Here is a 72,089-nt window from a genome sequence, read left to right on the forward strand (position 1 = left end):
TCTCCCACCCCCTCCCCTTCAAAACCCTCAGATTGTTTTTCAGTTTTTCTATTAAATTCTAAAGTCATTCAATATTCCCTGCTTCCTATAAGGCAAGAAAAAGGTCTTAGAATGTTCAAGAAACCATTGAATCTCCACCTCCTATTATCGTTGTAATTGCTTAAAACTTAATAGTTCTTCTCAATACAAAAAGAATCTGTGTTCTTTGGTGGGTACCAGGTATAGTTTTTTATATCCTCTTTTCGAAGAGCAAGGGACCTCTCTCGGCTCCAACTTCAACCAGTGATCTAGTTTTGATCCTCCCTCACATGTAGGGTGTTTTATTTTCCTTCACATCAGAGTAGCCAAACAAGTCTCTTTTTTTTTTCTGTCCTGTAACTTCAGCCCCACTTATTCATTGTTATGGGGCTTAATTGCGTTTCTCTTCACCTTCTCTTACCAAATTCATATGCTGAAGTCCAGCCCCTGATATCTCAGGATAGGAATATATGTGGGGATAGTGCCTTTAAAAGAGATGATCAAGGTAAAATAAGGTAATACAGGTGGGCCTTAATCCAATATGTCGGACATCTTCATAAGGAGAGGTGATTAGGACAGAGACGGGCACCTAGGGAAGCCCGTGTGAAGAAAAGGAGATGACAGACATTCATAAGCCAAGAAGAGACACTGTCTGAAGAAACTAACCCTTTCAGTCCCCTGATCTTAGGTTTCTAGCCTCCAGAACTGTGAGAAAATAGATTTCTGTTGTTTAAGCCACCCAGTCTGTATACCTTGTTATGGCAGCCCTAGCAAATGAATACACCCACTCAATATTTCTGTTCCAGTTTTATTTTTTAAATCTGGTTATACTTTTTCCCCCCAATTATACCTTTTTATTTAAAATAAAACCTGATTGTTTCTGTGTGTTTAGGAGGGTAGGGGTGGACAGCTTTGAACTTGAACTCCCAGAAGCATTTTTATATAATCTCAGCCTCTCTTCTTTGCATATCTTACAACCTGCATATTTAATGTAATCTCTGAGTAAGGTGGTATTATTAGGACACATTTTAGGAAACATCTAGAAGGCAGGACACATCATGGTCATTTTTGTATCCCCTCATATGCCTAAAACATTGCCTCATATCATTGGTGTTCAGGATGTCTTTGGTAAATTGGCTAATGAGAAGAAGACTAAACTGGGACTCTGGAGATCTAGGTTCTATCATAGCTATGTATCTCACTAACTGGGTAAGTCAGTTAACTTCTCTGGGCCTCATTTTTGTTCCTCTGTACCATTTGGGTTTGGGTTAGATTCTCTTGGGTTAGGATAATAAAAATCTATATATGCCTGAAAAATACATCCAATTTACCCAAGATCATGTAGATGGAGATAAAAGTTCCTGGAGTGCAATTATTCCCTTGGTTCTCCCTACTTAACTTTGAAATTTATAACCAGTCAAAGTGCTCCTTAGAAGCAACTCTGCAGCCCACCATTAGTCCCCAATTGATGAAACAAATCTAGACTTAATAAAACTTATTTTTGCTAATGGCAAGTTAATAGAAGAGTCAAAATCTCCCAGAGACCACAGGCTTCATTTCCCTTCATACTTTACTAACTGGATCAGCACTTATTGTGTACTTGAGCTGTCTAAAGCTAATAACCTTGGAGTTGAGAAAAAAATACCTCACTTACTCTTTTATAGCAGTCACTGTGTGGTAATCATGAAGTGGTTTCTGGCCCATTATGCGTCCTCAAGATAAGACCAAAATGCCAGGCTCAAATAACAGGGCAATGGAGTGCCTTAATAAAGAGATTTCTATAAAATGCTCAGAGGCACTAGTCTTAAAATTGCAACAGATTTCCTTTGATGCCAGCTTCTACCTAAACTGGGTTCTCTTTGACATATATTTATTTTAAAAGTGTAACTGAATTCCCCTGATATTGGTAGCAAATATAATATTTGAATGTTCCCATTAAGGTAAGTACTATTAAACAAATGACTTTTGAAGATGCATGCAGAGACATACATATGAGTTTATATGTATATATATTAAATTATATTATATTTACAAGAGCCTTTTTTTAATCCAACATATCCTTTTTTAATCTAGTCGTGTTTATTTTTGAATTAATAACATTTCATACTTCTTTGAACATAGAAATCCTATTAAAAAATCTTTCTGCATTAAAAAATAAATAAATAAAATAAAGTTTCCATACACATGCAGCTCCAGCACCACAAAGGGATTCAGCTAGAAATCTCAAGGTCTCAGGTACACAACCTAACCCTACACCTAAAGGAGCTGGAGAAAGAACAAGAAAGAAACCCTAAGCCCAGCAGGAGAAGAGAAATCATAAAGATCAGAGCAGAAATCAATGAAATAGAAACCAAAAAAACAATAGAACAAATCAACGAAACTAGGAGCTGGTTCTTTGAAAGAATTAATAAAATTGATAAACCCCTGGCCCGACTTATCAAAAAGAAAAGAGAAAGGACCCAAATAAATAAAATCATGAATGAAAGAGGAGAGATCACAACTAACACCAAAGAAATACAAACTATTATAAGAACATACTATGAGCAACTCTACTCCAATAAATTTGACAATCTGGAAGAAATGGATGCATTCCTAGAAACATATAAACTACCACAACTGAACCAGGAAGAAATAGAAAGCCTGAACAGACCCATAACCAGTAAGGAGATTGAAACAGTCATTAAAAATCTCCAAACAAACAAAAGCCCAGGGCCAGACGGCTTCCCGGGGGAATTCTACCAAACATTTAAAGAAGAACTAATTCCTATTCTCCTGAAACTGTTCCAAAAAATAGAAATGGAAGGAAAACTTCCAAACTCATTTTATGAGGCCAGCATCACCTTGATCCTAAAACCAGACAAGGATCCCACCAAAAAAGAGAGCTATAGACCGATATCCTTGATGAACACAGATGCGAAAATACTCAACAAAATACTAGCCAATAGGATTCAACAGTACATTAAAAGGATTATTCACCACGACCAAGTGGGATTTATTCCAGGGCTGCAAGGTTGGTTCAACATCCGCAAATCAGTCAATGTGATACAACACATCAATAAAAGAAAGAACAAGAACCATATGATACTCTCAATAGATGCTGAAAAAGCATTTGACAAAGTACAGCATCCCTTCCTGATCAAAACTCTTCAAAGTGTAGGGATAGAGGGCACATACCTCAATATCATCAAAGCCATCTATCTAGCCAAAAACCCACCGAAAATATCATTCTCAATGGAGAAAAACTGAAAGCTTTTCCGCTAAGGTCAGGAACACGGCAGGGATGTCCATTATCACCACTGCTATTCAACATAGTACTAGAGGTCCTAGCCTCAGCAATCAGACAACAAAAGGAAATTAAAGGCATCCAAATCGGCAAAGAAGAAGTCAAATTATCACTCTTCGCAGATGATATGATACTATATGTGGAAAACCCAAAAGACTCCACTCCAAAACTGCTAGAACTTATACAGGAATTCAGTAAAGTGTCAGGATATAAAATCAATGCACAGAAATCAGTTGCATTTCTCTACACCAACAGCAAGACAGAAGAAAGAGAAATTAAGGAGTCAATCCCATTTACAATTGCACCCAAAACCATAAGATACCTAGGAATAAACCTAACCAAAGAGACACAGAATCTATACTCAGAAAACTATAAAGTACTCATGAAAGAAATTGAGGAAGACACAAAGAAATGGAAAAATGTTCCATGCTCCTGGATTGGAAGAATAAATATTGTGAAAATGTCTATGCTACCTAAAGCAATCTACACATTTAATGCAATTCCTATCAAAGTACCATCCATCTTTTTCAAAGAAATGGAACAAATAATGCTAAAATTTATATGGAACCAGAAAAGACCTCGAATAGCCAAAGGAATATTGAAAAAGAAAGCCAACGTTGGTGGCATCACAATTCCGGACTTCAAGCTCTATTACAAAGCTGTCATCATCAAGACAGCATGGTACTGGCACAAAAACAGACACATAGATCAATGGAACAGAATAGAGAGCCCAGAAATAGACCCTCAACTCTATGGTCAACTAATCTTTGACAAAGCAGGAAAGAATGTCCAATGGCAAAAAGACAGCCTCTTCAATAAATGGTGCTGGGAAAATTGGACAGCCACATGCGGAAAAATGAAATTGGACCATTTCCTTACACCACACACAAAAATAGACCCCAAATGGATGAAGGACCTCAATGTGCGAAAGGAATCCATCAAAATCCTTGAGGAGAACACAGGCAGCAACCTCTTTGACCTCAACCGCAGCAACATCTTCCTAGGAACAACGCAAAAGGCAAGGGAAGCAAGGGCAAAAATGAACTATTGGGATTTCATCAAGATCAAAAGCTTTTGCACAGCAAAGGAAACAGTTAACAAAATCAAAAGACAACTGACAGAATGGGAGAAGATATTTGCAAATGACATATCAGATAAAGGACTAGTGTCCAGAATCTATAAAGAACTTAGCAAACTCAACACCCAAAGAACAAATAATCCAATCAAGAAATGGGCAGAGGACATGAACAGACATTTCTGCAAAGAAGACATCCAGATGGCCAACAGACACATGAAAAAGTGCTCCATATCACTCGGCATCAGGGAAATACAAATCAAAAGCACAATGAGATATCACCTCACACCAGTCAGAATGGCTAAAATAAACAAGTCAGGAAATGACAGATGCTGGCGAGGATGCGGAGAAAGGGGAACCCTCCTACACTGTTGGTGGGAATGCCAGCTGGTGCAGCCACTCTGGAAAACAGCATGGAGGTTCCTCAAAATGTTGAAAATAGAACTGCCCTATGACCCAGCAATTGCACTATTGGGTATTTACCCTAAGGATACAAACGTAGTGATCCGAAGGGGCACATGCACCCGAATGTTTATAGCAGCAATGTCCACAATAGCCAAACTATGGAAAGAACCTAGATGTCCATCAACAGATGAATGGATCAAGAAGATGTGGTATATATACACAATGGAATACTATGCAGCCATCAAAAGAAATGAAATCTTGCCATTTGCGACAACATGGATGGAACTAGAGCGTATCATGCTTAGCGAAATAAGTCAAGCAGAGAAAGACAACTATCATATGATCTCCTTGATATGAGGAAGTGGTGATGCAACATGGGGGCTTAAGTGGGTAGGAGAAGAATCAATGAAACAAGATGGGATTGGGAGGGAGACAAACCATAAGTGACTTTTAATCTCACAAAACAAACTGAGGGTTGCTGGGGGGAGGGGGTTTGGGAGAAAGGGGTGGGATTATGGACATTGGGGAGGGTATGTGCTTTGGTGAGTGCTGTGAAGTGTGTAAACCTGGTGATTCACAGACCTGTACCCCTGGGGATAGAGTATTATGCCTCCATCAGAAAGGATGAATACCCAACTTTTGTAGCAACATGGACGGGACTGGAAGAGATTATGCTGAGTGAAATAAGTCAAGCAGAGAGAGTCAATTATCATATGGTTTCACTTATTTGTGGAGTATAACAAATAGCATGGAGGACATGGGGACTTAGAGTGGAGAAGGGAGTTGGGGGAAATTGGAAGGGGAGGTGAACCATGAGAGACTATGGACTCTGAAAAACAATCTGAGGGTTTTGAAGGGAGGGGGGGTGGGAGGTTGGGGTACCAGGTGGTGGGTATTATAGAGGGCACGGATTGCATGGAGCACGGGGTGTGGTGCAAAAATAATGAATAGTGTTATGCTGGAAATAAAAAAAAAAAAAAGAAATCTCTTCTTGGAATTAAGGGATCAAAGTTTGGATATTTTTAAGTTCCTTTTCTAAATCAGTACTCAATAATAAACTTAATAATTAAGGTTTAATGAGGATTTTTTCCTCCAGTTAATTTTACAATTCAGAGATTTAGAAATTTTGAAAGAAAGGAGCTTCTGCCTTGGAGTGCATTGTCTCTTAGTCGACTATGAGTTTAAGAAGATGACAGCAAAGTACAGTTACTCAAGACCTCTGATATTCCAATGTAGGAGCTACAGGACTATTGGCTGGGAGAGTCTTTATAAACAAATTTTGCAAAGCTTTTGAGTATCAGTTTGATATTTACTTAGCTCTACATAAGTCAAATCTAGCTTGTAGGAGCCATCAATCTGCCTCATGAGTTTAGTCCCAGGTGAGTGAGTATCTACTGGAATACAACTTAACAAATCTGAAACAAGAGAAGACTCTTTCTCTAAGAGAAAGAGATCTCAGGTACCACTTACTTCTTAACCAGGGGGAACCCTACCTTAACTGTTTTTATGCCAGAAATTCTCACAGTTAAAACTTAGTCGTTTGGCTTCATTATTTTTTCAAATATTTATTGAGTGAAACTGTGTGCTAAGAGCACTATTCTAGATGCTGAGGTTATAGCAGCAAAGAAAGCAAACAAATTTCTAGTAGGAGGATATAGACAATAAACAAGATAAGTAAAATCTAAAAAACATAAACCACATAGAAGGGATTGTACATTTGTTGGGTAGGGTTTAAATAATGCAGGGTGGCAAAGGAAACCTCACTAAGGAAGTGATGTTTGAGTAAAGTTCTGAAGGAAGTGAAGGAATGAACCATGAAGACCTCTGAAGAAGAACGTCCTAGGCAGATGGAAGACAATTGCAGAGGCCTGAAGTAGGAGCAAGCCTGATGTTGTCCAGGATTAGCTAGGAGGCCAGTGTAGCTGGACCAGAATGAATGAACCAGAGAGTAGTATGAGGGGAGTTCAAAAGATATAGGGAAGCTCATGAAGAACCTTAGAGGCCATTATAAGGACTCCAGCTCTTACTGTGAGTGAGATGGGAATCCACTGCAGAATTTGAAACAAAGGGGACAAATATGGAAGCAAGGTCCCAAGTGATGACATGACTGCACTGTTTCAAGTGAAAAATAATGGTGTTTTGGACCAGAAAAGTAGCAATGGAGCTTGTGGTGAAGGTGTCAGATTCTAATGTATTTTGACATTAGAGCCAACTGTATTTGTTGAACCAGATATGGGTTGTGTGGGGTGTTTGGGAGTTGAGGATGACTCTAGTATTTTTTCCCTAAGCAAATGGATTTACTATTCCCTGACATAGGAAAAACTCTCAAAGAACAAGTTTGGTGGTGGTGGTGATGGGGAATGGGAGCTCAGCTTGGGACATGCTTACCTATTAATTGCTGGCAGTGATGGCATGTAGTTCTGAACACAAATTCTGGAGCTAAGCTACCTGAGTTCAAATTCTCACTCCACCACCCAGTAACTGTGTGCCCCTGTGCAGATTACTTACTCTGTTTCCTCCTCTTAGAATAGGGGTGATAATAATATATACTTCATGGGGTTGTTGTGACGATTAAGGTGAGTTAGTATGTGAAAAAGTGCTTAGAATAAGCTCTGGAAAATAATAAATACTATATAAGCACTAGTTTTTACTATTGTCATCATCATCATCATTACTATTATTTATTGTTACTATTAGACATTTCAGTTAAGCTGTCAGGGGAGTGATCTGTGTTTGAGACATAAATTTTGGACTCATCACCATATAGATGGCATTTAAGCCAGGAGACAAAGAGAATACTAAAGATAGGAGTATATACAGACTCTTCAAAGGCAATGGGACACATTTTTACCATTCAAAAGCCTGAGAGATAATGTACATTATGAGAAGGGGACTGAGAAGGAGTGGCCAAAGAGGTGGGAACAAATCTGAGTGTGTGGTATTATATGAAGAAAGTGTATCAAGGAAGAAGGTATGATCGACATAGTCAAATGCTCCTAAGTCTAATAAGATGAGGCCTCAGAAATAGTGAGTTTTAATTGATTTCAATTCAGTGTAATTCAATTCATTCATTTGTGACACTGCTTATTGGAGTGGTAGAAGCATAATATTTATTTGGGTTAAAGAGGAAATAGAAAAAGAGTATAGGCAAATCTTTCTAAGAGTTTAGGCAAATCTTTCTAAGAGTGTTACTGTACAGAGAAGAGAAATGGCCATGAAGCAGAACAAGGAAGTAGGGCCAAGGGAAATTTTTACTTAAGGTGGTAGAAATAATAGTATATTTGTATCTGATGATCTGATGATACTAATTCAGGAGAGTGGAAAGTGTGATGATATCAGGGAGAGAAGGGAGAATTGCTGGAGTGATATGATTAAAGTGTGTTTCTCAACATTATTGGGTAGAAGAACCCAATCTCTCCGTCAAATTTATTTGACAGAAGGAAATAAATAAAATCTTAAAAAAAAAAAAAAGACTTCTCTTGGACTCCTGGGTGGCTCAGTCAGTTAAGCATCTGCCTTCAGCTCAGGTCATGATCCCAGAGTCCTGGGATCGAGTCCCATAGGATGCGGAGAAAGGGGAACCCTCTTACACTGTTGGTGGGAATGCAAGTTGGTGCAGCCTCTTTGGAGAAGAGTGTGGAGATTCCTCAAGAAATTAAAAACAGAATTTCCCTATGACCCTGCAATTGCACTCCTGGGTATTTACCCCAAAGATACAGATGTCGTGAAAAGAAGGGCCATCTGTACCCCAATGTTTATAGCAGCAATGGCCACGGTCGCCAAACTGTGGAAAGAACCAAGATGCCCTTCAACGGACGAATGGATAAGGAAGATGTGGTCCATATACACTATGGAGTATGATGCCTCCATCAGAAAGGACGAATACCCAACTTTTGTAGCAACATGGACCGGACTGTAAGAGATTATGCTGAGTGAAATAAGTCAAGCAGAGAGAGTCAATTATCATATGGTTTCACTTATTTGTGGAGCATAACAAATAGCATGGAGGACATGGGGAGTTAGAGAGGAGAAGGGAGTTGGGGTAAATTGGAAGGGGAGGTGAATCATGAGAGACTATGGACTCTGAAAAACAATCTGAGGGGTTTGAGGTGGTGGTGGGGTGGGAGGTTGGGGTACCAGGTAGTGGGTATTATAGAGGGCACGGTTTGCATGGAGCACTGGGTGTGGTGAAAAAATAATGAATACTGTTATGCTGAAAATAAATAAATTAATTTTAAAAAAAGGGGGAGGGGGAGAGGAGTTGTTCAAAAAAATTTGGGAAATCTGGATTAAATGAATCAATCCAATCAAAAAAATATAGAAGTCATAATGTCAACATTCTGCTCCTTTCAGTGTCTTTTCTGAATGAGAGTTTAGCCCAAATTGGAAAATCACAAACTGTTAACTGTTTGATATATCAATATCATGCTAAATCATTGTTCTAAGAAACCTGCTTGATTCTCATCTGACACACGTTTTTGTTTGAGTGTAGCCTTGTCACAGTTATCTAATCATCTGCAACTGTTAAGGTTGAAACCAGTTTAGAGTTCTGCCAGGCTCAAGATTAACCTGTAGAAATTGATAAATTGTTAGGATTGTGTAGCCTGGTGGGAATGTTAACCCCAAAACTGTTATGATTTTGCTTTCTTATAGAAAGATAGGCAAACCATATATCTAACACTGTATTCTCATTAGGCATTTCTTTTCTGTCTGACTAAATAAATCCTTGTTTGTCAAGTTATCCTTGAAATAGCTCTTCTTTATTGCCTATTGGTTCCCTTCTTAATGAAGTTAATAATGTTCACACATGCTCACTATTTTTATATGAAAACATTATAATACTCCCCATGGTATTTAAAGTAAAATGCAAGGTCCTTATCATGACCATAAGGACATGTGATCAGGTTGTTACACATCACTCTAATGTCATCTGCTATCACACTTCTAAGCCATGCTGGCTTTCTTGCTGTTCCTAAAACACACGAAGTCATCTCTGATCTTAAAACCCTTTCAATATGCTGTTCCCTTTTCCTGGAAAGATTTTTCTCTCAGATTTCTATTCACATTGACCCCTCACATGAGTCAGGTCTCTGCTCAAATGTTAGCTCCTTACAAATGCTTCACTGATCCAATCTTATCCAAGATATCACAGATACATACCACTCTCTAAACCCTTTAACCCGTTTTACTTTTTCCAACTTTTCACCATGATCATTTTCAAACATACAGCGTAATTGAAAGGAATTTGGAGCAATCTCCCATCTATCCACCACGGAGATTCCACCATTAACATTTTAGCTTTGTATAACATTTTATAAGTGCTCTTTTGATTGTGCTCATTGTTTTTATGTCCCCCCCACAATGGCAATTTATAATCCAAAAGTACAGTGAATTTGTCTGTTTTGAGCACTCCTGTATCCTTAGTGCTTGTAACTATCCTCGATATGTAGCAGATGTGGTGGTAGATTAAATTAGTGGCCCTAATTATTCAGTAATTTGTAGTAGTATTATACAACCATGTCCTTGCCATGGCCTTGTGAGAGAGAGGTGAATTATACTTATCCATCCCATTTCTTTGGTCTTGGCTGTTTACTCTCTTTGTTCAGTGAGATGTTTGCAGATACAATGTGAAGATAGGTTTAAAATGTTATTTTCAAAGTTGGGGTTATCTTCTTGTGTACTGCCATTGCCATAAGAAGAACATGCCCCAGGTCCCTGCTGTCCCTTCAATATGCATACTGGTACAAGAAACATTGTGAAGCTGGCTTCAGTTCAGTCTACAGCCTGATTTAATTCTGCCCCAGCTGACATGCAGAACTGTGAGTGAGGAAATGAATGTTTTTGTCTGCCTCTGAGATATTATGGTTGTTTGTTATGCAGCATTATTGCAGCATTAGCTGATTTAGACACTAGGTATTCAATAAGTATCATTAAGTCAGTGAACTAGTAGTAAGTTGTTGACACATACTGTGTAATTACACAGCATTTTATTAAACTACCATATGCTTTGCTTTGGTATTCAAACTATGTTCAGGCTTAGAATGTATTATTAGAGGAAATTTTAGGATATTAGAGTGTTTTAGCTGTTCCTGCTGCCTTCATGAATGTCCTATAATAGTTAAGCTGAATGTGGCCACTTTAAAGCTCTAGCAAGGGGAACAATATTCTCAGACTCAAAGACTATGGCTTGACAAGATCTCTGGCTGGGGTTCCTAGCTGGTAGAACTGATTAAAAGTAAATAGGCTGAGGGTTGCCGGGGGGAGGGGGTTTGGGAGAAGGGGGTGGGATTATGGACATTGGGGAGGATATGTGCTTTGGTGAGTGCTGTGAAGTGTGTAAACCTGGTGATTCACAGACCTGTACCCCTGGGGATAAAAATATATGTTTATAAAAAATAAAAAATTAAAAAAAAAGTAAATAAGCTCAGGGTTTATTGAATTTATAAGTGCATTATACTGCCAAAGAAACAGAAATTGTAGCCAAAAACCTCAATCCCCGAGTTTCTATGCTTACAGCAATACAAAGTAGACTACTAAGGCAGTGTAATCCCCTGCGAGGAAAAATATTTGGTAAATGCTCATCACAGATTTGACTTCGGAGGAAAATTGATGAGAGAGATTTTCTCTGGTAACGATCTGGGGACAGCCAGCGTGGCTGATTAGGGAATTCAATGATCTTCCTTTGAGTACAGGGCATCCTCTTCTATGTCATTCTTGTTTTCCTCATTTTTGTTTTCCAATAATAATTTGTTTTAAGGCAGTTTTCCTATTCCTCCATCTTGATATGCCAGTGTGTTTCAGATAGGTATATGAGACCACTTCATTCTAAGTCACTGATGCGTCACCTAGAGACCACATGCTTAGATCTGAGTGCAGGACACAGATTAGGCTTTAGGCAGACTTTCTTTGGGGATGGTCAAAGTCATTTCATGTAGGTATGAGCACTTATGAATGTGCATATATTAGAAGTAGGTAGAGTATGGATATTGATTGCCTACACAACACCTATTTCCCCCTTCTCTCTTCATGACAGAACCCCAATTTTCTTCAGGCGTTTTCCTTCCTACATGAAACTTATATGATTCAAAAAGGTGTCCTCATCTCCAGCTTCAGAGTGTATGATAAGCCAATCAATCATGGCAATTCTGTCCTGTTGCCAGCATTTGTTTCAGGAAACTAGGCTTAAGCTAATCAACACATGGCCATCTCCTGTGAAGGTTACTTGTCTAGGGATAAACATATGCTATAAATTAGGCCAGTCAGAAACAAGGGATGAGGGGCTAATAGAATTTCTTTCATAGAGAATTAACAAAAAAAAGTGTTTAGACCTGATTGCTTCTGAAGCCATCTTGTAACTATAAAGGATACTAGTATTGATACGAAGCTGATGTTGTGGACGAGTAGGCTAAGAAATTACAAGAATGAATTACATCATTAAGGAACTGAGCCAACCAATCCAGAAACCTTACCCTCACTTGGCATACCTCTTGTGTCAGGTAATAAATGCCTTATTGTTTGAGTTGGTGATTTTGGTTATTTGCAGCTGAAAGCATTCTATCTGATGCAAGTCCTTATTGGTCTGTGATCTTGGATTGGTCATTTAAGTTCTCCAAATATCAGTATTCTTATGTATTCTGGAAATAATATTACATCTGTCAATCTGTCTTCCTGGTATCTAAATACCCCTGTGGAGGGTAATACACAGAAAAATATGAGGCAGGACCCCACTTCCCATTAGGAAACTGAAAATGGAAGACAAATATTCTTATTGGCCAACTTGTTTGCATAGACCTGGGACATAAGTTTAGCAGTCTGGACTGCTTTGCTCCAGAGTTTTGACTCTTGAGGGTGTAATACTAAAGTGTAGAGACATTCAAAGATTATTTCCAGTGTTCATGGCAGAGGCTAGAGTCTGGTGGGGTGGTAGAAATTGTTCAGTAGTGATAAGGACTCGATTAAGGTCTTAAGAAGACTGATTCTTTTGTGTGATTCCCTTCTTCCCTTTGGGTATTACCAGCCATTCTTTGCACCTGTTTCTTTGCTCTTCTCATGGATTCTAAGAGCTATCTGATATATCTTTAATAAAGTGTTATTTCTGCTTACATTAGCAAACTTGGTTTCTTTTGTTTGCAAACTAAATCACCATATGGAATAATGATCTGCCTAACAGGGTTGACTTGAAAATCATACAAGATAATATCTGCAATAGATGCTGAATAAAATTAAATTTCTTTTTTTTTTTTTGTGATTGACAAAGTCATGCTTTGGTAACAAATGGCTCCAAAATTATAAAGGTTCATTTTTCACTCAGTTTGGATTGGCTACCTCTTTTGATGATGTCTTTTTTGTTCTAGGAAATAGGCTGGTGGAGCATCCTCTTTCTGTAATACTGCTAATCATCGTTGTGTAGAGAAAGGAAGCAAAGTGGACCACTCTCTTCAACGTTTTGCCTGGAAAATACACATATCACTTCCATAGTTCACTAGCCAAAATAGGTCACATGGCCTCTCCTGAATTCAGTAGGAAAGGCATTAAATCCATTCAAGTGAAAAAGACTAAAGGAGAAACATCAAGAACATTTGGTGAACAGTTATGCAAACTATCACACTGTCTTTCCCTATTTTCTAATATCTTCCCATAAAGACTTGACTAGTTCCATATTTCTTTGCTGAATCAGACCTTCTTTCCTGGATCCTTCAGGTATTTATACCTCATTTTCTATTGGACTATCTATAGCAAGACCTAGACTTTCTTTTCATTGCTGGCCTCTGAGGATTTTCCTGGTTGGTGATACATTTGAAAGCTTTAAAAAATAGGTCTTACACTATTTTTGATAGTTTCACAATGGAGGGGAGTTTAATCTGCCTTAATGCTAGAAGCAGAACTTGGGATTTACAGCATATTTATGTGTGTGTATACATATGTACATATATATTTGTATATGTATATATGTGTGTGCATGTACACACATGTGAACACACGTGTGTGCACGTGCACACACATGATATATTGCTGCAGTTTGAGATCTCCAAAAACATACTCTGCGATTGAAGTTTTGGGGTACAAGATATTCATTGAGGAGCAGTAGCTATAAGAGGAAAGGAGAAAGAGCAGGATTGAGCAGAGGAAGAAATTGAACTTCATTGAAGGCTCAACAAAATCTCATCCAGTCTTCCTGGGAACTCTGAGGGGAGTATTGCCTTTGTATCTGCTCAGGCGCTAGGTGTGGACTGCTGTGGGCATGACTTCAGGGAGGCAGCTCTCTGAGGCTGAGGGAGACCTTGAAGGGGCTGATGGCTAGAGGCTGTGTGCTGACTCCACTCCTTGTAGTGGGCATCATGTCTTTCCTTGAAGGGGGATCTGGGAAGCACATCTTTTGTCTGTCACATATCTAGCATTTGATAAATGTTAGAACTGCATTGACCAAGATCTTCTGAAATAAGTAGACCTTAGAAAGAGATTTGGATTTTGGCTTAAAGAGATTTTCGCTCTAATGGTGGTTATTGCAATGGCATCTGACTTGCTCGCAGTTGAGTCTGAACTATCTGGCCAATGATGATCACTGTTTCATTGTCACTGGCCAGATCCCGAAGAATTAAACACAAAGAGCAAGACAAGACTGTCACCAAACAGTAAAGTAGCAGAACAAGACATCTAACGTTAGACTAGCATCATTTTCATGAAGTCTGGAAAGCAGTATTGAGGCCTTGACTTCCAAGTCTTACTTTGCAGTGTGTACTGTCTGGCAGTTGCCTTATGGAAAGCTAGAGACCAAGGCAGTACTGGCTCCAGCATTTGCCAGAGACGTTCTGGCACCACTACACCTGCATCGACCCTTCTTTGGTTAACCTGGCCTTATCTGGCCCGTCCTTCTGGATGTTATGGGTTCTCCATGGAGTTGTTTAGGCTCCTCACTACAACAGTTTTTGGGAGAAGTTGAGGAAGAGTCCCAAAAGCTCTGGCACCAGTAGACTGGTGTCCCTAGCCACAGTTATTGTCACTGTTGTGCACCTCTGTTCTAGGCGGGCAGGGGCCCTTCATTATAGGAACTTTGAAATTATTAGAATAAAATAATTTACATGCCTGGTAAAATTAATGTTTAGCAATCAAGAAGTGGTTTATATAACCATTAGAAAAACATTCAAATAGTGCAATAGCTACCATTATAGTAATACTTAATGCTTTCAATTCATTGATTACATTTTATGTTATAATTTAAGAAATAATGAGGTAGTAAGAGTTATGTGATAAAGAAAAAGAAATATATTACCCAAAGTAGATTCTGTGTCAAACAATGGTAGATTAAAGACTTCAATTATTGGAATGAGCTAAAGAGAAAAATCACATGTGAAAGGGATAAAATTGTATGTTTTAACTTCCATTGTTAAAATGCTAAAGAAGTAGTCATTTATTAGTTCCCTTGATAGTCATAGTGGTGATATTCATCATAATGAATTCACTAAATGATAATGTGACTATGAGATGCAGTGTTAGAAATTCTAATTTAATTTTTAAAATAATTGGTAAAATATACTCTGAAGAATTGGCCTCTTGTTCTGGGGAACATTTTAAATGGAAAGATGTTAATTTTATTGGTGTCACAATTATATTATAGGATTAATGATGATAGTGTTCACTTAGATGTAACAAGGAATTTTAATGTGATTTAAATTACTTATCCTGTGTTTTTGAGGATTTTGGTTTTATTTCTGTTGAAATAAAACCAAATATAGTATATTTTGATAACAGTACAGAAAGTTGTAAATGGTGCAGTTTAAATACTTCTGAAAAACAGAGTGTAATCCTTTACTTGCAAATAAAGCCTCTGTATAAATTTTCCTATAAAACTAAAGTGTGAATGGATGATGTGAAGTAGTACAACTAGATGTAGAAGTGGCACCTGAAGGGTGCATGAGAAACCCGTTCGAGTGTCGACAAGATTGCAAATAGCAGGAGATTCTTTATGGAGATTCTTTCAAGGGAATTACAGTCTCTATGGAACAGAAGGTATTCTTATGGATGAGGCTGGTATGCTTTAAAATTGCAGGGGTATTTCAATATGGTCATTGGGTCAGATTGGTAAAGGATATTACTTCATGTGGACAAATGTGTTCTTAGGTTAGTATTTTGAAACTCTGTATAAGACGGGGCGACTTTATATTAATGCAGGTTCCTTCATGGAGCTGGTGTGTCTGTAGGGTGACTGTTGCCCTGTTAAAGGGTCACTGTAGATCATTTATTCCAACTCCCTCATTTTATACCTGAGGAAAACAAGTCTTGCTCAGGAAACAAACTTTGGAGTGGTGATGTGTTTTAGAGGGCTGCTCTGTAGAGATAAATGTATTATCTATATACATTTCTGATATTTCCAGATCTAGGATCTAGAGATAAATCTGATTTACCTAATTCACAATAAGATATTTAGCAGATCCAGATTACCAGTCTATTATGTTTCTTGTTGTAGGAACTATGTTGCATTTTCTAAGAAAATGATATTTTAATGGAATGATGTATTTTCTTTATTTAAATTAAGAGATTTAATCTTAAGGATTTAAATGAAGTGTCCTGAATTAGTTTATTCTGAATTATTTATGTGTTTAAAATGAGAGTTTTAGTTTTATGTATTTAAAGTCCTAAATATAAATTGTATTCTTGGATAAGTTCAATGTATGTTAGTCTTATAATCAGAAATTAAAAATTATCCATGACATCATTATTAAAAATAGAAAATGAATCAGTTCTTCCCCTCCCCCACAGACCTTTATCATTCTTATGAGACCCAGTGAGAATTTTCCAGCACATTGTTGAAAAAAGTGGGCTAATTAAGAACTTCTATAAGAAATGAATTTTATGGCATTCATTGTTTATTATTTAATTATATTTGTGAAATAATTTTTTTCTGATTACCAAAGTAATATATATTAATTACTCTAAATGTAGCCAATGCATAAGTCTACAAAGAAGGAAAATAAGCCCAATTCTGCTTCTGGAGATGAGAACTGTGAATACGCTGGTAAACACTTTTCTCTTATTGTTTCTACATATGTGTCTAAATATGTAAATACAATTTAATTTGATTTCATTCTATGATGGTGTTTAGTGATTGCTTTTTGGATGTAATATGTTATAAAATTTTGCTATAGGAATGTTAGATTCCTCTAACATGGTTCTTTACAGCTCCATCATTGACATGTAATAATGTCTTAGGCCCTGATCAAAGAAGAATGTTAGATCCACAGAGCCCTGAGCAAAAGAGCTCCTGGGCTTTTATTCTGCTGTCAAAAGGATCACATCAGTGTCCCAAAGCATCATATGCAACCTTAACAGACAGTATTTTTGCTAGTCAAGAAGGACCATTACCAAGACTTTAAACTTCCAATTCCTTGAGTGACAGCAAAATGGTAGAGTAAGTCTTTTCTACTATTCTCCCACCATAAAACACCTATTTTGGCATCACACACTAGAGCACCTTTGTGGAAGTCCAGGAGTCCAGCAGAGAAGTTCTAGCATGCTGTTGGGACAAAAATACCTGAGATCAGAAACACTGGAGAGGATAAGAGGATCAGTTTCCTTTTACCCTCATCTCCCATTCCCCATGGCAGCACAGCTCTGTCCCAAGAGAGAGATTCCCAGGCTGCTGTTTCTGCCGCATGGGAAAGTGAACCTGTAATGAGCGCCCAGATGCCCCAGCTGTACAGGACTGGGCCTGAGAGGTTCACTTCCTTCTTATCCCATCCAGAATAAAGAGATGGCTACGTAACTGGAGTGGGTTGGCTGGAAGAACAACAAATGGGCTTCTTCAAGAGCATTAAAGGGATCTAGATCCTACCAAGCACTCTGCAGAATTCTTCAGGAAGCCTGCCCGCAAACCACTGGGGATGACTAACCTGTGGATCGCCCAACAGGCCCACAGGTACCCCCAATGCTCTGTGCAACACACACACACACACACACACACACACACACACACACACACACACACCCATGCTGTAGCTGGCTCCCTGTGTTTTGCCCTTGAGCGGTTGGTGTGCAAGCTTTTGCGGTGGCTGGGGAGCTTGCACTGGAAACTGGCTCAACTCTAAGATTAAGAGAAAGTATACAAATTGGAGCTCTGAACACCACCCTAGGGAAAGCAAATGGGACATGATCCACCCTTGGCCTGGCTTTGCAGGATGAGAGAAAGCACATGATCATAAGAAACCCCACCCCCTAAACAGAAATAAGAAGTATGGAACAGGCATATTCATAGAAAAGGTCTGACAAACCTGGGAATCCCTAGCAGGACTGGTAGAATATATTTTTCTCCCAAAGCTACTCAATAAATGATTGTTTCCTTAATTTCTCTTTTCAATAGTTCCTTATTAGTGTATAGAAACATAACTGATTATTGTATATTGGTTTTGAACCCTGCAACTTCACTGAATTCATTTATTAGTGCTGATAATTTTGTGGCAGATTCTTTTTTTTTTTTTTTAAAGATTCATTTATTTGACAGACAGAGATCATAAGTAGGCAGAAAGGCAGGCAGAGAGAGAGAGGGAAGCAGGTTCCCTGCTGAACAGAGAGCCCGATGCGGGGCTCGATCCCAGGACCCTGGGATCATGACCTGAGCAGAAGGCAGAGGCTTTAACCCACTGAGCCACCCAGGCGCCCCTTGTGGCAGATTCTTTAGGGTTTTCAACATGACATGTCATTTCATCTATAGGCAGAGGCAATTAGACTTCTGCCTTTCTGATTCAGTTGTCTTTTATTTCTTTTTCTTGCCCGATTGTTTTAAGTAGGACTTCTAGTACTGTATCGTATTGAAGTGGTGAGAGTGGGCATCTTTGTTTTGTACTTGATCTTTTTTTCCAAAGCTTTTATTTATTTATTTGAGAGAGAGAGAGAGAGAGAGAGAGAGAGAGAAAGAGCATGAGAAGGGAGAAGTTCAGAGGGAAAAGAAGACTCCCCTTGGAGTTGGGAGCCCAATGCAAGACTCCATCCTGGGATTCCAGGATCATGACCTGAGCCAAAGGCAGTGGCTTAACCAACTGAGCCACCCAGGCGCCCTGTCTTGTACCTGATCTAAAAAGAGTATGATGTGGGTTGGTCATATATGGCCTTTATTATGTTGAGGTGTGGTCCTTCTACAACTAATTTGTTGAGAGTTTTTATCATGAAAAAAATGTTGAATACTGTCAAATGATTTTTCTGCACCTATCAAGATGATCATGTGATTTTTATGCTTCATTCTGTTTATGTGTTGTATCACATTGATTTATTTGGGTCTGTTGAACAATCATTGCATTAAATCCAATTTGATCATGGTTTATGATCTTTGTAATGTGCTGTTGGATTCTGTTTTGTAGTATTTTGTTGAAGATTTTGTATCCATGTTTGTAAAGGATATAGACTTGTAATTTTCTTCTTGTAGTGTCCTTATCTGGCTTTGGTATGATTTCAGTCTTTTTAAATTTTCCAGGACTTCTTTTGTGACATATCTTATGATCTATCATGGTCCAAGTCCAGTGTTTCCCTGTTGATGTTCTGTCTGGGTTTTCTACTCATTGTTGATAGTAGGTTATTAAAGTCCCCTACTATTATTATCTATTTCTCCCTTCAGATCTGTTAGTGTTTATGTTAAAGTTGGCATCTTCCCAAGTTTTTTTTCCACTTCCCTCAACCATTCCACACATGACAGGATTTAATTCTCTTTACATAAGATCCTGGTCATGTTCTTTTGACTACCTTCCAATTTGCAAATGCTCTCAGATAAGTGTACTGAGTACTGCAGAATTTACACAATGGGGAAAAAAAGTAGATAGATTTCCACCCTCCAACAATTCTAAACACTCGGGTTTAAAAAAATAGATCATCTCTATTTGAAAGTAAACTTCTACGAAAATAAAATTTCTGGCATTTCCTTTACAATCTTCTCGTCATTTTAAGCCATATGGCATAGAAACTTTCACTGTTTATCCTGTTAGTAATTAGAGTAGCACATTTTGAAATTGAAGACAAACTAGAGATAAAGTAAGATTTTTTTTCCCTCAAAGACCTGGAAATGAAATAATGTGTTTTATAATTTTTTCAGGAAAAGAAAAGTGATATTTCTTCAAGTGACAATGCATGAAGCAAGATACATGAAACAAATTGAAAAACATCCAAGGTTTGTACCTCATTTCCCCCCATACATTTATGCTTTAGAGTGATAGTTATGGAAACTGTACCTCTAAGAGGATGGTATTTAGTGACTTTTGCAGAAACTACCTTCTCCTGACCAGCTACTATAATGTCAGGCTACATCTTCTTGGGCTCCAAAATTTGTTGTGGCGTTTCATTAATTTATAGTTACTATGAACATAAATTCTGGATTTTCTAGAAAGCTCTCATTTGAAAGATTCTGTAATATTGTCGAGCCATATTTTGCAGCACTGGGCTCAGAAATATGAGTTGTATGTTGCATTTGAATTTTGTGGCAGAATTTCACCAAGGTTATAGAGGGTGAACATCTATTAGCTAGGTGATGAACAGGTAATGGATTTGGAACCTCTAGCCTGCTTAGCAATTCCTTCCATGTAAAATGATCTGCCTTTTATGAAAAACTAGTCTTGACAGTGATATTGGGGGAAAAAAACCTAATTTGGAATGGACAGTTTAGTCCCTAATGTTTTACCAGAAAGTGTCTCCATTCCTGTTATTATCTGTTCTGACTTGCCACTGTGAAAATAATGTTTAATCACAATTATAAAGACTGGGAATAAATGAAGGCAGGAAATCATTAAAAACCTATTGGGTTTAACATAACATTTTATTTAGATGTTCTTTTTGCTTCTTTTCATTTAACCTTTCCAATGACCTGGTATGCTCAGGCAGGGTATAGAATAACTGAGGGAAGTAGGACACTTAATTGAAGTTCACAGGACTTTATCTGAAAAAGCATTTTCTGCTTTTTGTAACTTATTGGATTATTAAATGTAATATGTTAGAGCTGCATTTTAATTACTTTTCGGAAGTGTGTCAAGGACTGGGTTTTCTACTGTACAGTATGGAGCCGTGCTGTTCGGTAGAGTGGTAACTAGCTAGAACTAGCCACATGTGGCTATTGCACATTTGACATGTGGTCAGTTCAAATGGAGATTTGTTGTAAGTGTAAAATACATGCTGGATTTGGAGACTTGATATAAATGAGATAAGGTGGTGTGCTATATCATTAAAATTTTTTAAATTGTATGTTGAAATGATATTTTAGATATGTTAGGTAAAATCAAATATATTATCAAAATTGATTTCAGTGGTTTTTAATTTTTTTATTGTGGCTATTGGAAAATTTTAAATTATATATCTCCTTACATTTTATGCCGATTAGTCAGCACGTGTATAGAGAAGAGAGATCATTGTGCTGTAGTCAGCCCCTCATGTCACATTTTGCTGCTTATGACTTACTGTGTTTGACCCATCTCAGGTGCTCCATAGATGTGTTGAATTGGTAATGGCTTACAATTGTATTTCACTGGCTTATGAAGCAGGAATTTTGAGTTTTGTCTCTAGCTCTGCCTCTAACTAGCTTTGTGACCTTGCACAATCACATGCCCTTTACTTGTCTCAGTTTTTTCCTTTGTAAAATGAGGGAATTAAATATGGTGATTAAATAATTTTCAGTTCAGACATGCTGTGACTCTGTTTTGTGACTCTGTATTGCTAGTCTACATGGCAGTTAGAATTTCCATTTCTAAAGTGGCACAGAAATTTTTACTTTAATCAAGATGACTATCGTTTGCATGTGTCTGCCCCCTGAGACTGATTATTCCTTTTTTCCTGAATTTAACACAGTCAGGTTCTGGAACCTGCCAGGAACCACCCTTTTGTGATCCTTACCTGATAAGTGAAATATTCCCCCTCATCTTTCTCTTCTCCCTTTATAATGCTCCACATTTTAATTATTAGTCATGCTGGCATTTTAACTTTGATTTTGCATTAAAATATGTCTAATGTGTCACAGGAAGAGCTGTTCAGCCCAGATGAGCACACTAAGGCTTTGAGGCATAGTGATAGCTTACCAGATGACATTGAGAACCTGTTGGCACTTGGTGCCTTAGTTTATTACACTGTAGAATCCAGTCGATGATATTCTATATATTCCTGCTGACCTATGTGAAGGAAAGTTCTGCTCTGGCCCCCATACATTCAAATCAGAGATAAGGAAGAACTCAGCTGAGCAGCATTCACCAAGAAGGAACATGTTCCTTTCCATTCAGGCTTCAAACCTTACTATCTGTATTGGCCCATCCAGATTCCCCACAGCTCTGTTTTGTCTTCTAGATCCCCTAACAATGGAGGAGACTAGAAACAGTACTTAGAGCTCTTCAAGGAGTGTAAATTGCTTTTTTCTATATACTGAATAATTCTTTGGCTTTTTCAGGCTTAGATCCTTTTACCAAAGAGTTACTAGTCATGTAGAGGTCATATATAGATACAAGGAACATATACAATGAAGTGCCATTAGAGTTTAGAGAAGACAGACTAGAGTCATAAGGAAGGCTTTCAGGAATATTCATGCTGGCCTTATAGGGACCAGTAGCAATTAAAAAGGGAAAGAAGTGGGAAGGCAAAGAATTAAAGGATGAAGGAATAATGTAAGAAAGGCAGAAGTGGGAGCCATGGTAATGAAAGAGCAAATACTCCCATTTGGAATGATCACAGATTAAAAGATTGATGAAACGGAATTTGTCAGATTATTTTAGAATTGCAAAGGACTTCTAATGGGAAACACTGCAGATGTGAAAGATATCAAATATCATGGCAAGAGTCATGGACATTGTCTTCAGTTAGCATGACCCTCCAACTCAGAGTTGGCTGGTGTAGTGAATACTGTGGCTCTCCACTCAGGTCCCAATCTCAAAACTATGAAATCCGCAACAGGTAATTATAAGCCATTTGAAAAGCAGCTGCTGTGTGTTCCTCTCCTGGGTGATGGAATCAGAGTATCTAATTAGTGGTGTCTGTTGAAGACACTAGATGACACCCTGTATCTCTGGCTCAAGGACTTTTCTCATGTAGCTATCTTCTCTCTTCCTTTCATAATTACTTTTTTCTTTTGATTTCATCATTTTCATATACAAATATACCGTCCTTTCCATCTTAAGATAGGTGAACATTTTCTGACTTTATCGTATCTTTTCTTTGCCTCCTTGGCTTCCATTTGAAACTAAAGCCTGAAAAAAATCTATACTTGCCATCTTGACTTGCTCTCTTCCTGTTACCTCTTGAAACTAAAGTGGTTCAATCAGGATGTTATCTTCACTACTATACTGAAACCATACTTGTCAAGGCTGCCAGTGACCTCCATCTTGCTTAATCCGATGATCAATTTTCAGTTCTCATCTTATTCCACCTCTGAGCAGCATTTGACATAGTTGGTCACTTTTTCAAGAATTTTTTTTTCACTTAGCTACCAGAATGACACAGTCCTTGTTTTCCTCCTACTTTTGTGACTTTTCCTTCCCACCTCATTTGCTGTCCCACCTTCATTCTTCCCAGCCACTAAAGGTGCACCAGGATTCAGTTCTTGACTCTCTCTCTTCTCTCACTCAAGACTCTCATCTGGTCTCATGGCTTCAACAGCCATCGTTATGCTGTCAAATCCCATATTTGTATTTGATTCTCAACTTCTTCCATGAATTACAGGTTTTTATGTCCAGCTTATTCCCTTATATCTCCAATTGGGACATCTAATAGGCATCTCCACCTTAATATGTCCAAAACTGATCTCTTGAGCTACCACCACAATCATCTTATGTACAAACCAGCAAACTCCCCAGTTAGCTCATTTCAATAAATGAAACACCATTCACCTGGTTGCTTAGGTAAAAACTGAAGTTTTGCTTAACTCCTTTATTTCCCTTAGATATACATGCAATCTATAAGCAAAACCTGTTTTTTCCACTTTCAGAATATATCCAGAATTTCAGCATTTCTTACCTTCTGTGCTCTCACTACCCAAGTCCAGGATAGTACGCTCTTTCAACTAGACTTTTATAAAGCACCTTAACTGTTCTTGTTTGTATCCTTGCTCATTTATAGTCTATCCTCAAGAATGTGGCATCTTGGGACACCTGTGTGGCTCAGCGGGTTAAAACTTCTGCCTTCGGCTCGGGTCATGATCTCAGGATCCTGGGATCTAGCCCTGCATCGGGCTCTCTGCTCAGCAGGGAGCCTGTTTCCCCCTCTCTCTCTGCCTGCCTCTCTGCCTACTTGTGATCTCTGTCTGTCAAATAAATAAAATCTTTTTTTAAAAAAAAAATGAGGTATCTTACTGATATTTTTGGCTAATTTGTCTACTGATCACTTAGAGAGGTCTATTAAAATCCTGCTCTCTAATCATGAACTTATCTTTTGCTTCCTATAGTTCTGTCAAATTTTGCTTTCTATATTTGGTAGGTATGTTATTAGGTGAATACAAATTTTAAACTGTCATAGCTTCCTCATAAATTAAACCTTTTCTCATTAAGAAGTTCATTCACTCATTTATTTAATGTCTACTTTTTATTTATTGATCATTTGCTGTGCACCAGGCACTATTCTAGGTACAATGACCAAAGGGAAAGAAAAAAAAAAAAAACCCTGCCCTAATGGAGCCTACATTTAGAGATACTTTATCACTCAAGCAATGCATTTTGCCTTATAATCTATTTTGTTCTATAGAAATAGCTCTAATTCTTTATCTTTTGGCTTAAATTTGGTAAATGTTTTCTCATCGTTTTGCTTTCAGAATTTATATTTTAGATGTCTCCTGCAAGGAACATATAGTTGGAATTTTTGTTGTTTTACTTGGAATTTTTAATCCTCACTGAAAATATTGGCCTTATAACTGGATAATTTAGTTCAATTAAAATTAATGTAATTATTGGTACATTTACATTTATATCTTACCATATATTTTGTTCTTTTGTCTGAACTATTTTATATTTCTCCCTTCCTTTATGATTTCTCTTGAGTCAAGTTTTTTTATATTTCCTTTTATTCTTTCTACTAATTTGTGGGTACGCAATTATTTTCAGTGATAACCCTGTAAATTACAACATTCATACTTCACTTCTTAAAGTCTAAAGATAATCAATAGATTTCTCTCCCTCTTTTTTAAATTTAAATTCAATCGACTAACATACAGTGTATTATTAGTTTCAGAACCACAATGAGATACCACCTCACACCAGTCAGAATGGCTAAAATTAAGTTAGGTTCCACAAAAGTTAAAAATAGAGCTACCTTACAACCCAACAATTGCACTGCTGGGTATATATCCCAAAGATACATTTTTCTTCCTCTTGACAACATAGGGACCATAGAATACTAGCTACACTTAAATTCTTTCAACTTAACATACTATAGTTGTTAAATGATTTTTTTTATGGTGAGCCCTTCATTTTCCTCAGAAAATTACTGTTTGGTATTCTTGGAGACCCAGATGTATATAGTTTTCTCAAAAGAGAATTTTTGGGTTTTGTTTCATTCAGGTGTCTGGGACTACCACCCACTTAGGATTACTTTAAACTAATTTCTTGGCTTAAGTTTTTTGGGAAGATATTCAGGTAATATAAATTTGGGTTTTCAGTCTGTATGAGGGTCAGCTTTTAGTTGAAAAATCTATGTATCTCCCTGCCCCAAGCATCTTTAAGAATTTCTAAGGCAATTATCCTTGCTGTTCATTAGAGATGAATGTGAAACAGAATTAGATTTACTTCTAGTTCACATTTACACTGAAGTTATAAATTTATGGGATCTAAGATTTATGAAAATAGGGGTTCCTATTAGTTTGTCCATTTTGTGAAGGTCCTAGGCATTGCCTTCTGTTCCCCACAGCCTCTGAGATCATTCAAACAAAATCCAATTCCTATAGGTTTGGCCACAGAAGTAGATTCATTACTTTTGGAAATCCTGTCTTCATTTATATTTTGACTTGATGAATTCTTACTATCTTTCCAGTGTTCCAGTGTTTTTTAAGAGGATTGGTTTTAATCCAGCATTGTAACTTAATTTTAGTAGGATATAGGTCTTCTCAGCCAGACATACTAATGGAAAGGGCAGTCTCTCAAAGGATCTGTTCTCCCCACACAAGCTACAGTGTTATTCTTTTTTTTTTTAAGATTTTATTTATTTACTTGACAGATAGAGATCATAAGGACGTAGAAAGCCAGGCAGAGAGAGAGCAGGGAAGCAGGCTCATTGCTGAGCAGAGAGCCCAATGTGGGGCTCGATCCCAGGACCATGGGATCATGACCTGAGCTGAAGGCAGAGGGTTAACCCACCGAGCCACCCAGGTGCCCCTACAGTGTTCTTCTTAAAATGTAAATCTCACTATGTTTTTTCCCTGCTAAAATCCCCCCAGTGTCCTTCTAATGCACATAAAACAAAGTCTAATGTCCTTATCGTGGATTACAAAGTCTTATATGATCTGGCCTCCCCCTGACTCCTTGTCATAATCTTTCAGCATTCTCTGCATTGTTCACCCCTTTGTAGACACACTAGCCTCCTTGAACACTCATAGAACATTCCATTCCTAGAATGTGCCTTTACTTCAGGGCCTTTGCATTTTCTGTTTTCTCGATATTCACATGGCTTTTTCCTTCATTTCATTCTGTTCAAATACTACTTCCACAAATAGGTGTTTTCTGGCCACTCTAAATCAGCATATCTTTTCCACATTTTCATTCTCTGCTTTATTTTTCTCATAGTACTTGTCACAACATGACATTCTATTATGTATCATTTTATTAATTTTTAAATTTTCTCTCTGCATCCAAAAGAGAGTAAGATGATTGATCCACAGCCATTGTTTCCCTACTGTACCCTAAACCTTTAAAACAGGGCTTTTCAATGTCAATGGCATTTGTTAACCAACTATTGACATTTTGAGCCAAATAATTATTTGTTGTGGATGGCTATTCTGTGCATTGTAAGATATTTAGCAGTATCCCTGTCCTTTACCCACCAGATGCCTGTAGCACACCCCCTGTTGAGAAACCCAACATGTCCCAAGACTTTGCCAAACATCCCCTATAGAACAAAACCAGTCCTGGTTGAGAACTGCCAATCTAGAACAGATCCTGAAACAATATTTACTCACTAATAAATGAAGACTCAATGCGTTGAGTCACAGTTTTGCCTCTTAGTGGCTGTGTGACTTTGTAAAACAACAGTCCTAATAATTGACTTATAGTTTTGCTAGGAGGATTAAAGAAAAAGTGCATATAAAGCATTTACCAGAGTGTTTGACATGTAATACTCAGCAAATGTTGTTTTCATTATCTTTAGTATCCTTTAAGATCTAGGTCAAATATCACCTTTTATCTGAAGCTTTCTCTGAGTTCTTCCTCACAAAATTCTCTCTTGTGAATTCTACTAAAACTTTGTCTTTAATAGACCATGGCATATCAATGTTAATTTGTCATTTTATTGTCTGTTTTTTCTAACGGACTGTGAACTACTCTTTAGGAAAAGGGAGAGTGACATATTTGTCTGAGTATCTCTTGAGCTTACATTGCATTTGATACAACTTAAAGAAAATAAAACACATTCCCTTTCCTTTAGACTGAAAGAGATTGAGACCCATTAAGCTGATGGGACATTGGGGAAGATCTCATCACTGACCTTTGTTTAGTAGTAACCTTCTTTCCTGCCCCTGGATAGAGTAAATTCAAGGATCAACCAAGAGCACTAGGGTAATTAGAGGCAGAACTGAAATTAAGGAGAGTTTTCGAGTTCCTAAACCATACCTTGCCTCATCTCACCACGTTAACCTCCAAAAAGAACACTAGAACTAGGGAAATGGACCTCCAAAGTCACGGTCCCAACCCCTAGCCATAGGACCAGGGGACCAGAAGTCATATACCTTATGTAAAAATATTTCTCCTGAGAATATTCTATGGAAGCTAGCCATAGGAAACAATTATTCTCTTTAATGAGACTAAGAACTTGACACAGACTTCATATAGAGGTAATAGGCCACATGGAGGAAAGAACTACAATGAAATATTCACATAGACCTGGGTTTGAAACCTAGCTCTTTCACTCACTGTGTGACCTTAGACAAGCTACTAAACTTCTCTAGACCTCAATAATCTCATTGTGAAACAGGAAATAATAAGACTACCTGATTCATAGAGCTTGTTTGAGGATTAAAAAGCATAGTGCTCATAGCAAAGAAACAACCTAAGCATCTGTCAACAGATAAGTGGATAAAGAAAATGTTACGCTATATGTATTGTAACATATAATACATAATAGAATATTATTCAGCCATGAGAAAGAAGAAAATCCTGTGATTTGTGAATGAACCTTGAAATAAGTCATAAAGAGAAGGACAAATACAATATGATCTTACTTACATGTAGAATCAAGAAAAACCAGACTCACAGAACCAGAGAGTAGACTGGTGCTCAGGTGGGCCTGGGGATGGGGGTGGAGGACACAGGGAGGTGTTGGTTAAAGGATACCAACTTCCAATTCCAAGATGATTAAGTTCTGGGGATCTAACATACAGCATGGTGATTATAGTTAATAATACTGTATTATATACTTGAAAGTCGCTAAGAGAGTTGCTTTAATGTTCTCAATACAAAAAAGAAACAGTAATCCTGTTAATGCAAAGAAGGTGTTAGCTGATGCTATGATAATTGTTTTGGAGTATATGTGTATCAAGTCAAAGTGTTACATGCCTTAAACTTACACAGTGTTACAAGTGAATTATATCTCAAAAGCTGTAGGATAAAGGATATTGCATAAAGCTATGGTCCGTCTGAAACACAGGAAGTGCTTAAAAATGACAGCCTATTCGTATTGGTGACTTAGTATTTCAGGTTCCCTGAGATAAGGATTTATTTCATTGGATTCTTCTCTACTTGCTGCCCCCCTTCAGTTTTCCAAACATATCTTCACTCCCAGTATATGTATTAAATAATCCAGGATCAGGATTTTGTATACTAGAAAGGAAATTAAGTGGCAAATAATTAACTGAAGGGGACATAATCATTTTTCTCAAATATTTTTTAATAATTTTTTTCAAAAAGTCCCTAATTATTCATTTCTACAACAAACATAACTGTGACAGTTAACCTTAGGAAATCTTAAAGAATAGCATTTTATATACAATAAACAGTGAACTATGATTGTGGCTTAGGTTTTAAAGCCACTTTCACATTAAACACCTTTGCTTTTGTTCTTTATTTTCTAGCAAGAAAGAACTGTCTGTTTCCCACTAATCAAAGGTGCTAGTTTTCCTTTTTCTAAACCTGCCCTCTCCCTGACTTAGGAAACACACGGAAGAAATTACCAAGAGGAGAGAAAAGGCTGTAATTTCTGGTTCCTTTTATGCTATTCTCATCCCACAGTGCAAAGCTTTTGACTAGTGTGAAACTCTGTGATTGTTTCTTCAGTCAAAAGTTTCAAGGTGTCTTGCTTTTGTTTTTCCTCAGTTTTTTTTTTTAACCATATACTATCTGCTGCCCAAAGCTTCTTATAGCCATTTCTCCCATTAATACCCAGATAGGGTATAAAAAAATGAAATGTATGGGACAACTAGATTTTAAATTCCCAATTAGACTGTTCTCAAAAAGCATAAACAATGAATCTTGGAACACTGGAAAAATAAAATAAAAATTTAAAAAAGGAAATAAATTACAAATAAGTCATTTGAAATTAGACCCATAAAATCACAACCTATATATAAACTTAGGGCTTCAAAATGTATTTATGAGAGAGATAAAAAAAGATATTTTGGAGAAATTTAAAGTGGATCTACCAGAACACAGATACTGCAGGTCTGACAGATATTACAGAAAGCCAACTCTGAAAAAGTAAGATACGTTTCTCATAAATAGACAATGACATTGAAATTTTTTTTTTACTTTCACAGTTTTAGCAGTAGGAATCATGATCATTGTAATACATATAGCCTGACACATAGTAGTATCTCAATAAATGTTTGTTGGGCATATGGATATTAAAATAAATAGAATAATGCAATTTTATGGGTAGGGGTAAAAAGGTTCTATATACACAGACATACATGCTAGAAAAAATGTTTATTAAAAGTGCATTGAAATATTATTGACTATATTCCCTATGTTGTACTTTTTTTTTTCCCAGGCAAATTAGATTTTATTTATTTATTTATTTATTTATTTATTTATTTTTAGTGGTTCTTTGATTTGTACTTTTTTTTATTATGTTCAGTTAGCCACTGTATAGTACATCATTAGTTTTTTATCAGTTACATATAACACATCAGTGCTCATCATAACATGTGTCCTCCTTAATACCCATCACCCTGTTACCCCTCCCCCATCCCACCCCCCGAAACCTGAAACAAATAAATATTTATTTATTTGTTAGAGAGAGAGAGAGCACAGAGTCTTTCATGATTCATCTTCCTCTCTGATTTTCCCCACTTCACATTACCCTCCCTTCCCATATGGTCCTCTGTGCTATTGCTTGTGTTCTAAATATGAATAAAACCATATGATAATTGTCTTTCTCTGCTTGACTTACTTCACTTAGCGTAATCCCCTCCAGTTCCGTCCATGTTAATGCAAATGGTGGGTATTCATCCTTTCTGATGGCTGAGTAATATTCCATTGCATATATGGACCACATTTTCTTTATCCATTCATCTGTTGAAGGGCATCTCAGCTCCTTCCACAGGTTGGCTATTGTGGACATTGTTGCTATGAACATTGGGGTGCTTGTGCCCCTTCTTTTCATGACATCTGTATCTTTGGGGTAAATACCTAGTAGGGCAGTTGCTGCGTCATAGGGTAGCTCTATTCTTAACATCTTGAGGAACCTCCATACTGTTTTCCAAAGTAGCTGCACCAACTTGCATTCCCACCAACAGTGTAAGGGGGCTCCCCTTTTTCCAGATCCTCAGCAACAGTTGTTGATTCCTGTTTTGTCAATTTTTGCCATTCTAACTTGTGTGAGGTGATTTCTAATTGTGGGTTTGATTTGTATTTCCCTGATGACTAGTGATGTTGAGCATTTTTTTTCATGTGTCTGTTAGCCATTTGTATGTTATATCCATTCCTGATTAAAACTCTTCAGAGCATAAGGATAGAGGAAACATTTCTCAATGTCAGAAAAAGCATCTATGAAAAGCAAATATCATTATCATAAGATTAGTAACATGACAGGGATGCCCACTCTCACCACTATTGTTCACATAATACTAGAAGTCCTGGCCTCAGCAATCAGACAACAAAAAGGAATAAAAGGTATTCAAATTGGCAAAGAAGAAGTCAGACTTTCTTCACAGATGACATTATATTTTATGTGGAAACCCCAAAAGACTCCAACCTCAAATTACTAGAACTCATGTAGCAATTCAGCAATGTGGGAGGATATAGAAATCAGTTGCTTTTCTATATGCTAAAAATGTAAGTGTAGAAAAATAAATTAAGGAATCAAGTCCATTCACAGTAGCAACAAAAACCATAAGATACTTAGGAATAAACCTAACTAACGAGGTAAAGGATCTATGCTCTAGAAACTACAAAACATTTATGAAAGAAACTGAGGAAGACACAGAAAGATGCAAAAACATTCCATGCTCATGGATTGGAAGAATAAACAGTGTTAAAATATCTCTCCACCCAGAGTAATTTATACTTTCAATGCCATCCCTATTAAAATACCAGTAACATTTTTCAAAGAGCTGGAACAAATAATTCTAAAATTTTATATGGAACCAGAAAAGACCCTGAATCACCAAGGAAATGTTGAAAAAGAAAAACAAAGCTGGGGGCATCACATTGCCTGACTTCAAGCTATACTACAAAGCTGTGATCACCAGGACAGCCGGGTATTGGCACAAATACAGACACATAGACCAATGGAACAGAAAAGAGACTCCAGAAATGGACTCTTAACTCTAAGGTCAGCTAATCTTTGACAAATCAGGAAAAAATATCCAATGGAAAAAAGACAGTCTCGTCAATAATTGGTACTAGGAAAATTAGATAGCTGCATATAGAAGAATGAAACTGGACCATTCCCTTATACCATACACAAAGATTAAACTCAAAATAGATGAAAGACCTCAGTGTGAGACAGGAATCCAAAATCCTAGAGGGGAACATAGACAGTAACCTCTTCAACATCGGCCACAGTAACTTCTTTCAAGACCCGTCTGCAAAGGCAGGTGAAACAAAAGCAAAAATGAACTTTTGGGATTTCATCAAGACAAAAAGCTTCTGCACAGCAAAGGAAACAGTCAACAAAACTAAGAGGCAATCCACAATACGGGGGAAAATATTTGCAAATGACATTACAAATAAAGGGCTGATATCCAAGATCTATAAAGAACCTCTTGGGGCGCCTGGGTGGCTCAGTGGTTAAGCCTCTGCCTTCAGCTCAGGTCATGATCTAAGTGTCCTGGGATCAAGCCCCGCATTGGGCTCTCCGCTCGGTGGGGAGCCTGCTTCCCCCACTTCTCTCTGCCTGCCTCTCTGCCTACTTGTGATCTCTCTGTGTCAAATAAATAAATAAAATCTTAAAAAAAAAAAAAAGAACCTCTCAAACTCAACACTCAGAAGACAAATATCCCAGTCAAAAACTGGGCAGAAAACATGTGCAGACACTTCTCCAAAGAAGATAAGCTGTACTTATATCTCTGCTATACTTTTAATCTCTGTGACTGACTATTTGTTTTGTAATTGGAAGTTTGTATCTTTTCATCCCCTTTATCTATTTCACCCATACCACTGCACTGAACTAAATAATGTATGGAATTGTTGAATCACTATGTCATACACCTGAAACTAGTATAATATTGCATGTTAATTATACTTCAATTTAAAAAGGAAAAATGCAAATGCATTGATTATATACATAATTGTGATTATATCCTATAAGATATTAACCAAAATCAAGTGAAATCGAGTTTTATTTATAATATATCTTTGATATGTTTTTATTTTTATTTTTTTTATTTATTTTTTATTTTCAGCATAACAGTATTCATTATTTTTGCACCACACCCAGTGCTCCATGCAATCCGTGCTTTTTAAAAGATTGATGTAAGGACAGCAAATAGCAGATAAATATATATGGTATGCTTTGATTTTTAATTTTTTTTATTAATTTTATTTTTATTAACATATATTTATTTCAGGGATACAGGCCTATATGATTCATCAGTCTTATGTAATTCACAGCACTCACCATAGTACATATACTCCCCAGTGTCCATCCCCCAGCCACCCCATCCCTCCTACCCCCCTCCTCTCCAGCAACCCTTAGTTTGATTCCTGAGATTAAGAGTCTCTTATGGTTCGTCTCCCTCTCTGGTTTCATCTTGTTTCATTTTTCCCTCCCTTCCCCTATTATTCCCTGTCTTATTTCTCAAATTCCTCATATCAGTGACAGCTTTGATAATTGTCCTTCTCTGATTGACTTATTTCGCTTAGCATAATACCCTGTAGTTCCATCCACGTCATTGCAAATGGCAAGATCTCATTTTTGATGGCCGCATAATATTCATATATATATGAATATTATGAGTTTATACTGTTGTCTTCAACTTTAATTCATCACTGCATGTAATTATATATATATATGTATTATATATATATATATATATATATATATATATAATCTTTATCCATTCATCTGTTGATGGACATCTAGACTTTTTCCATAGTTTGGCTATTGTGCATATTGCTGCTATAAACATTGGGGTGCATGTGCCCCCATCAGATTACCATATTTGTATTTTTGAGGTAAATACCCAGAAATGCAATTGCTGGGTTGTAGGGTAACTCTATTTTCAACTTTTTGAGTGGTGCGCTTTTATTTTAAAAAGTGGCTACAGAACTTCCACTTCTGCCCATGAAGAAATAACCAGTCCAGAGCTTTCTATACCTATGCAAACAACTAGAAAGCTAGAAGACATACATTTGAAACAATCTCTTATCAGAAATCAGGACATTTGGCAATGCAGGATTATGATCACTTCAGAAAGGAAATGAATGAGGTGAGCTCTGCAATCACTCCAGCTCCCTCCCAGGAGGAACATTTTGAACTGTGGCACAAGAAAGAGGAACCCAAGTAAACCACTGTTATTTCACTAAATTGAGGAGCAGAAATTGGAATTCAGGCAGGCTGAAATAATTGAAATTTGCATAGTAGAATAATGGAGAGGAGGGACCTATGCAGAAAAGGAGCTCCAGAAATCTTCATGAGGGCCATTGGAATCTTTGGTTACTAATCAACCCATTCATAGGATGAATTCCATGAGACCAGAGAAAGAATGACTACTTGTGAGTTATCATTTGAAAAATTCCCAGAACTCTCTGTCATTGTTTTCCAGGAACACACCTATAGATGAAGAAGTTGGGTTTATTACTCATTTCAGTGAGGAGAATGAACACCAGGACATCTCAGTAAGAGGCTATTAGAAAAAATATATTAAAGGATTTGGGCTTTGGATGGGTGATTTGGAAGAGGGTCTAAGAAAGTGGTGGTGTGCTCTAGATTGAATGCTACCAGAATATAGGGACAATTCTATGCTTGGATATCAAAATAAATCTCATATAGAAGGGAGACAGTAAAACAAATACAAAATTGTAATTAGAAGAATAAGCAGCAGTCACTCATATTAGTGGGGATGGAGGATATTCGTATTTTGTGGGTTATACAGCGATCTTATTTTTGTCTGTGCTTAAACAAAATTATAAAATGGCCTTATTTATCTCACTTTATCATTGTCTGAAATTGGTGTTCTATGAAATCATTTATGTCCCATAAGAGAATAATATGCCTTAGCTGTGAGTGGCAGACTAGCTTCTAATAGCACTGAGGCCTAGCTACAAGTGTCAGGCCAATTCTCAGGTGTCAAAGACTGTTTTTTAAAATTTTCTACACATAGGATTGAAAAAGTCTTCAAAATCGTACTCGTGAAAGTGGAGAGACATCAGTTAACACTTCAAGAAAGCATTAGACACCAGAAGGCTAAATTAGTCCAAGAGTAAAGGCTACTGGAGACTTGCCCTAGCAAAGCTTAAAAAAAAACTTAAAATCAAGATTTAAAAAATCAAATTAAAGGTCCTATTAAATCAAAAGCCAAAAATCTTCATTTAACTGCCTAACAAAACAAACTAAATAGTAAATTGTGAGTTATAACAAGGAGGAAATAAGAGATAATGGAATTAGCTGAGAAGGGCTTTACAATAGTTATTTAAAATAATGTAACTATGTTTTACAGTTAAAAAAAAAAAAAAAAAACATGAACCGGCTCTCTGCTCAGCAGGGAGCCCGCTTCCCTCTCTCCCTCTGCTTGTCTCTCTGCCTACTTGTGATCTCTCTCTCTCTCTCTCTGTCAAATAAATAAATAAAATATTTTAAAAAAGAAATTAAAAAAGAAAAAAAAAACATGAACGTAATGAGGAGATAAATAGAAAAGAAAACATGAGAGTTTGGAGCTAAGACATATACTGAAATTAGAAACTAAGTGGATGAAATTTTCAGAACATTAGATACTTGCGAAAGAAAAAAAAACTGTCTAAACCACGTGAAAATAGAAAATTCAGATGGTGACAACAGAATCTGACTGTATTACAAATGTATTAAATAACCTCACCGAGAAAGGTGGGTATGAATGGAATCTATAAGACTAAAAGCAAAACGAGTTTTATATAAACACTGCACTCCACTGGGTAACATTGTTTCCCACTGGGGCACAGACTAACAATTCTGAAACCCTTGACATCTGTACTGGAACTGAAAAAATAAGCAAATAGATGATGGATTTGGAGAACGGAGTTTTGCGATATTGGAGTGGGAGGTTATAGATAAGCAAGGCACAAGGCTAGAATGCTACATATGGTAATGAATTAGAGCTGAAGACATCAGTATAAACTCAGGTTTAGTTTAATATAGATATAGATGGCTACATATAGAAATATTTGTAGATATAGTTATATACACAATAGAGCGTACCTACATATACTTTATCACTGTATCTGCTGAGGGGGCCTAGAACTGATGACAACCAAGTAAAAACCAACACACCTAGCACTCAGATCTTGGCTTCGAATGTCACTCTTCAAAACAAACAAACAAACAAACAAACCAGGACTCCTTGAAGAAATGACTGATTCGAGGGCTGAGGCAAGAAATATATAACATGAGCCTAGAGCATCTTGTAATGTCAGAAAATTAAAAATAAATCTCAAGAGCAAAAGGATGGGGGTATGGAAAAAGGACACAGAAACCAACCAAATATGAAAGGCAAAGTTAATAAATAGTACTGACATATTGTAAACCATACAATAAATATCTAGGAGTACATAGCAATATAACTATATTGGGTAAATATATAAGTGGAAGAAAAGAGATAAGCCTCCTATACAGAAGAGCTCCAAATTATGTTGATACTCCCCACTCAGACTTGGAGCAAAATGCCCCTCCACTTTGAGTGCCGGTTGCACTAAATGATTTGCTTTGAAACTCTACTATGGAGGTAACTTTACTGTGGAGAAATCAGGTATACACTGCTGTGGCTAGGTGATCCAAGCTAATGTCATTAGTGATGTGTCATGTGCTATCATATAGCCCTGATATGATGTGATGAGAAAAACAGCTCACCTCTGTGGTATTCTTCCCTAAAACTCACAGCCTCAGTCTAAGAATAAAAAAGCATCCCGGGGCACCTGGATGGCTCGGTTGGTTCAGCATCTGCCTTTGGCTCAGGCCATGATCCCAGGGTTCTGGGATCAGAGCCCTGCCTTGGGCTCCTTGCTTAGCAGAGAGCCTGCTTCTCCCTCTGCTTCTGCCTGCTGCTTCCCCTGCTTGTACTCTCTCTATCTCTCTATTAAATAAAGAAATAAAATATTTTAAAGAATCAGAAAAACATCCCAATTGAGGGACTTTTTGCAAAATATCTCACCAGTACTCCTCACAGCTGTCAAGGTCATCAAAAACAAGAAAAGTCTGAGAAACAGCTAAGAGAAGCCTGAGGAAGCACAATGACTAAATGTAATGTGGTGTCCTGCATGGGATCCTGGAGCAAGAAGACAACATCAAGTGAATCCTAAGGAATGCTGAATCAAGTATTGACTTTAGTTAGTAATAATTATCAGTACTGACTCATTTGTTGTGATATATATGCCATACTAGTATAAGATATTAACAATAGGGAAAACTGAATTGTGGGTTTTTGTATATGTGAACTTGCTCTACTATTTTCACATCTTTATGGTGAATCTAAAACTATACTAAAAGTGTCTATAAAACAATTTACAGACCACTAACGACAAGTAGAATAATGTTACATGACCCAATATATGTATATTAGAAATCCAAGAAAGGGAAGGAAAAAAGGGGGAAGCAGATCATTATTTGAGGATAAATGGATGAAATTTTGTAAATTTGATTTGAAAACGAAGAATTTGTAGAACCAGAGAGTTCAGTTAAATATGGGAGGATAAACATAAAGAAAATCAAGCCCAAGGCATCATAATCAAGTTACTAAAATAAGTGTGGGGACTAAAATTAAAAGTACAAAAGCAAAAAAGATATCTTACATGTGGATGAATAAAAAGAATTATTACAAACTTCTTACCAGAAATTATGAAAGCTGAAGGACACTTTGACAAAATTGATAAATGTGTTAAAACAAACAAAACTGCCAACCTAGATGTCTACGTCCAGTGAAAATATATTTTGGAGATGAAGAAATACAAAAATTTTCAGAAACAATAAAACAAAAGTGAGATCATTTTTCACAAGAAGTCTAGAAGTAAAAGAAATATTAAAGGAAGTTTTTCAGATTGAAGGGAAAAAACAGAAATTTGGATCTGTACAAACTTAAGGGCCTAAAATGATGACTATGTGTATAAGTTTTAAAGATTTTTTTAATTAATTAGAAGAAAGATAGAAGTTACAAATTACCAACATCAGGAATGAAGGGGAGAATGCCACTATATACCCTATAGTCATTGAAAAAATAATATGCATATTAAACAACTTTATGACCATACATTTGCCTTAGATGAAATGACAATTATTGAGAAATACAATACCTAATATAATACAATAATAAACACAATACCTAAATATAATAGAGAATTGTAATAGGTCTACATTGCATGCCTACATTGACTGTATATAAATCTGCAATTCATATATACTAAATATATGTACTAAAAAACACTGGATAATTTATTTTTTAAACATAGTACTTACATTAGTACCCTTATCAAGATGATCACTGAACAATGTATACAAATGTCAAATCACTAAATTGTACACTTGAAACTAATATAACACTATAAGTTAACTATACTAGAATTAAAATTTAAAAATTAAAAATTAAAAAATAATTTTACTATCATTATTAGTATAGTATAGTCATTACTATAACTATACTAGAATTAAAATTAAAAAATAGTACTGACGTTATTTTCCCATTTGTACAACATAAATGCTACTAATTCTATTTTTCATACATCTCCCATTAAATTTTGTTATTAAAAAAGGAAAAAAAAGTTACAATATTTTAACCATGATACAAAATATTTAACATAAAATAGCTAGGATCACCTAGCAACTCTTCTTGCTTCACCAAGGTTATGAAGAGAATAAATTGCTGTGGTCAGAATCCCTTAAAAACAAATAGTGGCGCTGAAAAATAATTCCTGGAGTGAAGTTATGTATGTAAACCTGCCCTTGAGGCACTTGACTTTGCGGCAGTCGGGTTTCAGGAGTCCTGCTTGAAGGCTAACATTTTTTCTTCTGGAGTTGGCACAAGATAAAAAACAAGACCTTTAGTCAGAAAAAGCTGGCTAAACTGTGCACTTCCTAGTATGCAGTCTTGGTTGAGTTACTTAACTTAGCTGAGTATCACTTTTTTATTTATTAAATGGATCATAATACCTATCTCTCAGAGTTTGAAAATTAAAGGTATCATTTAAAAAATCTAAAACTGATAGATGCCCAATAAATGACAACAATTATGATTAGTTTTACATGATCATTTTGTTATTTATAGTTGGGCACAGGGCTAGTTTAGAGGTAAACGGTATTGTTCCCTTAGTGGATTTGTATCTGTTATAGTTAAGGAATGTCAATTCTGTATAGCTACCAAAATTCTTTCATAGATAGGGCTTATTATCACTGTTTGTGAGTTCACTTTTAAACTTGACTCACAAAGTTGAGAACTTGAACAAAGTAATTGCCTTTGTGTCTAGGGCTAGAGTATAAGAATTGTAAGGGGGCAATTCTGCCTTGTTAAGTTTTTGATAATTAGTGTATTGACAGGTTGATCGGCAAAGTTAGTTAGTGATGTGGGTTTCCTTCTTTGTATTTGAATTAAAATGCAGTTTAATTTAAATGTCATCCAAAATAAATTCTTAAAAAGAACAACTTGCAATGATCTTATTTTGGCACATTATAATTACATCTTTCATATTACTCCTTCATTTCAATCTTCTTTCAAGTAGAAAAGTACAATTTATAAGTTTTCCTTATTATAAATGAAGATACAGTTATCACACAGAAAGAAAAAAGTTGAATTGAGGAATTAACCAGCTTGCACTCCAAAAAAAACTTATTTATTTCTAGTTTGTTATATAACTATCTTACTGCTCCCTTTGCTGTAGTTCTGAGAGTAATGGTGTAAATGGAAAATAAACTGTGTGTGATCAAAGGGTGTGGGGTCCTGCTTAGAGTCTTTTAACACATAAGATATATCACCATCACATGCCACTGTCTTGCAGGAAACATCGATACAATGCACTACTGAAACATATATCTTATAAAACCCAAATCAAAGAGGGAATATGTGATAGGTCACCTTATTCTAAAGTGGAAAAGTGAAGATTTGGGAATAAGCCTCAGAATAAGATGTCTTGGTATTGGAAAACAGGGTTTTTTACATCCTTATTCTTTTTTTTAATTTATTTTTTATTTATTTTCAGCATAACAGTATTCATTATTTTTGCACTGCACCCAGTGCTCCATGCCATCCGTGCCCTCTATAATACCCACCACCTGGTTCCCTGACCTCCCACCCCCGGCCCCTTCAAAACCCTCAGATTGTTTTTCAGAGTCCATAGTCTCTCATAGTTCACCTCCCCTTCCAATTTCCCCCAACTCCCTTCTCCTCTCTAACTCCCCATGTCCTCCATGCTATTTGTTATGCTCCACAAATAAGTGAAACCATATGATAATTGACTCTCTCTGCTTGATTATTTCACTCAGCATCATCTCTTCCAGTCCCGTCCATGTTGCTACAAAAGTTGGGTATTCGTCCTTTCTGATGGAGGCATAATACTCCATAGTGTATATGGACCACATCTTCCTTATCCATTCGTCCACTGAAGGGCATCTTGGTTCTTTCCACAGTTTGGTGACCGTGGCCATTGCTTCTATAAACATTGAGGTACAGATGGCCTTTCTTTTCACGACATCTGTATCTTTGGGGTAAATAGCCAGTAGTGCTTTTTTTAAAATTTAATTTTATTTCTTCAGTGTTCCAAGATTCATTGTTTATGCACCATACCTAGTGCTCCATGCAATACATGCCCTTAATACCCACACCAGGCTCATCCTTCCCCCCCACCCCCCCTCCCCTCCAAAACCCTCAGTTTGTTTCTCAGAGTCCATAGTCTCTCATGGTTCATCTCCCCCTCTGATTTCACACAATTCACTTTTCCTTTCCTTCTCCTAATGTCCTCCGTGTTATTACTTTTGTTCCACAAGTAGGTGAGACCATATGATAATTGACTCTCTCTGCTTGACTTATTTCACTCAGCATAATCTCCTCTAGTCCCAACCATGTTGATACAAAAGTTGGGTATTCATCCTTTCTGATGGCTGAGTAATAGTCCACTGTATATATAGACCACATCTTTTTTAAAAATTTTTATTTATTTATTTGACAGACAGAGATCACATGTAGGTAGAGAGGCAGGCAGAGAGAGAGAAGGAAGCAGGCTCCCCACGGAGCAGAAAGCCCGATGCAGGGGCTCTATCCCAAGACTCTGGGAACACAACCTGAGCCAAAGGCAGAGGCTTAACCAACTGAGCCACTCAGGGGTCCCCAGGACCACATCTTCTTTATCCATTCATCTGCTGAAGGGCATCTTGGCTCTTTTCACAATTTGGTGATTGTGGGTATTGCTGCTATGAACATTGGGTACATATGGCCCTTTTTTCACTACATCTGTATCTTAGGGGTAAATACCCAGTAGTGCAATTGCAGGGTCATAGGGTACCTCTAGTTTTAATTTTTTGAGGAATCGCCACACTGTTTTCCAAAGTGGCTACATTAACTTGCATTCCCACCAACAGTGTAAGAGGGTTCCCCTTTCTCCACATCCTCTCCAATATTTTTTGCTTCCTGTTTTGTTAATCCCTGCCATTCTAACTGGGGTAAGGTGGTATCTCAATGAGTTTTTTTTTTAAAGATTATGTATTTATTTATATGACACACAGAGAGATCACAAGTAGGCAGAGAGGCAGGCAGAGAGAGAGAGGAGAAAGCAGGCTCCCTGCTGAGCAGAGAGCCTGATGCGGGGCTCGATCCCAGGACCCTGAGATCATGACCTGAGCCGAAGGCAGAGGCTTAACCCACTGAGCCACCCAGGCGCCCCTCTCAATGAGGTTTTGATTTGAATTTCCCTGATGGCTAATGATGATGAACATTTTTTCATGTGTCTGTTAGCCACTTGCATGTCTTCATTGGAGAAGTGTCTGTTCATGTCTTCTGCCCACTTTTTGACATGCTTCTCTGTTTTGTGTGTGTTGAGTTTGAGGAGTTATTTATAGATCTTGGATATCAGCCCTTTGTCTGTTGGGTCATTTATGAATGTCTTTTCTCATTTCGTGGGTTGCCTCTTCTTTTGTTGACTATTTCCTTTGCTGTGCAGAAGCTTTTGATCTCGATGAAGTCCCAAAAGTTCATTTTCACTTTTGTTTCCTTTTTCTTTGGAGATGTGTCTTGAAAGAAGTTGCTATGGCCAATGTCAAAGAAGTTACTGCCTATGTTCTCCTCTAGGATTTTGATGGATTCCTGTCTCATGTTGAGTTCTTTCATCCATTTTGAGATTTTCTTTGTGTATGGTGTAAGAGAATGGTCGAGTTTCATTCTTCTATACATAGCTGTCTAATTTTCCCAGCACCATTTATTGAAAAGACTGTCTTCTTTCCACTGGGTTTTTTTCCCTGCTTTGTTGAAGATTATTTGGCCATAGAGTTGAGAGTCCATATCTGGGCTCTCTACTCTATTCCTTTGGTCTATGTGTGTGTTTTTATGCCAGTACCGTGCTGTCTTAGTGATCACAGCTTTGTAATAAAGCTTGAAATCAAGCAATGTGATGTCCCCAGATTTGTTTTTCTTTTTAAGTATTTCCTTAACAATTCAGGGTCTTTTCTGGTTCCATTCAAATTTTAGGATTGTTTGTTCCAGCACGTTGAAAAATGCTGGTGGAATTTTGATTGGCATGGCATTGAAAGTATAGATTGCTTTGGACAGTATAGATATTTTAACAGTATTTATTCTTCCAACCCATGAATATGGAATGTTTTTCCATCTTTTTGTGTCTTCTTCAATTTCTTTCATAAGTGTTCTGTAGTTCCCTAAGTACAGATCCTTTGCCTCTTTCGTTAGGTTTATTCCAAGGTATCTTATGGTTCTTGGTGCTATAGTAAATAGAATTAATTTTCTAATTTCTTTTGCTGTAGTTTCATTGTTAGTGTATAAGAAAACAACTGATTTTTGTGCATTGATTTTGTCTCCTGCCACATTACTGAATTGCTGTATGAGTTCTAGTAATTTCTTAAGATTTAATTCATTCAATATTGACTACCAACCATGAACCAGGTAATATGCTAACTATGTCTGAAGTGGGGTTATATGTTGGTGGGTATTATGGAGGGCATGTATTGCATGGAGCGCTGGATGTGGTGCATAAACAATGAATTTTGGAAAACGGAAAAAAATTAAGTTAAATAAAAAGAAGATGAATCTGGACAGAACATGACCTTGGTTATCAATAAACTCTCATTCTAGAAAAAGGTATGAGCCTTGTGTTTTAATTATTTATCTGCTATATCTTAAGTTGTGTGTTACATGTTTCTCCATATATTAGCTAATGGGATCTTTAAAACAATCCCAGTTATTGTATGTATGTGTATATATATATATATATATATATATATATATATATATATATAAACTTTGATGCCAAAAGTCACAGATCTAGTTAATGACAGCTGGAGTGTGAATCCTGGACTTCATGTTCTAAGTCCAAATGCTGTTTCCACTTTACCACAGCATCCTCCCTATATTTCATATATGAAATGTTTTAAGAGAGTGACAATGAAATATAAGAATTCAAAGGAAATAAGCCAATTTCTAGTCAGAAGTTTTGTCCATGCTTCATGGAAGAAGGAACATTTCACCTGGGACTTGGGGGATAGTCATAATTCCAATAGATAGATATACAATGGAACAGAAGAGAGAGAATAGGTCTGTGACCAAGAGGATATCAAAGATGGTGACCAAATTTGGGGCACAGAGACCTAGAGGATAATGGTATCATTAAGCTTAATGGGAGACTCAAACAGAAAAATGCTTGGCATAATTGGTATTTTCTAGGACTGCTTAATTGCTAATGATCTTATCATTCATTTAAAATATTTTATTATTCAAAAATAATTCCCAAATTTATATTAGTACATCCATACCAGGGAGTAAAGTGAATGAGCAGAGTAATAGGAGATGTGTTCACAGAGGTAACTGGGAGTAAAGAAGGAGGGTTCCTGGTATAAAGATTATAAAAAACCTTTGGGCTCTGGGTTCAACTCTGAGGATGGCTGTTTTGAGAAAAGGAATGACTTGATCTGACTCGAAATTTCAGGATCACTGCATTGAGAACAGACTGAAGGAGGGAAATTGTTGGAACCAGGATTCCAGATAGGAGGCTCTTGTGATATTCTAGACAAGAGATGACAATGGCCTGGATATAGATATTGTCAAAGCGATTGGTGGTTAAGTGGATGAACTGTAGATTTATATTGAAAGTAGAGCCAGTACGAATTTCTGTCTGATTAGATATGAGGAGTGAGAGAAAGAGAGGGGCTCCAATATAACTACAAATTTTTTGGCCTGAGCACCTGGGAGGATATTGCCCTTTACTGAGTTGGAAAAGACTTGAGAAGGTTTGGGTGGAGAAAGGGGAATCACTATCTTAGTTGGAACATTTATGTCAAGTTGTATTAGGCATATGAGAGTTGACTTCCGAGGAAAAGTCTGAGCTGGAGACACAAACATGGAAATCATTGGCATGAAGATGGTATCTAAAGCCATGCAAATGAATGCAATCACCTACAGAGATGTATTGATAAAGAAGAAAATTCAGTTTTGAGCCCTAGGGATTTTTATCATTTATAAGTCAGAGAAAAGACTAGAAAGATTAATAGAGAGATACAGGGAAAGTTAAGAGGAAACAAGAATACAGCGTTCTGAAACCTAAGGGAAAAAAAGTCTCCTGAGGAGGAGGGAATAAGTGATTGTGTCAAATACAGTCTAGAGGTTAAATAATATGAGGACTGAGAGTTGAAATTGGATGTAGCAATGTGGATATTATTGGCGGCATTGAAAAAAAAAGTTTGGATGGACTAGTAAGGATGACATTCTGACTGAAGTGAGTTTATTGCAGAGTGAGTAGAGAGCAAAAGGAAGGTTTTGTTTTGTTTGTTGATTGGTAATATGGGAGGAAAGAGTGTATACTTAGGTAAATATGCAGTGGAGAAGGAAAACATAATGATACTGTAAATAAAAGTGATAGTTGCTTCAATAGTGTCCTCCAATTGGCAAGAGAATATGAGATCTAATGCTTCTGTGGAGAAAGTAGTCTTGACTAGGAGTAAGAATGCTTCACAGAGTAACCAAGATGAGGGAGGAGTGGTATATGGTACAGATGCAGGTGGGTGTGTAAATGTGGTGGGGGTTCTGTGGAAGTTTATGCCCTTGACTGCTTCAGTTGCTCCTATATAGATGATCCAATATGAGACCAGACTAAACGTTGTGCCTCTGTATTTATTCCTGTCTCCTACAGAAAAAAGTGTTAAGTTCTTCCCATTACTCTTTTAAATCATAACATGGTTGAATCTGAGAAAGTAATGACTGAAAAAATGTGAAACAATACAGGGAAAAGTCTCAAAGCAAACTGTGTGTCTAACAATGTAAAACAATCATGAGTTACTATTAATAATAACAACAATAACAGTACTCAATTCTATGTAAGAGTTGTTACTATTCTGGGAATTTGATATAGATATTGTTTGCTTCCCATGATTTTTCACCTATCATTCAGTATAATGTGGGATTTATATGGCTAACCTTTAATGATATACACAGAATAGTGATGCTAATAAATTTGTGTCATAAAAGTTACCCATCCATTGCATAAACATTTTTTGAGGACCTTCTATGTGTCAGATACTGTGCAGGTTCTCTGGATACAAAGATGAGTAAAGCTCAGTCCCTGCCCTTGAATAAATATGGTTTGACAGGGAGAGTAGTGGAGAAAGACCAAAAAAGCAGGCATTTCCAATATGGGTGGTATATACTATAATGGAGAGATAAATAGAATAGAATAAATAAAATGGAAACATTTTGCAACTATTTATGGAGATAGTTTACATTGACTACATAGATGGGTAACTTTCATGAGTAATTAAGACTACTTTTTTCACAGACGACTTGGACAACACTATAAACCAACAAAACCTGATAGAAGTCTATTGAACACTCTACACAACAATAATAGAATACACATTTTCCCCACATGAACATTAAACATTCTTTAGGGTAAGCCATATTTTTCGGTTGTAAAGCACATCACAATAAATTTACATACAGAGTATGCTCTTTGACCACAAAAGGATGAAATTAGGAATCAATAAAAAGACAAAATTTAGGGAATATGTGTAAATTAAACAACATACTCCCAAATAAGGTAAAGTGTTCAATAGACTTCTGTCAATTTTTGTTGTTTTATAGTGTTGTCCAAGTCTTCTGTTTCTTTGTTGGCCTTCTTCCCAGTTCTTCTTCTTCTTTTTTTTAAGATTTTTAAAAATTTATTTGACAAAGAGAGTGATCACAAGTAGGCAGAGAGGCAAGCAGAGAGAGAGGGGGAAGCAGGCTCCCTGCTGAGCAGAGAGCCCGATGCGGGGCTCGATCTTAGGACCCTGAGACCATGACCTGAGCTGAAGCCAGAGGCTTAACCCACTGAGCCACCCAGGCGCCCCCTGTCCAGTTCTATCCACTATTGAGAGTGGGGCATTGAGGTCTCCAGTTATTACAGTTGAGTCATCTATATCTTTTTTTCAGTCCTGTCAGGTTTTGCTTCATGTATTTTGGGGCTCTGTTATTAGGTTCAATTATTTTTATAATTTTTATATATCCCTGATGGATTAACAAATTTACCATCACAGAAATGGCCCTATTTGTCTCTTGTAATAATTATTGTCTGAAGTCTGTTTTGTCAATAGCCACTCCATTATTCTTTGATTATTGTTTATAGAGAATATATATTTTCATCCTTTTACTTTCAATTTATTTGTGTATTTGCACTTGAAGTGCATCTATTAATGAATAGTATAGCATTGGATTATTTTTAATGTTTTGCAAATAACTTCCTTTTAATTGGAATGTTTTAATCTACTTATACTTAATGTAATTACTGATAAGGTAGGATTTGTATCAGTCATACTGTTATTCATTTTCTTTTGTATTATGTTACTTTTGTTTTTCTATTAATCCACTACTGCCTTATTTTGTGTTAAATACGCATTTTGTACTGAACCAGTTTAATTCCTGTTTCATTTATTTTATAATTTATTTTAAAAATTATTTTATTAGTGGTTCACTGAGGATTGCGATTATCATTTTATTAATAGCAATCTACTTTGGATTGATATTTATTTCTTCATTCATTCATTCATTCTTTCATTTTAGAGACAGCATGTGCCCCAGCAGGAGGGAGAGAGAGAGAGGATCTTAGGCAGACTTAAGTCAGTGTGGAGTCTGACATGGGGCACAATGTTGACCCTGATATTATGACAGCCAAATCCAAGAGTCAGAAGCTTAACCAACTGACCGATCCAGGTGCTCCTGATACCAATTTATTTATTTTTTTAAGATTCTATTTGTTTATTTGACAGAGAGAGAGAGAGAGCATAAGTAGGGCGAGTGGGAGAGGGAGAAGCAGGATCTCAGCTGAACAGGGAGCCCAGTAATATGGGACTTGATCCCAGGACCCTGGGATCACAACCTGAGCTGAAGACAGACACTTAACTTACTGAGCAACCCAGGGGCCCAATACCACTTTATTTTTAATAGTATACAGAACCTTTGCTTCTACATAGCTATGATTTCTCCTTCCTCTTTTGTGCTCTTATGGTCATACAAATTACATCTTTGCACAATACATTTCTGTCAACAGGGATTCATAATTATTGTTTTAAGCAGTTGTTTTTTAAACTGTAAAATGATTTTAAAAAGTTACAAGAGAAATATATTTATGCTGGTTTTTATTTTTGCCTTTGAAGTAATCATTATTGATGCTTTTTATTTCTTCAAGTGGATTTGAATTACTGTCTAGTCTTCTTTCATTTCAAGCTAAAGAACTTCCTTTAGAATTTATGGTAGGACATGTCTGCTGGTGATGACTTGCCTCAGTTTTTGTTTATATGAGAGCATCTTAATTTCTCCTTCACTTTGAAGGATAGCTTTGCTGGATATAAATTTTGGGTTCACTGCTTTTCTCTTTTAGCTCTTTATATATGCCATCCTATTGCCTTCTGATCTCCATGGTTTCTGATGGGAGAACAGCTGTTAATTTATTGAGGATTGCCTGCAGAAGATGAGTTGCTTCTCTCTTATTGCTTTTATGATTCTTTTTTGTTGTTGTTTTGGTCAATTTGATTATGGTGTGTCTAGATGCAGATCTCTGAGTTTATAGTACTTGGAGTTCACTGAGCTCCTTGGATGTGTAGATTAATGCTTTTCCTTAAATTTGGGAAGTTTGGGCAATTATTTCCTCCAAACTTTTTTATTCACTATTCACTTATCCTGGGTCTCTCTTTATGCATATTTTAGTATGACTGATGTTAATTTCTGTGTATTGTTCATTTTTCTTCTTTCTTTTGTTCTTCAGGTTAGGTAATCTCACATTCATGGATTATTTTGTCTTCTCAGATCTCTTCTTGAGACTTCTAGTGAATTTTTCATTTCAGTTACTATACTTGTTAACTATAGAATTACTATTTGGTGCTTTTTAATAAATTCTATTTTCTTTTTGATATACTCTCTTTTGTGAGACATGATTTTCATATTTTCCTTTATGTTTTTATAGATGATTTCCTTTTGTCCTTTGAACATATTTAGAATAGCTTATTAAACTCTTTTTCTAATAAATCCAATGTCTGCTCCTCAGGGACAGGTTTTCTTGATTGATTTTTAATTTTTGTATGGGCCATACTTTCTTGGTTTTTTTTTTTTGCCTATCTTATAATTTTTTTTATCAAAAACTAGATATTTAAAATAATGTAACAACTTTAGAAATGAAATTCTATAGCTCAAGATTTGTTGTTGCTGTTTACTGTTCATTTGTTTAGTGACTTTCTGAACTAATTCTGTAAAGTATTTTTAGTCATGTGTGGCCATTAAAAATTCTACTCAGTTTATTTGTCAACTAATGATTGGACAGAAGTTTTCTTAAATGGCTGCAACCAGTAAGTCTTCCAGTCTTTGCCAAGAGGCTCTGTGTGTGTGTTGCAGTTGACACTTGACCACTTTGCCATATCCTTCACTTCCTGTTTGTACAAAGCCTCAGGGTCAGGCACAGGGCCTTCTTGGTTCTTTTCAGAACATGCACACAGCCCTGGCCATATGCTTAGTCACATATATGCACTCGGCCCCCTAGAGCTGAAGTCTTTATAGCTGTCTTGTTCCTTAGCTTTTCCTTTTAAGCTTTTTGGCTAGTCTATTGTTCCCTTTAATGGTTGTCCACCTCCTTAGACAGTCTTGAATTTAAACAATCGGCTTTAGTGGTTTTCTTCAAACACTCGGGAAAGAGCTTTTCTTAGTAGATGATCTTTGAATGAGGTCAAATACAGACAGCCTTGCAAGTGGGATCTTCCAGGGAGACATCAGACACATCAAATAATGACATTCATCTGGGAATGTAGCTTTGAAAAAGCTCTAACACTGTTCTGTCCCTCCAGTGACTGCCAGACTACTGGTTTCACTGTGAATGTAGGCTGTTAGTTTTCAAGGCTCCTGTGGAGCTAGAGAATGGGTATTAGACTAGGGCAAGTTAAAGCGCTGCAAAGCTCACTGTTCTTACCTGCATTCAACTCTTTTTCTTGATTAAATAATTCTCATATTATATTAGTCTTTTGTTAATGTCCATTTTGAAAGAGATGATATTTACAAATTTTTGCTAGTTTTCTCATTGCTTTTTTTAAAAAATTTTTTTATTTATTATTTTTTTAATAAACATATAATGTATTTTTATCCCCAGGGGTACAGGTCTATGAATCGCCAGGTTTACACACTTCACAGCACTCACCCTAGCACATACCCTCCCCAATGTCCATAACCCCACTCCCCTCGCCCAACCTCCCTCTCCCCAGCAACCCTCTGTTCATTTTGTGAGAATAAGAGTCACTTATGGTTTGTCTCCCTCCCAATCCCATCTTGTTTCTCACTGCTTTTATAAGGAGAAAATTTCTGGAGGTACTTGCTCCACTATTTTCACTGTCATCACTCCTTATCTGGACCTTGTATGACTATTAAGAGTTTTCCATTATCATAATAAAAAGGGTAACCCTCCAGGCAGAGGAAATTTAGAATAAATGCACAGAAAAAGGGCATAGAACAGCATCCTTAGGGAACCATTAATCATTTTTTATGATCTGAATGCTGAATGGAATCAGCTGGAAAGCTAAGCTTAGGGTGTGATTATGAAGGGCTTTGTAGGCCTCGCTAAGAAGATTTATTGTGGTGTGCTGGAATTCCTGACCTAGTTGATTATTAAAAAGTATTAATTTTACATAATTTAATAATTAAATTATGTAAGATATGCAGTTAAACAATATATTAAAACCCAAGGAAATATCTACTCAAAAGTAATCATTTCTTAATTATTTTACTTTATTTAACTATTATCTATGCTATTGAGGATATTTACTTCTATTATATCTGCATGGTGGACATATTATATATATCATGGTGTGCTACTGTGCATTTCTTCCCATCTGGGTTTAGTGAAATCATGTTGTCATTTTGAGGCCAGTCATGATGTTAGTATATACACAACAGTTACAAATGCTATAGATCAGGGTGTTTTTTGTTTTTTTTTTTTTTTTGAGAGCCAGTTGGTAAACGTTTACCATCACATTACTGAGATTAAACCTTGTTTTTCCAGAACCTCTAGACATTGAAAAAATTAGAGAATAAATAAAATAATTTAATTGTACTTTGAAAGGATCATTTTAGCAAAAGTGTGGCTAATAGGTTGGGGGAGGACTAGGTGGGAAAAAAGGGAAATCTCTTAGTATGTCAGTGAACTAGATCTTAACAGACAGATATTAACTGGGTCATAAGCTGGTATGGAGAGGTTACATATTCACGCCCAGAATGATCTAGTTCAGATAAAACATCCAAGTAATATATGCATTAAGTTAAGAAAAGCCATACTCCAGAAGACTATAGAATAGTTTGTCATGAAACATAATAGTCCTATGCCTATACTACTCCTCTCCCAGTTTTGTGCCCCAGAAGAAACCACCTTGTTGACTTTCTAGTTTTAGTTCCTTATGGTTGTTAATTCCTTCTAAGTAATTCAGTTTCACCACTATTTAGAAACTTTAAATATTATCTGTTGATTCCCTGCCCTTATTGATTCGTATTTAGCTATTTTGCAACCTCCCACTTCTATGCCTCTATCTTCCTCTCAGTATTGCGATGTCATTTGTGTCAGATATTTCTAGTGCTCACCACTGTCTGTGTTTCCTCTCCTTTCAGGCACACAGAAAACTACATGGAAGATTATGCTTTCATGTGATTAGTGCTGGCTACTGGGGTATGGAGAGAAGTAATATATTTTGCTTCTAGCCCCAAAGGATTCAAGGGGAAGCATGGAATTTTCATGTGACCTCCTCTTATACTGTGGCAAATTCTGAAACCTTGTGTTAATATGGAGGCATCCTAAGATGGTGGATACTCAGGGAGTTTAGTTCTTCTGAATGACTACATGGAGCAGGGTCTCTACTGCCCCAGTTAAACATGTTGTTAGCAAGAAAAAAACATCTCTTGTTAATGTTGGGCCACTTTCTTTCTGAGACTAGATTTTTACTACGCTATAATCCAGTACAGGAGTTATCAAAAAAATTTTTATGTAATGATTCAGTTAGTGAATATTTTAGGCTGGGGCTCTGTTTTAGGATTCTCGCAACTATTCAATTATGTTCTTGCAATGTGAAAGACACCACAGACAAGGCATAAACAAATGGGGTGCCCATGTTCTAATAAAACTTTATTTATAAAAATAGGTTAGATGCTGACTCTGACTTAGCATATTCTACCAATATATTATTATTATATTTCTTGACTGGGCACCTCTTCCACTTCAAACTGAATATTTAAATCTCCGTTTCTTGCTTTACCAACCAAAAGCAGTTTCTCCTTGCTCCCTATGTTGTAGAATGAAATATTGGTAATTCTCTCCTTCCTCTTTCCTTATATCCTTCCTGCACCCATTCTTACTTCTTTCTAGCACCCAGGCTTTATATGCACTCTGTTTATTTGATATTGCCAAGGCTTATCACTATGGTTACAGAACCAAATTATATTAAGTATTCATCTAGTTGATTGTGTAGGTAGAAAATAATAAATATTTATAATAATAAATATTGATATCAATAAATATTGATATTATCTTGATTACATAAATATCATTTGCTATGAGACAATAGTATGCTTAATTATATTTCTTCCTCTATGGGCATAAGGTCAGATCATCAGTGCATTCTAAGGACCACATTTCAAGCAATGGATTCAAATAGATTCTTATTCTTTTTCTTATTTCCCCAATTGCTTTTACCATAAATTAAAGTTTTCCCAAATCCACAATTATTTTACCCAGGTGTTTAAAACATATATAGTTTATGATAAGTCATTAGTGTTGTTCATCAAATATTTCATTTCCCCTCCCCTCTAGATTATATAAATTAGTTTAGGGACAGTTACATTGCAGTAACGAACAACCCTAAACATCCATAGATCACACTAATAAAAGTTTATTTCTTGCTCATGCTACTTCTTGACTTCATGTTGGCTACAGCTTTATTTAATATCTTCATTCTAGGATGCCAGTTTGTAGCAGAGGAAACATAGAACATGAAGAATAATGCTGTGGGTTTTACAAAGTCTGTTAAGTTATTTCCACTTACTTTTTATTTGGTCCAAGCAATCATATGACCAAGCATGACAATTAGGGTGTGGAAGGACAATGAGAGGCATGATTTATTCAGATCAACGAATTGTAGTAGAAATGACAAACGTAATGTCTAGGCCAAAATACTTAATTGCTGATGTGAAATACTCCATGGCTCTGTTTTCCCTCTGCCACACTTGCTAGTATGTAATCTAGATATTCAGTGCCCTTTGAATAGGACTTTTAATCTCACCCTTGATATTTAGCATGAGTATGAATTAAAGCTTTTTTATATTAAGCCACTAAGCATTTGTATGTTTGTTTCTCCAGAAAATACTAGTATATCCTAGTGGATAATCATGACTGGCTTAGACCATATGAAGATCCATCCTTGAAGTGTGGAATGAAGGGATATGTACCATAATTTACCACGAATAAATAGATATTGTTGGTGCTTGAGATGGGGTACTACACCCTGAACTCTCAACCCATTCAGTCCTTGAATGGGTGGAGAATAACTGAATGTAAGAAACCAATAATTGGTTTAAGACCCAGAGTTGAGAATACATACATATTCTTGAGAGAATAGGAGACAAATTGCCTCTAGGCCAGAATAATGAGAGATTAAAAGAAATGTCCAAGTGATCTATCTGGGAATATGGGCCCAGGACTGCCTTCTGCCATTACCCTGCCCTGTGTTTCCATCATAGTATGTCAGAGGAGTGCTACCTGAGAGTAGCCCTCAGGCAATAAATGCCCTCTAAAAGCCCTACCTTGTTTCTTGAAGAATCGGAGTAGTGGAAGGAAGCAGTTAAATGTTTCCCACACCCCCTAAGAGGGACCAGGAAGTGTCTTAAAGAGTTGGAAGTAGAGGAGCTCTGTGGTTGGGATAGAGGGATGGCAAACAAGTGTTTTGTATGAATCAGCCACAAAGGTTCAGACAAATGATGCACATCTCAGGAGATGGATACGACCCTAGGGAACATGACAGAAATCCTGAAGTGTTTGCCACATGAAAATTAGGCCCACTTATAGTAAAACAGCATTGTATTTATTGCTCAGCTGAGCATTTGGATCAGGTACATTATTCATATACCAACTATATCAATAAAAATGTCATTCTCTTGCAAACTCATTTGCATTCCAGTATACTTTTTTGAGAGTAAGAGGAGGAAATGAAGTTATAAGTAAGGTTCTGAGAAATAAGCATACTTTGAATTCTATCTTCTCTATTTTGCAGAAGGATCCTGGCATTGTATATTGCATGTGAGAACATCATTTTTCTCATGGACAATAGAAATTGACAATCATTGATCAAGGCCATTATTCCATTTGAGAAGCGGTGTATATAAATATCTTCTGTTAACTGAAATATAGACCATGCAGGCTGGCCTCATAACCCATGATACAATAATGCTGAGTTCAGCTTAAGACAGCTTCTATTTGTAGATCACCCTTTGGAGGTGATCATGATTTGGACTCCTGTAACAGGGGACATGAACTCATTTCAGACATCAGATCTGGTCCTATGTTAACATATGCTCTAGGCTAAATATAAAGAAAAAAAAAGAGAAGAAGAAAGAGAGAAGAACAAGGAAAAAAGAAAACATCCCTAAACCTGAATTTGTGGAAAGTTTCAGAAATCTATTGACACTAATTAAAAATAAAGTTATTAGAAAGTCAAGTAGCATAAAAAATATTTCTGAAAAACATCTGGGCAACTGGAAAGTGCTTCTGGAAAATACTCAGTAAAGTAATAATAACCATGATTTTTTCTTATTCTGTCAATCACGTACTATATATTTTCAACCAGATCCTGTCTTTCCTTTGATGAAATTTCCAACAACTTTGATTAGAATGAAATCTAGAATCCTATTAAGGCTCTACATGATCCGGTCACCTATTACCTCTCTGACGTCAGTGCTTATCATTCTCCTGACTGCTCTTCTCCAGTCACAGTTGCCAATTTGTGATTCCTGTGACCCACATGCATTAGTCCATCTCCGGGCCTTTGCATTCTTCCGTCTGCAAGGTTCTTCTCTAAGATACCAGCTGTGCATCATCATTTTCTTTAGGTCTTGACTTAGAAGCCCCCCTATTAGAAAAACCATTCCCAATTTAATGGTGAAAGCATTAAGTGGTACTTGTATTTCTGTCCCCCCCCCCAAAAAGTGATCCTTTTTATCAGTTTCACCTTAGTACAGTGCCTAGAACATGTAAAGTTTAAAGAATTATTTAGTGATTGTATGCATGTTAATCTAAACTTAGTATTGCAGCCTTCAATATTAGAAAGCATTGACATGTAGAAGAAAGAATGCTGAATTCCTTGGAAGGAATGTTTGGAACATGATTAATTCCTTTGTCTATAAAATGATGATAATATTCATGCTACTTGTTTGCACAGTAGTGGTAAGGGTTATCAAATTGTCAATTGTAATGCAATTGAACTTATATTAATGTTATGCTTCATAAAATTACTCCTGTTACATTCAATGGAGGCAATATGGCACCAAAACAACAGCAACAACAACAACAAAAACATGAGCCTGTTTCAGTTCTGGGTTCTGCTATTTCCTAGTTGGTCAAGTATCTTAACCTCTATGCACTTTAGTTTCTTCCTCTAAAAAACAGGAATAATACTAGTATTTACTTTGTAGGTTGTTGTGGGAAACAAGTGAATTAATATATATATAAATTCTTAGCACAGTGCCTGGTATATACCATTGTTAACTACTACTGGTGAATATATTAAGATGTGGAAATTCATGACATTTAACTTCTAGGACTAAGATTTAGATCTTTACAAAAGAGAAAGCACTGGACATTATTGAAGCCAATACATTTCTAGCATAGAATATTTAAAGTAGAAGAGATCTTAGGATCATGGAACCCAATGTCGTCTTTTTTTTTTTAGAAGAAAAAAACTGGAATCCAGAGAGGGAAAATAACTTAGCATCAACCACATACTTTGTAGCAAATTTAAAGCAAGAATCCAAGTCCCAACACTCAGAAATATGCAATTGTTCCTTCATGAAGCTGCACAATAGGCTTGTGTAGCTTTTGCAATCAGTGGTGATGCAAAGTCATCTGGGGCGCAAAGCTTAGGACCCCATAATATTCATTAGACACCACCACAAATGCTTCCCCAAAGACACATGCAGGTAAGAAAGAGTGACATTGCTATGCAGATTGAGCCCAGGACAAGTTCTTCAGCCTTTCTTCCTACTTCCCTCAACCAATTACTGTTGCCAAACTCCACCAATATAAAAATTCTAGAATGGTAATAATCTCTATCAATGTCACTAGTGTGCATGGAGCAGAGATTTCAACCTAATTTCATGAGTTAATCATTTATAGAATTTTTACGTTTTGTGGATCACATGGGATTTTGAAAAAAATTGTCTAGAAATGTTAGTGATGCCAGAGCACCTGGGTGGCTCAGTCCTTAAGTGTCTACCTTGGGCTCAGATCATGATCTCAGGGTCCTGGGATCAAGCCTCACATTGTGCTCCCTGCTCAGTGGGAAGCCTTCTTCTCCCACTCTACCTGCTTGTGTTCCCTCTCTTGCTGGGTCTCTTTCTGTCATACAAATAAATAAAATCTTAAAAAAATTAAAATGTTAGCTACGCCTTCTTATGATAGGGAAATGGTGTCATAGCTGTAGCTTGATACACTGCCATTTTCCTCTCCAAGTGATAGGAGTGAGTTTGCAGCTGAGGTAAGCAAACATTCCAATTCAGGTATCAGGTCCTTAGAGAAAGGAGATTAGAGTTTGACTATCAGTTAATTCCAGAACATCAGTGTACCAAACAGACATATATGACGATGTTCACAGCAGAAAGACTCAACACCATCACCGTGTCTATCTGTGGTAATTGAGTGGCTGGTTCCTGCTGTATTGCGGAGAAAGTTGAAGCTCTGTTCCCCTGTGGAGATGAACTGTAAATTACTCGGTGGAGTGGGCTTCCAAAACATAGCAACCCTGCCAGTGTGGCCATCGTACATTGTGGGAGTCACTTTTTTGTGGTAAAACCTTGCTGGGTAGATGACTTGGATGGCCTTTTCAGTTCTACTATGAAGTCATATTACTTAATTATATATACAGTTACAGGTTTGTTTGTTTTTTCCTTATGGGCAATTATTTCTCCTTGTACTTAAGTGAATAAAGTTTATTTATTTCCATTTTTGACCTGGGAGCGTTTGGATGATACCTCACCCAAAATGGGAATACCAGGGAAGGCTTTTCAGAAACAGTAAAATTTTATTGTTAAGCTGGTCCTTTTAGGACCAGGAGAAATTAATTTCAGGAGAAAAGATATTCCCAGCCCATGCATAGAGGCAGAGAGAAACAAGAGAGAAAAAGATGGATTTGGAATCTGTAAAGGGTTCACTTTTTGTATGGATTTGCATGTTGAGATGGCAAGGGTTGAGCTGAGGTCAAGTTCTCAAATGCTTTGAAAATTATGCTAAAGAAACTTTAATGTCCTTCTAAAAGTTTTTGAATTTATCTGAAAGGTTATGGGAAATCCTCAAAAGGCTTTGAATAGAAAAGGATCGTGAATAGTCTTTTCTGACAGGTGGACCAAGGGATAGATGTGGAAAGAGATGAAGAAGGTAACTGTAAATAAGTTTCGTACTTTCAAAATAAGGCCTTTTAGAAGTAAAAAAAAAAAATCATTCCAAAATCAAGTGAATGCAAGTTTGAAATCTTGCAAATAAGAACTGTAGGGATGGTAGAACCCATGTTCATTTAAAAAGACTAGAGAAATTTTTATTTATTTTACTTCTTTTTGACACTTTGTTTTAATATTAAGAGCCCAAAACTATTTGACTTTTTTCTTGTGAATATTGTGTCCTGAATGTGTTTTATGTCCTGCGTTGTAGTTTCATTTGCTTTGGCTCTTTCTTGGCTAAGCCCCAAGCAACGATCCTTCAGTACTAGTAGCATCCACACCTTTTCCCTACCATCCTGAATGAACCTTCATGTTTCCTATCATTTAAGAATAAGAAAGGGGGAAAAAAAGAATAAGAACAAGATACAGTATGTGTCATGAAATAAAGAAAACCATTCTCCTTATTGTTTTAGCCAACAGGAGCCTGGGAGAGATCACAATTTCTTAAATAATAGCATTTAAGGTGCTTTGTTGCTGCTAAGGCTGACCCAATGCTTTTAAGTGTAAAAACAGTCTCGGAGGACATTTTCTATCAAAATAGATCAGTGAACCAATTTCTTAACATAGCCCATCATCTCCCCTAACCCTTTGATATCATTTGAATAGGTACTTGCTGCATTCTCCCATAGGCAGGCATTTGAACACAGAAAAAAATCCTTGGCTTCATGAAGACATTTTGTTACTCAAATGAAAGGTGATTTGATGATTAGATCAAGATGTAGAGCATATAAATTTGGTTTCATCACAAAGTTGTAATACAACTCTAATGTTTTAATATTTTTTCATAAAAAGAAACTGTCACCAAGGACAGTAGTGATGTTATTATTTTTTTAAAAATCATAGAGAATGTTAACTAAAACATTAAACCTGAGTCTTTATCTTTAGGTTGAAAATAGGATTATAGAGAATTCCCTTATATTTATGAGGATTTTAAAAAGAAAACCACACCTCCTTGAGTGCACTTATTATTTACCTCTTTCAAAAATATTTATTGATCATTAGCTCTGTGCTACTCATTTCCCTAGAAAATGTTGACAAAATGTGGAGCAATACCAGACATGGGCCTCATGGAATTTATCTTCTAGTTGGCAAAATATATATTTTACTTCACATAAATAAGTGTATCATTCCAATCTGAGAACAATGTTATTAATGTCAAGGACATGGCTAATGGATATATTATGAAGGAACTGGACTTACTTGGGGGCGAGATTGACCAGGGAAACTTCTTTGAAGAAATCTTGCTTTAGCTGAGACCCAAAACATGAATAGGCCTCAATTAGGTAAAGGGCCTACATATGTGGGAATAGGCTGTGTAGAATGATACATGAAAGGCACTCAAATCAGGCTAGAGTGATGGAGTGCCAGGGTGAGGGTAAGAGTGCCATGACAGGAGGCAGGAGTGGGCAGGGAGCAGCACCATGTAGGGCACTAGGAACTCACTGAGAAGTTTGGTTTTTAAGAGTGGTGAGTCACTCTTTGAGCATGCAGTTCTCATGCCCATGTTGGTGTTCTGAAACCATCTAGTTGCAGCAGAGAAAGTGAACTGAAGGATCTGGAGTAGAATCGGGGAGATCTGTTGGGAGGTTATTTCCATTTACCAAAGGAGAGATAGATTAGGATAGACTTGCAAACAGTGATGACTAACAGAAATGCAGATTCAAAAGGTATCAAGGAAGCAACATTGACAAATTGATAATGAACTGGAAATGTATGACAAGGAAGAGAAAGGGGTCAAGAATCACTCAGGTGTTTGAGCAGCACTATGGATTGCATATGATACGCATACTTCGAAGACTTTTGGACAGGCTATCCCTATAAAAAATAAAATAAACAAACAAGCAAAAAAAAAAAAAAAACAGGAGTCATTTGGAAACAGAGGTTATAGTATAGGAAAACCAAAGTGGTTCCAAACTTCGACAAACAAATTATAGTCCATACATCCATTCTACATATTAAAACAGAATGTGACTGTCCTATAGATGCCATGCATTGCCATGTAAGTTGATTTTTTAGGGGTTAAAATGGTTGATTACTAGTAACCTCTTCATCCATAAGTCACAGTGCACTATCTATCTAACTTTTAGATCTACCTCCTTTCCTCCATCTTTCTTTCTTGTTTCTTTCTTTCCTTCCTTCTTAGATTCTTTTCTTCCTTCCCTCTAGTCTTTACTCTCTACACAGAGTTATGGAACATTTATTAGGACATTATTGGGCATTTTGCTAGGCACTAGGCATACAATGGTAAATGAAGCATATTTGCTGACTGTATGGAGTTTAAAATCTGTCAGGGTAGATACTTTAAAACAAACACTGAGAAAGAAAGAAATATTTGATTGTATCTGTGATAAGTAGCATAAGGAAAATGTACAGGGTGCTATGAGAATGAAGATCAGCTCATTTGGTGCCATGGGTACACAGAGAAGATAACTACCTATGTGGTGAAATAGCCCATCACCTTTTGAACTGTGTTTCCTAAAGACAGAACAAAATGGACCATCATCTCCACAATAGACCTTAACATAGAGAAATTATTTTTGACCCTTTGTTTTTATTCTTCATTTATTTAGATATTTGTTACTAAAGTTTATATATAATTTAAAGTTTACAACATGATGATTTGATATACATATACATAGTGAAATGATTACTACAGTCAATCTAAAAACACATTACTTCTACCCTCTTAGTGTATTTTGAGTTCAATACAGTATTTGTTAACTATAGTCATCATGTCTCTACACTAGCTTTCTGTGTTTATTCATCTGACATAATTACAACTTGTACCTTTTGATCAATATCTCCCCACTTCCCCTCACCTCAGCAGCCCCTGGTAGCCACTATTCTACTCTCTGCTTCTGAGCTTGACTTTCTATTTTGTAAGAGATCATATAGTATTTGTAAATGAGATCATATAGTATTTGTCTTTCTCTGTCTGGCTTATTTCATGTAGCATAATATCCTTCATGTCCACCTAGGTTTTTTTCAAATGGCAGGATTTCCTTATTTTTCATGACTGAATAGTACTCCGTTATGTAGAAGATGTAATATATACACATATATGGTTAATATATGCTAATGTATTAATGTATACATATCTGATATATTTTGCCAACCAGATGATAAGGTCCATAAGAAACAATTCTGTTTTTGTACAACATTGTATCAACATTTTCTAGCACAATGAGCACCACATTGCTGACAATCAGTAAATGATTTTGAAAGGGGTAAAGAATAAATGCACTTAAAGAGATATGATTTTTTTAAACAGGGGGGGTTTCCTATAATCTCCAACTATAATATACTATTGTTCCTTTGAATATAATCCTCTGTGGGACTGGATCTTGAGGCTAGCAGCTAGCCTTAATAGAGGTTAAATAGTTTATGCACCAAGGTGACTTAGGGGAAGATATTTTATACATTTTATGCTGTATACCTGTCTCATAGCCCAGAACATCTCTCCCTTCCAGTAACATAGTTCTCTTTGTAGGAGTTTGAGGGGAATATAATAGTGCCAGGATAATATCTTCCATCAGATGAAGGGTAAGAAACGTGTCAATTGTAAGAGCACTACTCCTCTGTGTTGCTCATCTGCCATTCTTTATTTTCGGTTCTTTGTAAGTTGTACATCTGTAACTTAATAGATTGTAGAGATTTGCTAAGTGAAATAAGTCAAGCAGAGAAAGTCAGTTACCATCTGGTTTCACTTACTTGTGGAATATAAAGAATAACATGGAGGACATTGGGAGAAGGAAGGGGAAAATGAAGGGGTGAAAATCAGAGGGGGAGACCAACTGTGAGAGACTGTGGACTCTGGGGAAACAAACTGAAGGTTTTAGAGGGGAGGGATGTGGGGGGTATGGGTTGGCTTGGGGATGGGTATTAAGGAGGGCATGTATTGCATGGAGCACTCACTGGGTGTTATACACAAACAATGAATCTTGGAACACTACGTCAAAAACTAATGATGTACGGTATGGTGACTAACATAACGTAATAAAAAATAATATTTAAAAAACTAAAAAAATAAAGGAACCTCATCAAACTTTACATTTATGTATAAGAAGTTCTTTAAGTGACAATTCCCTGTTATTTTTCCATAGATGGAAATGATTTTTTTCACAACTTACCCATTTTCTAAGAGATTAGAAGTCCTATTAACTTTCCAGAAAATATACTCAGCTATTCAAAACACACAAAAATATTTGACTCTGCAAGTACAGACGCCAAAGACAAAGTGGGTTGAGATGGGAGCAGGAGTGAAAACAACAATCATGTTTCCATAGGCATCCTAATGAGATTGTATTTAGTACAGGCTACGTTGCCCTAGGGACTACAGGCTTGTGGGGTTCAAAGGTCCTGATATTGTATATTTTCATTCCTATTCCTTTCAAGAGATGAAGGATTTCATGATTTTATATTATTTTGTGTTCTTTACTTACGTTCCTGCATTTGCATAGTAAATTTTAAGACCACAAGGTGTATCCTGGAAGCTCCCAGTGGTCTTGCTGGCCCACACTGTGGCACAGCCTGTAATGGTGCTACTCTTCTAGGGCTAGCTCCTTTGCCTCTCTCCTCTTCTGACCATCTGACCCAGAAGGACTGCAAGCCACAGTTTTCAAACATCTGCCCCAGCTGAGCCAGTTAATATACACTATTATGTGTATATTTAAATTCAGCTTGATGTAGAACTACTACCAGTGATTTTATATTCTACTAAATAACATTTTTATGTTACCAACCTGATCAGAAAATCCCAGTTCAATCAGACTTTCTCAGAGCTGAACTACAACATGTCCTCCTATTCCAATTTTTAATCTCCACCTTGAGATAAATATGCAGAACTACTCTATAGGCAGCAGTTAATCTGACAGTGATTTCTTTACAACAAAAATTAGTTTCTAAAAATTATTTCAAAATTTTAAAAACTCACCTCAGGAAGTAAGAATGCAATAGACTTTATAAATAGGCTTTGGCATAAGGAATGTTTCTGCAAATCATGTTTCCTCTTTAGAAGGAAGGAAAGAAGGAAGGAAATTGACATTTATTGAGCACTTACTACATAACAAGTGATATGCTGGATGTTCTCACTGGCCTTAATAAACTCATCTCATTTAAATTTCATAGCACATCCCTGAGGTAGTTATTACATACATTTTACATATGAAGACAGACTTAAAGAAGTTCAATGACTTGCCTAAGTTTGCACAGAACTCAAGTGTCAGAACTGTTTTAGTTTAGATTTTTTTTTTAATCTGTGTCTGCCTGATTTTAGAGCCTGTGCCCTTTCCAACACATAGGATTGTTTCCTCATTTCTTGGACATCTTTTCCTCCTGCTTCTAGATAACATTATAGTTTAACTGAATTTTAGCCTTCCATAGGCAATTTGTTTCTTTCACAGGTTGTCATTATGCTTATTGTTCAATTTCTATCTACTTTCAGTAGATGAAGGCCAGATACAACAACATCATACAATTACCTAACACATGGTTCACTGTAGCTTCTTCTTTGTTAACATAATAACCCTATAAACCATGTTCATTTTAACACAAAATCTTTATCTGTGCCTGAGTTTCATAAGAACTTATAAAGAAACTCTTAGAAGTGAGTCAACAAAATTGCAGAAGAATATCAATTCTTATAAAGCTTTTTTTTAAATAGCTAGAACAGCAATCTGAAATTTAAAAAATACAGAAACATAAATTCTTGGAAATAGAAGGCATTTTGGAGATCATTTACAAGGAGGGGAATATGTTTCACCTTGCATGTTAACTCCGATGGTCTGGTAGCAACTGCCTGGATTGCTGAGTTGGAACTGTGAGGCTTCATCCAGGTTCAGGAAAAAGTGTGCCGTGATCCATTATGAGTATCTGTCATGACTAAAAGATGAACTAGTGGAAGCATGTTTTTTCCAAATATACCTTTCTTCAACTTCTTTAAATCCCTCTTAATTTCAAGATACATAAACTGAGACCCAAAGACGGGAAGTGATTTATTGAAGGTTCTATAGTCAGGGGGTGGCAGGGTCAGAACTAAAACCCAGGTCTCCCACATTGTAGCCTGATGCTCTTTCCATTTGACAACCCTTTGTCTAGTCAGACACTTTCCTACTTTGAACATAAATCAAGTGTATTATATTATCTCTTTGACATTTTGAATGGGTTTACTACCAATGAGATCCCCAAATTCATTATAATCTTCTTTAGAGGATAGCTTGGAGGAATTCTTAGAGAAATTCTTTAGAGAGATAGTTAAGGTTTATTTCTTCAACTACAATATGGGATATCTATTGTTAATTTAGGAATAAGAATAAGTTAAGAATGAATATATTTTGGGGGATTGGGAGACAGCATCTCATTTACATGATGGGATTCAGTGTGCATGCATTTCCAGGTTAATATCTCTCTTAGGATTGTCAGTATATGACCTCATTGCTATCTGAGGCCTAAATGGTAATAGCATCTTCTCATAGATCCAGAAAATCTGAATGGATTCAGATCTTAAAACTTTAGGTTTCTTTGCCTTTCACCTTTTTGATGGTCTTCATCCCATTCCTCCTTCTGTGACTTTGTCTGGTCATACCTGTAATGGTTCTGATGCCCTCCTTACAGCCTGCTGCATTACGCTTCTTCCCTCCTCCATGAAGACTTTCTAGATACATATAAAGAAATGTTGATTTTGGAGCACCTGGGTGGCTCAGTGGGTTAAAACTTCTGCCTTCGGCTCAGGTCACGATCCTAGGGTCCTGGGATGGAGCCCCGCATCGAGCTCTCTGCTCAGTGGGGAGCCTACTTCCTCCTCTCTCTCTCTCTCTCTCTCTACCCGCCTCTCTGCCTACTTGTGATCTCTCTCTCTCTCTGTGTAAATAAATAAATGAAATCTTTAAAAAAAATGTTGATTTCATTCTTAGCTCAGATTGGGCATATAAATTCCTGTTATCATATCTACCATTTCTTTGTAGTGAAAAAGGAATATATTGATTTTGAGTTATATCATGCGTGATTTTTGTGCAATTGTTTATGCAGTTTGAGCTGAATTCAGCTAATCTGAACTGTTAAGTTTACTACAATATACTATGGCCTCTAGGGAAGCTCCTTTTCACAGTTTCTCTTTCTCTTGCTGGAAAATTCTCCATCAAATGTATTATTTTGGCACTGATGAATTAAAGGCTCACTCTACAGCACTTCAAACCATTGTTTCCCTAAATCTAGTCAGAAATAACGGTTTAGGTGTTTTTCTTACCTGATGAGAAGTGTTAACATCTTCTCACAGCTTTATTGTCTCTTCTGATTCCTCAAAATAGCATCACTAGTTGGTTGACAATAATGTTGCCTAGGACTTGTTACAGAAAACACATACAATACCATCTTTATTCTGTACCATCTACATTCTCCACAAATCTATTATCTTACACTTTTGGAGTTCAGAAGTACAAACTGGGTTTCAACTGGCTAAAATCAAAATGTCAGCAGGCCTATATTCCTTTCTGGAAGGTTTCTCAGGAAGAAGCTGTTTTCTTGCTTTTTCTAGCTTCTGGACACTTCTCACATTCCTTGACTTGTGGCCCTCTTTCACAGAGCTAGCAAAGCCTAGTGGAGTCTTTGTTATGATGCCATCTCTCTGGTTCTTGCCCTTCTGCCTTCTTTGTCCGCATTAAGGACCCTTGCAATTGTATCAGTCCCACCTGGATAATTCACGATAATATCCCCATCTCAAAATTCTTAACTAAATTATACCTGTAAAGTCCCTTTTATGATGTAGGTTAAAATACCCAACAGTTCGTGGGAATTAGGACATGAAAATCTTTGGGCAACCCTTGTTCTATCTACCATAATCACTAATAGGGGGTTCGGATAGCATACTCTGAAGTCATATGTCTGTTTTCCCAACATTGAAAAAAATACATTGCAGAGTGTACCTGGGTTCATAATGGCTACAGGAATTCAAGAAATCTACTTAACTGTATACATATGGAAACAGACTTGACTACATATTTAATTATTTTAAGTTGAGAGAAAGAAATTTCTTCAGATGAAACACATATATCATCTGTCTTAGACTTGCTATTAAGTAATATCATTCAGAGCTTGGCAAAAACACATTCCAATGACATTGGCAAAATCACTTTCCACCTACTTGCTTTAGGCATGTCTCTGTGCCAGTGAACACATTAAATGTGATTAATCTCTTTGGAGATGGAAGTTGGAATCACTTATCAGCAAGCCCTGAGTGAACAAAAAATTTTGAACAAAACAATACCCTATTAATACATCCTATTTAGATGCAAATGAAAATTATATCCCAAGTATTTTGAAAGAAAATGCCTTATTGAAATAATAATTAAAAATTTAAAAATACATCCTATTAAAAAGAGAAATTGCATTTGACCTTATCTTTTTTTTTATTTTTTTATTTTTTTTATTTCCAGCATAACAGTATTCATTATTTTGCACCACACCCCGTGCTCCATGCAATGCCTTACAATTTAACTTCTTTGACCAACTTACAGTGTATTTTCTTTTCCCAAATATATTATGATAGAGACAATTTCCGAGTTTACATTGTAATTTATTTTGTTAGACTTAATACCTCTATGATAAGGTAAATGCCTACCTCTTTGCTCTTGTTTTTCATCTCCTCTGTATAAACAAGGGAACATTACCTTGATTGTGGTGATGCTATCACAGATGTATGTATTGTCTAAACTTATCAAATTTTACACATTAGATGTGTGTGTTTACTTTTCATATATCAGTTATACCTTAATAAGTGTGAACATTTTTAAAAAGATTTTATTTATTTATTCGACAGAGAGAGACACAGTAAGAGAGGGAACACAAGCAGAGGGAGTGGGAAGGGGAGAAGCAGGCTTCCTGCCCAGCAGGGAGCCCGATGTAGGGCTCCTTCCCAGGACCCTGAGATCATGACCTGAGCCAAAAGCAGACGCTTAACAACTGAGCTACCTGGGCACCCTGAACATTTTTTTTTAATTTATGAAAGAAACCTAGAGCTTAAGGATGGCTCTAAATATGACAGAAAACTTTCCCATGATGATGACAGCAAAGCAAGCATTCATTCAATGATTACTGAATGCTTGCTTAAATAATTGATCCATTTATTTGAAGTTTATATTGTTATGACATATAATTGTTTGCCAATTATCAATAACTGCCAAAAACTATTAAGGAAGTACGATAAGACAGAAAGCAACACAATTTCTATTGACTTCTTTGTGAGGCTTACAGTCCTCAGAAAAAGAGAGCCTAGAAGTTTTTTTGGTGATCATTCCTAATGACCGAAATGAGCAGAGTTGGTAAAGCATTTTGGCGCATTCACTAAGTGCCATTCCGGAATTTTAAAAAAAGGAAAAAAAGGAAAAGAAAGAAAAGAAACCACGTTGAGTATGCTCATGCTTGTTTTGCTAATGACCATAACCAAACCATATTTGACCAACTAGATTATATAACAAACCAGTCCCATCTATCTAGCTATGGAAGTTGTTATCTTAGCTTTTTACACAAGCAAAAGAATATTCTTAAAATATGCTAATGGATTGGTGGACCAAATGAATGGCATTACAGTGGAAATGTGAGTCGTCTTATATTTCTAAACAACATAAAGAGGAAAGGATAAAATGCTTCTAGTTATCTGGATATGACTCCAGAACTTTCACACAGTGTCTAACTTATACCTTCAGGGCTATTTTCAGAAATCAAATGCCCTATGGCTCTGAAGGGCAGAGTGAAGCCTTCATTTTATCCAGGCAAAGTTACTTTAGGCTCACTGTTGCCCTAATCAGCTTATATGACTCTGTTCCGTCACTATTTCTGTAAAAAACAACTTAGCTGTGAATGAGGTCTGCCCATGCTCATGCCTTCCCAGCTGTGGCTGGTTTTAGTCTACTCAGCATATGTTAGAAACTTACCTTGTGATCAATGGGATATCAAAATAATTGGCTAACATTTTAAAAAATTCCATTGATAGGCACTAATTTACCAGTTTCACTGATTTATTTTTTGTGAATTCATTTAGGTTTGTAGGATAGATGGCTTGGTCTGCTTTGGATTCAGGTGGATCTACTCCTGTATGTCATTATTGCTATTCACAATTAATAAATTTAATTTTAATGATAACTGAAAAGTATTGATTAAATCTGTGTACTTTCTAAACTGAAATCAGATATGTGTGAAGGGTCATCAACTGCTTAACTCTCACAGACACTTTAGTCATCTTTTCTGAGGCTTTTTTTTTTAAGATTTTATTTATTTATTAGTCAGAGAGAGAGAGAGAGAGAGAGAGTGAGCACAGGCAGACAGAGTGGCAGGCAGAGGCAGAGGGCGAAGCAGGCTCCCTGCCGAGCAATGAGCCTGATGTGGGACTCGATCTCAGGATGCTGGGATCATGACCTGAGCCGAAGGCAGCCGCTTAACCAACTGAGCCACCCAGGCATCCCTTCTGAGGCCTTTTGATGAGACATATGCAGTGTATTCTTAGTAATCCTTTCTAACCTTGTGGGGGAATTTTATCGATTAGTTCTACATTTTCTATTTTTTAAATATACTTCCTTTATATTGAAAAGCTGTACTTTTTCCCCCGCTTTATTGAGGCATGATTGACAAATGAAAATTTTATACATGTGAGGTGAACAATATGATGTTTTGGTATATATACACATTGTGAAATGATCACTACAATCAAGCTAATTAACATATGCATCACCTCAAATAGTTACCATTTTTTGGTGTATGATGAGAACACTCGAAATCTATTCTTGTAGCAAATTTTAAGCATACAATACTATAGTCACCATGCTATATGTTAAAGCTCTAAAACTTACTCTAACTGAAAGTTTATACCCTTTGACCAACATTTCTCCCAAACCACCATCCCCTAGCCCCTGGTAACCACCCTTCTACACTTTGTTACTATGAGTTTGACTCATAGATTCCACATGTAATTGAGATTGTGAAGTATTCATCTTTCTCAGTCTGGCTTATTTACTTCAGGTTCATCCATGTTGCAAAAGGAAAGATTCCCTTCTTCTTTTTTTTTTTTAAAGATTTCATTTATTTATTTGACAGACAGACATTACATGTAGGCAGAGAGGCAGGCAGAGAGAGAGGAGGAAGCAGGCTCCCCACTGAGCAGAGAGCCCGATGCAGGGCTCAATCCCAGGACCCTGAGATCATGACCTGAGCTGAAGGCAGAGCTTAACCCACTGAGCCACCCAGGCGCTCCGGAAAGATTCCCTTCTTTAAGGTTGAATAGTATTCCATTATATATATTTTAATTATATATTTATATTTTCAGATCATATATATAATTTTCTTTATTCATCTTTCAGTGGACACTTGGATTGTTTCTGTATCTTGGCTATTGTAAATAATGCTGCAGTCTACATGGGAGTACAGAACTTTGAGAAAATCAGTTTCTATTCATTAAACCACCTAGTTTTCAATACTTATTACAGCAGCCCAGGCAAACTGATACACTTGATTTATAGCATTTGCCTAATTCCATGGAGCAAATACTCTCACTATGGCTATTTTCAGCCTACCAACCTACTGTCATCAAACACAAAATTATGAAGAGACACATACAATCAACTCTCTCAAGCAGGTCTATGTCAGCACCAGACAGCACTGCCTGTGAGTCAGCAGATCACATCCAATCTGGGGTGCCAACAAAAGCAGGTAACACATGATTCTGGGGGCAAACAGAAATGGGCCACTACAAACATAATGTTTCTATTCTTAATCATGTTCCACTTTCTAAAATCTCGTGGCATTACATCAAGACAAATGTGATTTGAAACAGAAGAGCAAGAGTAAAAGGAGGAGCTGGAAAAGGAGGAGGAGCGGAAGTTTAGAAGCAACTGAACTATTTACTGTGCTTTCCTTTACAGAAAAATCTGCTATTCCTGGAAATACAGAATAGTAAGAAGCAGAGTAGCACTTGGTCAAGTTAATTCCATTTTGGGGAAAGATAGTGGGAGGAATTTTGGTAGGATTTATACTATTGACTAAACAGTGAGGCTATCAGGAACACAATTGGTGTTCTATATACAAGAATGAGCTTGATCCAGAGAGGGATTTTGGCCACTGTTGACTTACCTTTTTATCCATTTACTTGGTTTAAGCTAGTGGAAATTATATGGTTAGAAATATATGTTGTCTCGCCTGTTCTATCTTTGGTCATTAAACGCTGCAAGGGAACTTGAATTGGAAAAAGGCAGAAATTCCTTCTTTTAGTTTCCTATGTAAAGTAACCTGTAATCAGTGTAATTCTAGGGCCTGCTAATTAAATTGTTCTTTCTACCATTACCATTGTCCACAAGGGCTGTGAAAGTAAAATAGGAATGCAGAAATCTATTGATACTGTTATTATCAATATTATTGATATTTTAGCTTTACTATTATTATTCTCATTGTGGATTGAGTGTGCTTCAAAAATACAAGGCTCTTCCTGCATAAAAATAATCAAAACTTCTCTGTATAAAAGCATATATAAGGGGCACCTGGGTGGCTCAGTGGGTTGAGCCTCTGCCTTCAGCTCAGGTCATGATCTTAGGGTCCTGGGATCGAGCTTCATATCGGGCTTTCTGCTCAGCCGGGTACCTGCTTCCCCCACCCCTGCCCCCCGCCTGCCTCTCTGCCTACTTGTGATCTCTGTCAAATAAACAAAATCTTTAAAATAAATAAATAAATGTGTGTGTGTGTGTGTGTGTGTATAAAATAAAAGGTAAATAACCAGAAAAAAAGGGATACATGTGTCATGCAAGAATTGATTAATATGTAAAGTTTTTTTAGGAAACAATAAGGACTATATAATGTCCCAGTAGGAAAATGTACAAAGATTTGATTAGGTAACTCCTAAAAAAAATACATATGATCAATTAATTTAAGAAAGATGTTCTAATTTTACTGGTATCAATTGGAATTACTATTGACACATTACTTTATATATATTTTTTCCTCATTACATTTGACACTAAAGAAAGAGAAACATTTCCATACATTCAGTAAAATGGTAAAGTAGAGCTTATAATATAACCTACTTTTTAGGATTGTTGGGGGATCAGTTAAGGTAATGCATGTGAAGTGCTTAAAACAGGATCTGGTGCATGGTAAAAGCTCAATAAATGTTAGCTCTGATGACATTACCTATTAAGATGAAGAAAATGTTCAAGGAAATGGCCTCATAGTGGGGCAGGATGAGATAACCCTGAGGACTCTGAGAGAGAAGCTATCTATGTGGCATTGACCTTGGCATAGCCCAGCAAGAGAACATACAGAATCTGCATTTTAGAGCAGACAACACTGAGGAGAAAGTAGGGTGAATCTAAGGCCATGAGTGTGCCCCTATGAATTAAACTGGGAACAGGAAGAGTGGGCAGAAATAATGCTATTGATTTGTGCAGACCAGAGTGAAACTTAGAAGTTTTCCTCCTAGGAACAGTCTCTGTGATCTTCAGGTCAAGTTGTTCTCAAAAGTAGCATCATATTTCTTCTGAGGATTTAAATTCTCATACTTGCCTGTTGTATACTCACACCTTGGCAAAAAGGCAGTGAACTTGACATGTGCCATTCCCTGTGTAGAGATTTGCTGAAGGGCATACCTTTCCCTGAAATAGCCTATAATGTGTATTTTGCTTTTGTTAATGTTTCTGTTAAGTTAGTTTAAAATAGTTAAAATTCCAGAACAAAAGCGTAACTTTGGAAGCTATAAATGAAGTCTGAGACTTTTATAGCCAATTCCTATGCTGAATTTCTGAATAAAGTTGTAAGACATAAAAATGTATTTTATTCCACTATAGTGTAATTTAAGCTTGATTACAAAAGTACCTATGGTTATCTTTAAATTCAGTGTTTGTGTTTCAGGTTTATAGAATGGAATTTACAGGTTTCATAGATTTGAAAAAAGTCACACATCTGGGTAGATGATATATAGTTGTGACAAAATTGCTCTTCTCTTTAATCCCTAGAGCAAAGAACATGATTTGTTGTATCGGGGATTTTGTGGAGGTTTTGTCTTCCTTTCTTTATATTAAGAACAACTGTGTATTGATTTCCAAGCACATCTTGACATGTTAACATCTTGTTTTATTTTTTCTTTAGTTATTTAAGGTCACTGATTTTGAGTATATCTGGAAAAAAAAAAACCCTTGGGAGTGGAAGACTTCACAATAGCACAATCTTGAATTAGCCGGGAGTAGTTTTCATTTCTAACATTGACAGCTATATTCATTGAATCACATTTATTCCATTGACTTTTCAATAAATGATTTTCTTTCTGGTAGCTAAAAGAATGGCAAAGATGCACCAGTGGTTGATTAAAATGAAAAATACCTATAAACTCAATGAAAATTAGTGACTTGCATCCATCAACAAGCTACCAATAGAGGACAGTGAGAATAAGAATATAGCCTTTTGGAATAATTGACATTTTGGCAGCTGACAATATTAAGCAGTGAACCATTATTGGAAGCAATTTCCAGGTAAAGTTTGACATTTAAAATAAAAATTGGTAGCATATAAATATTTGAAGTATCTTTTGGGGGAATTAGAACATCTGGGGAGTTTGCTTGAGATAGGGAGACCTAATTTTTGCTGAGAATTATTATGTTCCAGTCACTGTGCTGGTCTTAGCACATACTTTATTTCATTTATTCTTAACAATATTTATATGAGGCAGGTGCTGTTATTACCTGCAGCTTAGAGATGAGGAAACTTAGAAGCTAGTATGCTCAGGGTCATATGTTAGTAATAAAAGATCCATGATTGTTTGACTTCAAAGATAAGTCCATCAATCATTAAGGTTTATTAGTCATACTTAATTCCTTCCCAGTAATTAATCATTTGGCCTGGGTTGATTTTGAACCTGACAAACGAAATTTATCAGAGGAATATAATAAATGATGATAGAATAATAATAGCTATTACTTAATGAACATTTACATGTTCCAGGTGATATGCTATACTCTTTTTTCCTGCCTACCACATAGGCTTTTTAATCAACTTCACTGAGAAGTAATTCACGTGCCATACAATTCACTCATTTGAAGTGTACAAGTCGGTGTTTTTTTTTTTTTTTTTCATATAGTCGCAGAGTTGTACAACTGGCCCCATGATCTATTGCAGAACATTTT

The sequence above is a fragment of the Mustela erminea genome, chromosome X, assembly GCF_009829155.1.
Source record: "Mustela erminea isolate mMusErm1 chromosome X, mMusErm1.Pri, whole genome shotgun sequence".
Lineage (NCBI taxonomy): Eukaryota > Metazoa > Chordata > Mammalia > Carnivora > Mustelidae > Mustela > Mustela erminea.